Here is a 72,089-nt window from a genome sequence, read left to right on the forward strand (position 1 = left end):
GACCACCTCCTCCAATGCACTGGTTGCTTGAAACACTGGTTGCAAAAAAATCAAACACATCATGAGGTAAATATCTGTAAACCTACTTTTTAATAATTTATACTAACCTTTCATTTTGATTTGGTATTCTATATATTTCATATTCAATAATTTTGTAACATAACAATATATGTATACGAGTCAGGAGATTTTGGAAGGAGGTGGTGGAAGGGTCTGGGTACCAAGAGAGTAACCATTTAGAGGAGTCGGTTTTTGGATGATTTTGTTGAATTTCTGATGAAAAATATTATTTGAGGTTTTATATAATCATTCCTCTATTTCAAATAATTAATCGGGAATCCAACAAAATCATCCAGAAGTTGGTTCCTCTAAGTGGTTATTGTCATGGTGGCTGCAGGGATGCCTTCCCTTAAACGTTGTTGACAATGGTGAAACTCTTATTGGAGGCGGTAATTAGTTCTTTGCTTGATATTTTTGTGTGCATTCGATGTTCTCTCAAATCATCGTATAATTATAAATCCGACATACTATTCTCCATTCTCAGGTTAAACTAACTTATTCTATGAAAATTATAGTTATCAGGAAATGAGTATTTAACGGATTTATTAATAGATTTATTATGTAAAATTTATGGATTTCATCTTTCTTAAAGGGGAAACATTTTTTGTTTGATGAAACTACTTGGAAGAAGTGAAGGCTGTTGCGGTTTGTGGTTGGCCAAGATTTTTCTATATATTTTTCTTTCAACAAAATAAATATAAACATGAATAATTTTAATTTTAACTCAACCCATTTATTATTTTATTTAAATTTATTTACAACAATCTAGAAATTGATTATTTATTTTTATTACAGAAAAATCTAAAATAACTTGTTCACTCGGAAATCGGAATAATTTAAAATTATAAATTGAAATAAAAATTGAGTTTGTACCATATTAAACAAAAAAAGTAAAGAAATAATTATTTTATTGTAATTATTTAATGTTTTAGTTTTATATTTATTGAATAAATAATTAAATATTATAGAATAATTATTCAATAAATATTTACTAATACAAAAAATAAATTATTAATTTTAGTAAATAATTATAATTCTATTTACTTTAAGTAGACTTCTATATATTTTGTATAGATTTACTTAAAAGAAATATTTTCATATATTTTAAATAAATAGAATTATATATATCTATATATTAAATATACTAATTAGTTAATTATATTATTATAAATAACTACTTCCTATTAATTAGGCTATATTAATTAATTTTTATAATTTTATATGAATTATTTGAAACAGAAATTTTATTTGAACATGTTTATTAACCTATTATTATTTAGTAGTTTTAAGGATAACTAGCATTTAGTCCGTGCATTTGCACGAGTATTAATATAAAAATCGTGAAAAAAAATTACAGATAACATTTTTTATTTTATTTTTAACGGTTTTAAGTTTATGGGTGGGTCAATCCACAATCCGACCCAAGTATCCATTTACTCAACACCTATATAGATTAGTTAGTTAAAAAGTTGAACTTATATTAATATTAAAACGTCCCGCGTTTATCAAATTTGGTGTTGAATTTAAAATATGAAGTCTTTATAGCCTAGTTGGTTAAAGTTGTATTTGTTTTGTTAGGTTGCAAGTTCGAAACATACCTTTATCATTTTTAATTTTATTTTTAACCGTTTTAAATTTAAAAACGGGTCAACCCACAATCCGAACCAAGTATCCAAATTAACCACAGCTCTCGACCCGACAATCCGGACACTTTAAAAATTAAGCATCATTATATATATATATATTAGCTATTTAAGTGAATAATATGTGCCTACAATGTTGGTGTGAAAACAGACTTCGTGTCGGTTGTGACAAAAACATCAAAGTTAAAGGTGAATGTCTTTAACCCACTTTTTAATAATATATATTCATCCTAATTCATTTTATAACAATATATGTATACGATGGTATGGTGTGCTGGACATGTTTATGGGGAGATTTTTGGGTAGGGGTGGTGGAAGGCTATTAATAATATCATGGACTATTAAAAAAAAAATTGTTATATATATTAGTTTTTGTAAAAATATTTTTAACCCGGGTAGACTTAAAATCCTGATTCCGCCCCTGTAAAAGGGTGTTGGCATGTAGAGGAATCAGTTTTCGATGATATAGTTGAATTCCTGATAACAAATGTTATTTGAGATTTCAAATAATTAATCGAGAATCTAACAAAATCATCCGAAGGTTGGTTCCTATTGTTATGGTGGCTGCAGACATCCCTTGGACCACCTCCTCCTTTATAAGAGCCCGCGATGGAACGAACTCTTAAACGTCGTTGATGGTGGTGAAACTCTTATTGGAAGTAGTAGGTCTTGCTTGATATCTCGGTGTGCATTCTTTGAACTTGAAAGCCAGCGTCACTCTCCGATGATGTCTCGTTTAGATAACCCTGCCAAACTGACCTTTTTTAGGAACTTTGGGTGCTCTATGATGATAAATTAATATTTACATGGGCTTTGTACAGACAGATTGGAGATGGAGCATCTTTGAAGATCAACGGTTAATCATAAGTTATTTTTCTTAAAATTTATTTATTTTAATGTTAATTTGTTGAATCATCAAATAATTATCGAAATATAGTTATAAAAAAAAAACTAATGGAACGGCCAAAGGGCAATATTGGCATTAAACGAGAGTTAAATCTGAAAGAGGATCAATAATATAAATTAACGAACAAGAGAAAGATCGAGGGCGCGAAAGATTCGTAATCTTGATCCGTTTCAGGAAACCCTAGAAGAAGCTTCCGATATTGGGTCTTTTCCATTCGCTTATCAATGAAGGTGGAGATATCAAATAATCCTCACTTATTGCCCGATGACGACGACGACGACGACGACGACGATGTAAGCTTTCCATGTCTTGAGACATCAAGAAACGACAGCGATTCAACGTGGACAACATCGGAGGAGCAGGAGCATGATCAGGCAAGTCTTTCAGAATGTTTCTTAATTTCATAAGAAGGGAAAAGAATGTAATAATTGTAATTCCTGTTATCAAAAGAGCCCGGCGAGGAACAAACCCTTGAACGATGGTGAAGCTCTCATTGGAGGCAGTAGTAGTTCTTGGTCTGATATTTCCGAGTGCATTCGTCGTCCTCTTAAATGCAACATACTATTCTCCAGCTCTCAGGTTAAAATTCTCTTATTATATGAAGATTGCTTTTGATTTATAAACACCAAGAAATGATTCTTTATTATGTTGCTCATACTTCTTCTTCTAGGAAATGATCAACCTATCATCCAGGGTTCCTCTAAGTGGTTCCTTTCCTAGTGCCTTCAGACAGTCCCCTTATGGGACTAATTATTGGGGAGGAAGACCTTATTGCCCTGCTCAGAGTAATCAAAATTACTATAGAAGAGTAATCATCAGGCCCCATCCCCATCGAGAACATGACAAGAATTCAAGCATTCATGTAGCACCACCACCACCACTTCTTCCTTGTATGCTAATGATTTCTTGCTTTCATTGAATAGAAGAAGAAATTTGTAGATTTTTCTTAAACATTTGTCGTTCTATTATGCCTGAATTTCTGCAGATGTTGTGTCTCCACATTCATATCTGCCTCCAATTCATTTTGGTGTGCCATTTATTGTTCCTGGATCATCGAGCACCCTTTCACCGACCCACATGCCTTTACCTACCCGACCTCCTGCATTGACTGTTTTAGTAGTCAAGCAGATAGATCATTATTTTAGGTACTTATTTGCTTTACATTACCATTCATGGATTGGAAACTTAATGAAATCATGTCATTTCTTTGTGACCCTAGTGAGGAGAATTTGGAAACTGACCACCATTTGAAATCCCTCATGGATGATCAAGGCTGGGTCCATGTTCATCACATTGTTAATTTTCGAAGAGTAAGTTATTTCTTGACAATGAGTTACTAATATAACATTATTTTCACTTGATTAGAAAAATAAAATTGTAAACATGTGTTAATAATCTTGGGATCTCATTTATCGAAATTACTCTTCATGTGGGAGAATGTACCTGTTTTAATTTCTCTCCATTAACAGGTTTCGAATTTGACCAAGAACATCACGTTGATACTAAAGTCTTTGATTGCCCGTTCAAATGTTGTGGAAGTAAAGGTAATTCTTATACTATTATTGAAAACATTATATGATGGATTCCTTTACGAATGACTTAAGCTGAATTGCAGGATAAAAGTATTAGAAGAAAAAATGGATGGGAAAAATGGATAAGAAAGAGTGATGATCGGGTTTCTAACAACAACTGAAGCAGATTTTTGTCATGCCACAATGAATGTAATAATACACTTGGAGAAAGAATCTGTAAAAGATGTAATAATTTTCTTTCTTTCTTTCATTTTGAGACAAAATGAGCTATGCATGTACAAATAGGGTGTACTATTACTACTACTACTAATCCTAGTGACTATTTCCTGTATAGTCTTCTTCTTCTTCTTCTTCTTCTATGTTGGTTTTAGGATTCCCGACTGGTTTTGATTTCAGCATATGAATAGATATTACTCTTGTTCAATGTTTCATTCTTTTTTTTTTACCATTAATTGATTTATTGGTCATCATCATTCACATATTTCAAGTGCTAATGATCTCAACTTTGGTTCAACATTACTTCTAGAAACATCTTGTTCCTTATTTCTCTAAATAACTAGGTTTCTCCACACATGACACATATCAACAATATCCAGAGATACACCTCCTCTCTACAATTATTTTATATCATTCATAATATTTGAAAGAGAGAAAATGTTTGTAAGTTATTCCCCATTAGGGTTTGCGCAGATACAAGTTACATCTATTGAGCATATACTCAGTCACCTACTTATAAACTAGAAATTAGATTTTAGGATAAATACAAGTGGTTATGGATAAATATTAAACCATAATATTTATTCCTTAAATGAATTAATTGAACTATAATTGGGCATTATCACAATTTCAATTAGTTGTGTTTTAGCCTTTTAGGTCCCTCTTAATTAATGTGTCTGCAAACTGTTAAGTGAAATATGTTCCAGGGGTTAGTATACCTGTCTTGAAATAACAGTCGATGTATTTCTTATATTTGATCATCTCCTAATGACGTAAAGATTATTGGGTTCGATCGAGGAGTAATTGAACGTTGTGGTGTAAACATCTCTGGAAAAGTAATTTTCCTCAAGTTATTTCTCAAATTTTAGTAACTGCTTTTATGTTTAGTATGAGGACCTACATCTTATTAGCTTTAAAATGCCTTGTTCAAATGTAGCTAAGATGAAGCTAATCACGCCTCAAAATATGTTGTCATTAGTGTTGGTTTTTGTAAAACTCATGTACTAACATTTATGTACTGGAAGCTCTGGAATGTGTTCTCAATTGCAGTTCATGAACCTTCAATTTGTATTGGTTTATCATTTTTACTGAGTCATCCTTGCAAGGTAAGTATGATCTTGGCAGAACGTATTTTACTTAAACATGCACTGGCACTGGCACAGTTCATATTTGTTTCAGACAGGTGAATGTTGATTTCGTTTACATAATTAAAGCTGTTTGTCATTTTTACATACATTTCACATAGTAATCCACATGTATTCGATTGTTATTAGTCTTATTTGGCTGCCTAATCTCATTTCAGTTGCATACCTTATACAACTTCAGCTACATGTCACGGGCTAAAAGTAGATCCGTGTGGCACTAAGTTAGATCGAAGAGATTCTAACTTAGTAAGCCTTTTTGAAACAAGAAAACTCAATGCAAGAAGACTTAGAGAGAGAAACAAAGCTTGAGAATAAGAATTGTATTCAACAACCACTTTACAAGGTGTGACTACATGTATTTATAGGTAAATTACAAGTACAGCATTAAATGCATTAAAGATGGATAGGTGGGTGGTGGTTAAGGAGAAAGCATTAAATGTATTAAAGATGGATAGGTGGGTGGTGGGTAAGGAGAAGCATTATATGCATTAATGATGAGTAGGTGGAGTGTGGATAAGACTAAGTCTTGTTTGGTTCCACTCTTCTCCCTTCTTGGATTTGGGTCATGACTTGGTGGACCTCTACTCCTCTTGATTGGGCCCTCTCACAAATGGGCCGTGACATACTCCCCCACCTAAGTCGTGGCCGCCCTCGGCTCGACCTTGGACCGGTATTCTTCGATCTTCTTCTTGTTGGCAAATAAGACAAGCCCGTACATAAGCTTCCACGTCATCCCGCATTTTGGGCCAATAATACGATTCCTCCATCAGCGCCATGGTGCGGTGCATTCCTGGGTGACCCGCCCATTTTGAATCATGACTTTCCTTCAGGACGTCGTGACGCAAACTTCCCCACTTGGGTACGAACACACGGTTTCCTTTAGTTAGGAGTAATCCGTCGTCGACCCAAAATCTTCGAGTCTTGCCGTTTTGAGCAAACTTCATGAGTTTCAACGCATTGGGGTCTTTCTCTAGGCCCTCCCGTATGCGTTCCCTTATGTTGGTCTCCGGTTGACTAATGGCGGCCAACTCCGCCTTGCGGCTTAAAGCGTCAGCTACACGATTGGTAACTCCCGGCTTGTACTCCAATGAGTAATCGAACTCGGCTAGGAATTCTTGCCACCTAGCTTGCTTGGGAGTTAGTTTCTTTTGCGTTTGGAAGTAACTAGTGGCTACGTTGTCGGTCCGTACCATGAATCTGCTTCCAAGCAAATAGTGTCTCCATGTACGTAAACAATGTACAACTGCCGTCATCTCTTTCTCATGGACCGTGTATCGTCGCTCCGTATCGTTTAACTTCCGGCTTTCATATGCAATAGGATGCCCCTCTTGCATCAACACACCTCCAATGGCAAAGTCAGATGCATCGGTCTGTACCTCGTACTCTTTGGTATGGTCCGGTAGTGCTAACACCGGTTGTTTGGTGACTTTGTCCTTGAGTCCCTCGAAGGCTTCCAAACACTTTTCATCCCACCTCCATGATCGGTCTTTCTTCAAAAGGTCCGTCAAGGGAGCAGCTATTTTTGAGTATCCCGTGATGAACTTGCGGTAGTAATTCACTAAACCAAGGAATGAACGAAGTTGAGGTACGGTTTTAGGCGCTTCCCATTCTTGAATGGCTTTGACCTTGACCTCATCCATCATAATGCACCCTGCCTTCACTCGATGGCCAAGAAACATCACTTGATCTTGGGCAAACGAGCATTTCTCCCATTTGGCGTATAACTCATTCTCTCGCAAGGCTTGGAGAACCAATATCAAATGCTCCACATGTTCATGCAAGGTGGACGAGTATACGACAATATCGTCAAGGTAAACTACCACAAACTTATCTAAGTAGGGGTGGAAGACCTTGTTCATAAGGGTGCAGAATGTGGCTGGTGCATTCGTAAGACCAAAAGGCATGACAAGGAATTCGTAAGATCCATACCTCGTAACCATTGTGGTCTTCGTCTCATCCCCTTTTGCAATCCTCACTTGCCAATATCCGGACCGTAAATCGATCTTTGAAAACCACTTGGCTCCTCCAAGTTGATCGAACAATTCGCCAACAATCGGGATCAGATACTTGTTTCGAACGGTCAACTTGTTCAACGCCCAGTAATCCACACACATCCTCAATGACCCATCGTGCTTCTTTTGGAATAACACTGGAGCACCATAGGGCGATTTGGATGGTTGGATCATTCCCGCATCAAGCAACTCTTTCAATTGTTTCTGTAACTCCTTCAGCTCGGGAGGTGTCATTCTATAGGGCGTTCGAGATGGTGGCAATGCGTCTGTCACTAACTCGATTTTATGGTCCACGTCCCTTTTTGGCGGTAATTTCCTTGGGAGTTCGTCAGGCATCGTGTCTTTGAACTCCTCCAACACTTCTTGGACTTCTTTGGGCACTTCTACTCCCACCTTAGAATCGTCCTCATCTTCCATCACAGCGAAAGCGACAAAAGTCTCTTCACCTCGCTGGAGGCCTCGGTTAAATTGTATAGCCGATAACATTCCCACTCCATCTAGTTCCCTTCTAACCGGTATGGCACTAGTTCTCTCATGATCCAAGATGACCAACGAGTCAGAATAGGGAATTATGCACGCACGTACCTGATCGAACCATCGTAGTCCTAGTACTACGTCGTAATCGTCAAGGGGGATTACTGAAAAGGAAACCTTCCCGCTCCAATCTCCGATTTGGATTTTCACTTCCTTAGCTTCACCGGTCACCGACTTGGCTTTCGTGTTCACGGACTTGATGGTCCCCCTTGATTGGCTGATGTGGAGGCCAAGCGCCTTAGCCACTCCTTCACGCATGAAGTTGTGGGTTGCCCCAGTGTCGACAAGGGCTTTCACACGCTTTCCTTCGATCACCGCCTCAACGAACATTGAACCCCTCTTCGTTCCTTTAACTGGCTCAACAACGCTAGCCTTAACAGCATTGAGAAACCTTAAAGATCCCAGTTGAGCCCCTTCTTCATCATCGGAAGATTCGGCTACTTGAACTGTGCAACTTTCTCCCCTTTGAAAGGACACATGAACTTGAGGTGATTGGTGGCACCACAAATATGACAAGTTCTAGGCTTACCCGTTTCGTCGGCTTGCCTTCCAGGATTGTTGTTTGGTTGCCACTTCTTGGGTTGGCGGTCTCCCCCGCCTTTCTCCTTGTTGTCCTTATTGAACTTTGGTCTATCCACAGACGTTTTAAGCTCAATCAGCCTTTCTGCAATCGCAATTGCCTCCGAGACGTTCTGCACTTTCGCCCTTTGTAGTTCTAACTGCGCCCACATCTTTAGGTCATTGACAAAGGTGAATAGTGCCTCTTGTTCGGTGAGGCTGGGCAACTCTAGCATCAACTCTTGGAACTCCCTCACATACTCCTTTATGGATTGGGAGTGTGTAAGTTGGCTTAAACGCTTTCGAGCTTCGAAATCCGCGTTTTCGGGGAAGAACTGACGTTTGAACTCGGTCTTGAAATCCACCCATGTTTCCATTCGTAACGTACCTCGTTCAATGTCGGCTTCACGTCTCCTCCACCACAACAATGCCATATCTATCAAGAAAAATGGCGCCGTTTGCAACTTGATGCGATCGTCAAGTATGTTGGATGCCTTAAAATACCTCTCCATATTCCATAGGAAGTCGTCCACTTCTCTTGCGCTCCTTGAGCCTTTGAATGAAGTTGGTTTGGGAACATCAATTCGATGAGGTGCCGCACCTCGAAGATCCCCCTCCTCCATTCCACCCAATCCGCCCCTCCAAGCCTTCGATCCTCCCCCTTATTTCCCTTTGGAAGGCATCGATCATGCCTTGGACCTATCCACGGATTGCTTCAAATACCTCATTCCGGATATCATCAACATTCACTCGAACCATCCCAAGCACTTCGTCTCGAATGCTATGTTTCGAGTTGTTGATAATTCCCATGATTTCGTTCTCCAGCTTTTCACCTTCCTCATCGAGCACCTTCACTCTATCGGCCACCGTGCTAAAAACTTCGAGAGCTTCTTGGTGCTCGCTCATGCCTTCCTCAAGCCGGGTCACCCGAGCTTCCATGGCAGCACTTCTCTCGACGGACTTGCCCCTCCTAGACACTTTGTCCGCTAGTTCGACGATCGGAACCTTCGTGACGTTGGCACTCGAATCCATCTCTTGCAACTTGAGTGCGGAAGCCCAACCTTGCTCTGATACCACTTGTCACGGGCTAAAAGTAGATCCGTGTGGCACTAAGTTAGATCGAAGAGATTCTAACTTAGTAAGCCTTTTTGAAACAAGAAAACTCAATACAAGAAGACTTAGAGAGAGAAACGAAGCTTGAGAATAAGAATTGTATTCAACAACCACTTTACAAGGTGTGACTACATGTATTTATAGGTAAATTACAAGTACAACATTAAATGCATTAAAGATGGATAAGTGGGTGGTGGTTAAGGAGAAAGCATTAAATGTATTAAAGATGGATAGGTGGGTGGTGGGTAAGGAGAAGCATTATATGCATTAATGATGAGTAGGTGGAGTGTGGATAAGACTAAGTCTTGTTTGGTTCCACTCTTCTCCCTTCTTGGATTTGGGTCATGACTTGGTGGACCTCTACTCCTCTTGATTGGGCCCTCTCACAAATGGGCCGTGACATACATGTCTTATTAGTCTTTTTTTTTTTTTTTAGGATTTCAGCTATGAAAAATATTCATAATTAGCCTAGATTGATTTTCTTCATGAAGATAAATGATTTAATTAATAACTTATTCTACATGGACATGCTCATGCAGCTATAGTATATGGATCCCTTCTTCTACAAGGCAAACTGGCATGGGAATCAATAAGAAGAAGAAGTTACTATCGCCTACGGAATAACAAATTAAGACTTGTTGGGTGATTATTCACTTGGTCACAACTTTGTTATGAATATAGTATTTTTTGATAGATGTGTTGATGATTGGATCAGGACCGGCCCTGGGTAAGCCCGGTAAACCCGGCAAGCCCTCGGGTTAGGGCAGTCCATCTATTAAAAATAGTAAGGTTTTAATTATATATATTATAATTTTGAACATAAGATATTGTAGTATAGTTGTTTTAGATAAAAACTTAAAACTTTTAGGTTATGGGTTCAAACCTCACTAAAAACCAGTTTTTTTATTAAATTTTTTAACTCAATCTAGGGCAACAAAAAAATATCGAGCTTTTTTCTAATGAGGTTGGGGCAGCCCAAAACTCGGGGCCGGCTCTGGATTTGATTTAAGCAAGCTCATAATAGTTATTAAATATAATAAATATTTTGACTATAACTTGATTTAAATTTTATATATATATATATAATATACTAATGTTGTATATATGAATAAAGATAAGAATAAGAAATTATATATATATATATAATATATTCAAGATCTTGATATTGTTCATCAAGGTCTCCTAAAAATGTGATCATATATATATATATAAAAGGACCTCTTGGAACTTTCCTTTCGATTCTTTGAACCAATTAAATATTATAAATATTTTGACTATAGCTTGATTTAAATGATATATATAGAATATAGAAATATATTTCTTAAAAAGATTCTGAAGTTTGGAGACAGTGCTGTGAGATGATCAACATTCAAATTAGAAACGGTAATGGCACTTTAAGACTTTATGTCCCACAAAGCCCGAACCCGAAGGTCTCTACTAATTAATTTGACTGTTTATAAACTTCTTACACTTTACAATTCAGAATTTTTTATTTTAACTTTTTTGAGGATTACAAGAGATAAAATGTAAGAAAAAATAAAGACAAAGACAAATCTTAGAAGCCTAGAAAATTAATCCACAAATAAGATTTTCCTAAATAAGATTTTCCTAAAAGATCAAGATTAAGCACATTATAGATCAACATTTTAGTTGTCTCAAGTCTAATTTGATGAACAATAAATATTGTGGATATATATATATATATACTTTGGGTTTATAAAAAATTTTGAGTTCAAGAGAACACATCAAAATATCATAAGGCTATGTTCAATTTTTAGTTAAGGGTTTGATTTTAAATTTTTTATAATTCTAATCTAGGATCAAACAAATAACAAACCTATCTAAATTATAAACCAAAGTGTCAACAAAAATAAACATAAATCTAAGGTGCAGAAAAAAAAATAAAAAAATTGGATAGTGGCTAAGTCTCCACGGTCGAAAACCTAGCCCTCGGTCGCAAATCGAACTCAACTCGATCATATTCTGAAAACACGTAGTTAGTAGCGTATTGATGCAAGTCCCTTCTTTCTTTCTTTTGGAAGTGTGGAGGATACTCACCATGCTCGGCGTACCATTGTAGAGGTTTGAACCACACTTTAGGTGCTACGTTTATGTTGTGTATCATCTTCTTTTCGAAATTTCGTTTATGTTTCTATCGAATCTTCAAGGGTTTGATCTTGTTTTCTTCTGGAATTTGCGTCATCGCTGCTAGTGTAGATAGAGCGTTTATAGATTGATTCTAACTTCTCGGGTCGTACGTGAACGTCACGTGTTCGACTTTGGCTATTTGTGTGGATAAGTGTTGATGATAGGGTTTCAAATTTTCAAATTTTATTTACCATTCATCTCGAGCTTTTGAAATGACTAAGTTAAAGTCACCTACCACTTCTAATCACTTGTCTCCTTTCTCGTAATTGAAACGCCAAATATTTATCATCCATTTAAAAAAACTAGTTGTTATTTGTTCAAGAAGTGTTGTACACTTATAATAAACTCTACATTGTTAATTAGAGTTTATTGGGTTTTATTTTTGGTTTTGGGCTTGGGCCTGACCAAAATTATTTAGGTTTATTACCTGAATGTTTACCCTATAAATATGTAATTATTAGGGATTTACATTGTGAAGACAAAATTTTAGAGAGATAAAGTGTGAGGCAAAAACTATGTATTCCTTCTTCTTCTTCTTCATAGTGAAATCTGGTGGTGGTTGAAGTGGATGTAGCTCAATTTGAGTAAACCACTATAAATCGTGTGTTCTTGTGTTCTTCTTTCTTGTGTTTTTTACAGATTGTTTTCAAGCAGGTCGGATTTAGGAGATACAAATCCTAACAACTGGTATCAGAGCAACTATGCTAGATCTGAGCATTGGAAATGATGGCAAGTGAGAATAGTATAGGACATGGGATTGGAAGATTTGATGGAACAGATTATGCCTTCTATAGAATGCAGATTGAAGATTATCTCTATGAAAAAAAGCTTCATTTTCCTTTGAGTGAGAAACCAGAGAAGATGGATGAAGCTGAATGGAAACTCCTTGATAGACATGTTTTGGGAGTTGTCCGATTGATGCTAGACAAGACGGTTGCTCACAATGTAGCAAAGAAGAAGACCACCATGGGTCTAATGAAAGCTCTTTCTGATGTGTATTAGAAACCATCTGCTAACAATAATGTACACTTAATGAAAAGACTCTTTTACTTAAGAATGGTTGATGGTACTTCTGTCACTACTCATTTGAATGAATTCAATACAACTGTGAATCAATTACTATCTGTTGAGATTGATTTTGGGGATAAAGTCAGTGCCCTGATTGTGTTATCATCTCTACCAAATAGTTGGGAACCTATGAGGGCAGCAATTAGTAATTCAGTTGGAAATGCTAAACTGAAATTTGTTAAAGTTAGAGATCGTATTCTTGCTGAAGAGGTTCGTAAAATTGATTCTGGTGAAACATTCAAAGGTTCTGCTCTGAATGTGGAAAACAGGGGAAGAGGTAATGATAGAAATTTCAACCGAGGTAAGAGAAGATCTATGTCAAGGAGCAGGAGAAGTCAGTCCAAGTCTGAGGGACATTTGAGTGTTGGAATTGTGGTAAACAGGGTCATTTAAAGAGGAACTGCAAAGCACCGAAGAAAAATTGTGATGATAAAAATGATGCAGCCAACGTTGTTACAGAATTTGTTATTGATGCGTTACTTCTGTCTGTTGATAGCCCGATAGATTCATGGGTTTTGGACTCAGGAGCGTCTTTCCACACCACTGCCCACAAAGAATTAATGGAGAATTATGTGGCTGGAAACTGTGGGAAAGTTTATCTCGCAGATGGTGAGCCACTAAATATTGTTGGCATGGGGGACATCAAATTGAAGATGGCAAATGGTTCTGTTTAGAAGATTTATAAGGTAAGACACATTCCAGGTTTAATGCGCAATTTGATCTCTGTTACACAACTTGATGAAGAAGGTCACAATTTCAGTTGTGGAAATGGTGCATGAAAGGTGACTAAAGGAGCAATAATTTTTCTCGAGGTCACAAAACTGGAACGTTATACACGACTTCAACTTGTAGAGAATCAGTTGTTGTTGTAGTTGATGACTCGAAGAATAGTGAGCTGTGGCATTGCAGGTTGGGCCATATGAGCGAAAAAGGGATAAAAATGTTTTTGAAGAATAGACAGATTCCAGAACTGAATTTTGTTGAACATCAGTTATGTGAAACCTGCGTTCTTGGAAAACAGAAACGAGTGAGTTTCTTACAAATTGGGAAGGAGCTCAAGAAAGAAAGGCTAGAGTTGGTACACACTGATGTGTGGGGACCTGCACTTATTTCTTCTATTGGCGGATCACAATACTACGTGACATTTATAGATGGTTCGACAAGAAATGTATGGGTATATTTTATGAAGCGCAAGTCTGAAGTATTTGTTATTTTCAAGAAATGGAAGGCTTTGGTTGAAAATGAAACAAATCAGAAAGTTAAGTGCTTGAGATCCGACAACGGAGGTGAATATATCAATTCATATTTCCAAGAGTATTGTGGTGTGAATGGGATCAGTATGGTGAAGATTGTTCCCCGAACGCCTCAAGAGAATGGAGTAGCTGAACGAATGAATCGAACATTGAACGAGCGTTCTAGAAGCATGGGATTGTATGTAGGGCTGCCTAAAACCTTCTGGGAAGAAGCTATTAATACTGTTGCCTATTTGATAAACAGGGAACCCTCTATTCCTCTTGAATTCAGAATTCCTGAAGAAGCCTGGAGCAATAAAAAGATAAACCTTTCTTATTTGAAAGTGTTTAGTTATTTATCATATGTTCATATTAATGAATGTGATAGGAGTAAACTTGATCCAAAGTCTAATAAATGTTTTTTCATTGGTTATGGTGATATCGAGTTTTGTTATCGTTTCTAAAATAATCAAAATCGGAAGATCATTCGTAACAGAAATGTTATCTTCAATGAACAGGTTCTCTACAAAGATTGTGTTGGGAAGACATCAGATAGTGATTCCAAGTTGGGAGAGACTGGTACAGTCGATTTGAGAGATTTTTCAGCTGAATATATACCAACTATCGAAGAAGAACAATGTGTTGTTGAAGATGAAATTGTTGAGAATGTGGCCCCAGAGGTAAATTAGTAAACACCGGTTATACAGTTGAGAAGATCGTCAAGGAATCGAAAACCAGTTGAGAGGTGGTCTCCATCTCTGAACTATATCTTGTTGATAGATAGAGGTGAACCTGAATGTTTTGAGGAAGCAATAAAATCTAATGAATCATTTAAGTGGGAGTCTGCGATGAAAGATGAGATGGACTCTTTGACGTTGAATCAGACTTGGGAGCTCACTAAGCTGCCAAAGGGAAAGAAAATACTTCACAACAAATGGATCTTCAGGATTAAAGAAAAACATGATAAAACCATGAGGTACAAGGCAATGTTGGTTGTGAAAGGATTTCAACAGAAAGAAGGTATTGACTACAATGAAATCTTCTCTCCAATAGTTAAATTGATGACAATCAGAACTATTTTGAGTTTAGTTGTGAAAGAAGATCTTCATCTTCAACAAATGGATGTCAAAACCGCTTTTCTTCAGGGTGATTTAGATGAAGAGATTTATATGCGACAACCAGAAGAATTTGAAATCAAAGGAAAAGATGAGCTTGTGTGTAAGCTTCAGAAGAGTCTGTATGGTTTGAAACAGGCTCCAAGGCAATGGTACAAGAAGTTCGATAGTTTCATGAAAAGTAATTTTTTGAGGTGTGAAGTTGATCATTGCTTCTATATCAAAAGGTTTGATAAATCGTACATTATTCTTCTTCTCTACGTTGATTACATGTTGATTGCTGGAGCAAGCTTGTATGAGATTAACAAGCTCAAGAAAGAGTTGTCTGAAAAGTTTGCAATGATGGATTTGGGTGCTACTAAACAAATCCTTGGGATGAGAATTTTCAGGGATGAAGAAGTTCTCAAGCTTTCACAAGAAGAATATGTGAAGAAAGTTCTTAGCAGGTTCAAGTTGTATGATGCAAAACCAGTTACTACCCCCTTAGCTAGTCACTTCAGACTATCTAAAGATCAATCGTCTTCAACAAAGGAGGAGAAAAAAATACATAGCAACTGTTCCGTATGTCTTTACCATTGGTTGTATTATGTATGCGATGATTTGCACAAGACTAGACATAGCACATATAGTGGGAGTTGTTAGCAGATTCATGAGCAATCCGGATAGACAACATTGGGAAACAATAAAGTGGATACTACGACACTTAAGAGGAAGTACGAGTCTCGCTTTGTTTTTTCGAAAGTCTAATATGAGTTTGGAAGGATATGTTGATGCTGACAATGGTGGTGATGTTGATAGTATGAAGAGCACAACAGAATATATTTATACTCTGTGAGGTACTGCAATCAGTTGGGTTTCAAAATTGTAGAAGATTGTTGCTCTTTCTAGTTGTGAGGCATAGTATGTTGCTATGACAGAAGCTGCTAAGGAAATGATGTGGTTACAACCCTTTTTGCGAGAATTGAATCAAGACTACGAGGGAAGTGTGTTGCGATGCGACATACAAAGTGTCATTCATTTGGCAAAGAATCTTGTTTATCATGGCAGGACAAAGCATATACAAGTTCGTTATCATTTTATCCGGTCAACTTTAGAAGATAGAGTATTAGCTCTTGAGAAGATTCCCGGGAGTGAGAATCCTTCTGATATGTTGACGAAAGTTGTGACAAATGAGAAACTGAAGTTGTGTGCAACTTCAGTTGGTCTTCTTCGTTAAGACACCGAATGGAAAGCCACTACCGATCGATAGATGATGAAGTTAGTCTCCAAGTGGGAGATTGTTGAGTTATGGAGCCTACACTTATAATAAACTCTACATTGTTAATTAGAGTTTATTGGGTTTTCTTTTTGGTTTTGGGCTTGGCCTGACCAAAGTTATTTAGGTTTATTACCTGAATGTTTACCCTATAAATATGTAATTATTAGGGGTTTACATTGTGAAGACAGAATTTTAGAGAGATAAAGTGTGAGACAAAAACTCTGTATTCCTTCTTCTTATTCTTAGTGAAATCTGGTAGTGGCTGAAGTGGATGTAGCTCAATTTGAGTAAACCACTATAAATCTGTGTGTTTTTGTGTTCTTCTTTCTTGTGTTTTTTACAGATTGTTTTCAAGCCGGTCGGATTTGGGAGATACAAATCCTAACAAGAAGCCCAACCTAGAAGATTATACATACATTTCAAAACTTGGATTTTGATTTTAGAAGAAGAATCGATTAATTAAGGTAGCTTCAAAATTAAAAAAAAAACAATCAAAATTAGCTAAATTAGTTTTCTTGTTCATGGTTATTGTAATGGTGATATTGTGTGATTGTTTGGTTGATAAAGTTTCTATAGGCTTATACAACATTAAGGTAAGTTTTCTTTTCGAATTCAGGTTAGAAATTTTATATTGGATTTTGTTGGTGGTGTAATTTGCGTTAGCGAAAGAGTCGTGGCTCGATTTTTTAACAAGAAAATCAAGGCATGACCGAAGGAAGGAATTGGCCGTGGCGTAATTTATGACTGAGGGAGGTGGCTTGATTTTCGACCGAGAAATAAAGAGTTGTGATCGATGGGCAAACCACCCTACGACCAAGAATTTGAGTCGCGACCAAGCGCTCCTCTTTTCCGGTGAAAGTTTGATGCATACGTCCGATCGAATCTCTCCTTTCCCTTCGATCGAGTGTCTTGTAGTGTCCGCAACTAGGCCGCGACCGAACCTTGACGAGTCTCGGCTCGAACCACCCTCAGTTATTTAGCTAAGGGCCTGTGTTTACATATTTTTATCATTCTTTATTTTCTTGATATTTCTATCTTTTTAATAACTTGGGAAATCTTAAAAAAAAATTCCAATAAAAACACAAAAATAATTTTCCTAGACCTCGTTTGGGTATTTATTTGAAAATTAAGTTTTGGATTAGTATCTTTTGTATCCTTTTGCCTTTGTTTTTGCCCATATGTACGTTTAAATTTTTCATTGTTCTTAGACACGTGATTATGGATACATTGATATGAAGACACATGATAAGTCTAGATTCGACCTTTAGATGCATGAGTATGATTTGGAATATAAGTAAAATGTAAAAAATAACCAAGAGTTTAAAGTAGGGACGTCCTTAGACAGCATGAGAGGGACATAGTGCCTTATTTCTTTCCAAAGTGTAATCAAGCGCATGGCCTGTAAAACGTTTTTTTTTTTTTTTTTTTTCCGTTTTCACACGCAAATTTTTTATTTCTCAGTATCACTTGAAAGAAGTTGGGTAACGACTCTAAAAATTTTAAAATTAGTATAGTATTTGTTAGATCATATATTTAGTTCTTAATCTCAAATTTGGGCAAAATGACAAATGTGGATAAATTAAAATGCACTACATCCATACTTCTATTATTGTTTTTTGAACTCTTTCTACAAAATCCGAAAGAGATGTGAGTTATGGGTATCAACCATTGAGTCGAACGTTTTTATAAGTCAATTTTTAGGCGTTAAAAACCATTTTCTTTTTATTAAAATCAGTTGTTAAATTAAGTTGGAATAATAAGTGGTTGAAATCCATTACCTAAATTCCTCTATTTCTATCTACCTTTCTCAATTAAAATGAATTTGTTAAATTGTTGGTAAAATGGTTGAAAACTAGTAAATTAGCTGGAGATAAGTGAGACGTGATGTTTATCCTTAAAACCTTGCTAACTTTATTTCGGTTGTGGAATATGTAATGGTAGTTGTAAGTTGGTAGTCATTAAAACTTGGAGTTTGTTTGACGAAGAGTTAGAGGCAAATGTAAGAGTTATTTAGAAATGTTTTGTTTCATGAAAAAATTATTATTTCGATTGCTTTCGCTGTTTCTTTATATGTTTGCGATTAAATACATCACTTAAAAATGTTTTTATATTTTTTTACAACAACCAAAAAGGAATTATATGAATTAAATGATGGAAATATTTTTTATAGTTAATATTTAAAATTTTGTAAAATAAAAGAAGATTAATATAATATTTTGGTCATTAATGATTTAATTATGAAAAAAAATGAAGTTATTTGAATTAAATCTAAATATCTTCATCAAACAAGTCCTTATAAAATATAAAAGTGGTACACCAAGGGAACAAAATGTACAAAGATGGGTAACCATCGGTATCATGTAGAAAAGAAGAAGAGAAAATGAAAACAATGAACTAACTACTATAAGGCCTTTTTCGCATTGGATTCTACTCATGTCAATTATTTTCTTTCAAATTTAGGACGAAATTATTAAAGTAACTTTTAGTTTTTAATTGCAACTAATATATTATCTCTAATTTTAATTTTTTTTTTAAACTAAAATTTGAATTGTAATTTAGTTTAAATGTAATAAAATTCCACTAAATACATAATTTAAATGAGCTGTGAGAATTAAATTGGAAATGAAGAAAATGTTTAGGTTTGAATTTCAACTATATACAACTATACGGATACCTTTGTCTTGTTATTATAGTTATTAATGCTATCTAGAACGTTAGATATCTGTCTATTTAAGAGTTCGGTTATTGGATCAATATATTTATCATGGAAATATTAGGTTTTAATACAATTGATTTCAATTTTAAAATCCGTATTAGTGTGATTTTTTTTCACATTCCAAAATTAACATGTTCATTGAAAATTTTTCAACCGATTCTATGAGTTTAGGTATCGATCTTGTTTGCAAATTTTTGGAGATTACGATATTGATATGTGATTCAGACATTCAACAATCTCAAGAAAGATAATGTGAAAATCATATGAAGGACTTGTTCGGATATAATTTTTTTAAATAAACATTGAATGATTTATAAAATGTTGATAGGGGATGATTTTGAGAAAAGTGTAAATATTTTTTAAATGTATTAATATATAATAATAAAATAATTTTGGAATGAATATGTCACGTTGATTAATTTGTTTATATATCATAACAATAATGATTACGATAACTGTTTCTTATTCTTAAACAAATTTAAAAATTATAGTTAGAATATAAGGAAATAATAGAGCTTAAAGTAATTTTTATAAGAAAATTTAAATAAAACCTTAAGCTTGAAAGAATTTAAAACAAATATAAGGTATCTAAAGTTTATCACATAGTATAATTTACCTTGAGGTTCTGGGGACGAAAATTTGTGTATTTGGTTAAATGATTAAGTGTGTTTGCGAGTTATATGCTTAACTTGCGATGATTAATTGCACTTTTAAAATGAAGCGGAACTCAGCGTTCTAAAAAAAATTAATAGAAGACTAATATTATTTTAAAAAGATTATTACTACAAATTTGATAGATATTAATTGTTTAGAATTGAATTAAACCCAAAACAAATTAATTTAATTCTACAATGAGTCTACGTGCTTTACATTTTTGCAAGCCTGGCCTAATTGAGATTTTATTCGGATATAATTTAGTTAAATAATTTTGTTTAGTAAAAAGTTATAAAAGTATGATTATTGATGAAAATACATAAAAATATTAATAGTTAATGAAAAATATTTCTTATAAAATAATGTATAGAGTTGTAACCCTGAAAAATTCATTTGTATTATTTTCCTTGAAAATTTCGATATTCGAGAATTTTAACATCAATTTGCGTGTCAGAAACTTTCTTTTAAAATAAAACATTATTTAAAATAATTTTTTAAATAATAATTTTTTAAATAATTTTTGACAGCTTTTGAAATTAATTAAAAATTAATTTCGAGGTTAAATTTTAAATAATTCGGAAATTTACCGTAATTAAATCACAATTTGATTTTTTTTTAAATCTTTAGCTTAAATGATTAATTTAAAAGATTATTTATTTTGAAACAGAGTCGCTAGTTAATTTCTTAAAATCAATAAAAGTTGGCATACGTGTACAAACGTATAAACGTATTGAACATCGTTTTCTTTTAGTTCGTAGTTTGGTGATACTTCAGAAAGAGCTTTCGCGCTTCATCCTTTGTACCCGTTTTAAAAACGGTCCCTACTTATAAAATTGGCTTTTGAAAATCGGTTGTGTATTGTTTGAGTTTTAACCAATTATTCTTTCGATCCTAGTAATGTTTCTAGGTTTTAGCGTTATTTAAATAGGTTTAGGGATATTTAAATAGGTTTAGGGATACTTGGTCCTATGTTAAACATCTCAATCCTAGATTAAAATCCTCGGTTAAACCTCTCGGTCCTAGCTCAAGAACATTGGTCGGACCTCTCGGTCCTATTGAAATTATCGGTCTTGGATCTCAGTCCTAGGTTCAAATTTCTCGATCATAGGCTAACAATCTTCGGTCCTTAAGAACACCAAAGTTTTTTTTTTATTTATTTTTAGGTTTGGATTCTTTGATCCAAGGGTTTGGGTAGCTACACAAAACTTTCAGGAATATGTTGATCATCATCTGAAAGTACCAATCAACATGGATGATGATCAAATCATTTAAAACAGTTTGTGATCAAAATTTGAATTTTTGATTTTAAAGCTATTTTGACGAGAAATGAGGTACCAAAACAAGAACATTAGTTGTTCATTTTATCAAGATCAAGAACTCAAAACTTTTAATTATTTTAAATTTTTTTATTTTGATCAAACATGATCGGGATGGATCAAACATTATCCAAATAATTATCCAACATCATTACAATCATGTTGGGATGCTTTCTGGATTGTAATTCAAGAAAATTAGCCCAAGAACAGAAAATACGTTTTTTTTTATTTTTAAAATTTAAATTTAGGTTTTTTATTTTAAGTTGATTGATTGTTTATAACTTATTCAAAAAGTTAATAAATTATCTAAAGATAGATTTCCAACCATAAAACACCATAAACAACAAGCATACAAGTTTATGTAATTTGAAATAAAAAAATTTGAAATTCAAACTATAAATATGAATTAGAAGGTGATTGTAACCTTACCAAGGATTTAAGAACACTCATTGATCATTAGGAAAGATTTTGGGATGCTCAGATTCAAGTTATAAAGCCATATATGAAATTTTCGAAAAATTAGAAGCTTTGAGCTGCAATGGCAGATTTTTAAAAACTTTTGATTTTGAGATGTTATCTATTTCTTTTGGATTGACTCAATGGATGTATTTATAGCATCCCTAAGTCGGTGAAAGTTTCAAGTGGACTAAATCAGCCAAAAGTCATTAATGACGTTTTGACTATTCATGAGTCAACTTGGAGATGTATGGATGAATCACCTCTATATAATTAGCAGAAATGATCACCGAAGTGGGGTGATCATTTCAGCTTTAGAATCATCCAAAAAGGTTGACGGTGGAGGAAGTACCAAAAATAGAAAATCAAAGACGGGTCTTTGATCTTATCTTCTCTAGTGTCGCAATGAAGACGATGATGGCGCTTAAAACGACGTCATTTTGACCGCGTTCGGGCATTCCGTCTAACATCGTTGGCTTTTGGGCGTTCCGTTAGCATCTCAGCTAACAAAGCTAACGTCCGCGTTAGATGTTATCTTGTAGCTCGGGCACGTTCCTTCCGGTACAAGGGGTTAAGTGGGCGTGTTTGGGTGATTGAATGAGATCCCATCGCTCATCCGATGGTCGTGTTCTCGGTTGTAGCTTTCATTTTTATTTTCGGCCACACCTGATTATGATTTTATTTTTATTTTAAAACCTTGAAGGTTTGTTTGAAATTGATTTTTCTTTCACCATTTTAACTTTAATTTTGATCTTTTTAAATACACAAAATATTAAAATAAATATGAAAAAAAATTACCAATTTATTTTATCTATTTTTCATATATTTTTAGGGTTAAATAAATAATTTTCAAAAACTTTTGATTCAAGGCTTGAGATGTTATCTCTTTCTTTCGGATTGACTCTAGGGATGTATTTATAGCATCCTTGAGTCGGTGGAAGCTTCAAGTGGACTGAATCATCCAAAAGTCATTAATGACGTTTTGGTTATTCTTGAGTCAACTTGGAGATATATGGATGAATCACCCCTATATAAGTAGCAAAAATGATCACCGAAGTGGGATGATCATTTCAGCTTTATAATCAGCCAAAAATGTTGACTATGGTGGAAGTTCCAAAAATAAAAAATCAAAGACGTGTCTTTGATCTTATCTTCTCTGGCGTCGCGATGTAGACGATGATGGCGCTCAAAACGACGTTGTTTTGAGCGCGTTTGGGCCTTCCGTTTAACGTCGTTGGCGTTTGGGTGTTCCGTTAGCGTCCTAGTTAACGGAGTTAATGTCCGTGTTAGATGATCTCATGCAACTTGGGCGCGTTCCTTCCGCTACAAGGGGCTACGCAGACGCGTCTGGGTCATTGGATGAGATCTCAGCGTTCATCTGATGGCCCTGTTTTCGGCTGTAGCTTTCTTTTTTATATTCGGCCATACCTGATTATGATTTTATTTTTATTTTAAAACCTTAAAAGTTTATTTGAAATTGATTTTATTTCACCCATTTGGCTTTAATTTTGGTCTTTTTAAATACTCAAAATATTAAAATAAATATCGCAATATTTTACCAATTTTTTTTTCTTCATATTTTAGGGTTAAATAAATAATTTTGGGGTGAAATAGGTACCTCATTCATTCTAAATTATTTATTTTAATTCCTGATTTTTTCTAAAATTATTTTAAGATAAATGAGTATAACATTTATTCTAAATGATTTTATTTTTATTATTTTGATAATTTTTCTTAATTAATTAGGTTTTAAATATTGTAATAATTAGTCTAATTAATTGTTTTAATTGAGTTTTGACCTTAGGGTTAATTATTTTGATTTTATCTATTCAATAATAAATTAAAATAATTATTTTAATTTTATAAATTAGTGTGTAAATTTTTAGTTCTTACCAAAATATTTTAATATAGTTAATAAATTACTTGATTTAATTAATAAAAGAAAAAATAAAACGATATTTTTTTCAAATAACTTAATTAATTATTCAAATAACTCTTACCAAACAAGGACGCTGTATATAATTAAATACACTAGAGGGAAGAAGTGAGTATATATATTTGAGTTTTTTTTATTCCGAAGATAGAGAAAGAGAAAGAAAATAGCAATGTCTATCACATTCAAAAAAGAATTAGATGATCTGGTACGTAATTCACATTTTATATTAGATAAGTTTAAATATTTGTAAATACTTTTAATTCAAATATTTCTTAATCAGACAATTTCTACAAAGAATTAGAATTGAATTAATTCAATTCTAAAACATGAAAGATCGTTCTTATTCTTATAATATTGAGCTTGTTTATGTATTATATATAATATTTATTTTGTGATCTATATATATTTATTTTTTAAATGTCTAGCATTATTCTACACTATAATGCCATTTTGTAAATAAAGGGTTTTTTTTAGTTAAAAACTTGACGTGTTTTAAAATAATGTTTGTGCTATTTGAACTATTCTGATCATTTTTATACTCGAACCCTCAACATTGTTTATTTCAATTTTCATTCCACCCTAATGTTCCAAATCACTATCACATTTATATATGTATTGTTAATTTATGTTAATGCAGGTTTTGTTTGAGGGAATTAATTCTAAAGTAAGAAAGGTGATACTAAACCGACTCGACAAAAGAAATAGTATCAATTATAAAATGGTAATCACACATGCGCGCATTTCATAATTTTCTATTTGTTAAAATGAGTCTCATAAAAAAATTAAATTAAAAGGTAGTTTCTCCAATTTAATAAAAATATCAAAGACTCACCCAATGTAGTTCAACAAAAAGGCTATTAAACAAATCGACTCACTTAAAGTAAATTGAACCAAGACAATTTTGCAACAAGCAACTAAACTAGAATCTTTCCATACTAAAATAAACACTCAAAACATCCTTAGAGTTGTAGTGTCACGATACTTTTGCAAAAGAAGAAATCGATTAATAAAGAAAACTCCACCACTAATAGAAAAGTCGAGATTTTGTATCTTACTATCAATACTAAGACCAACCCAAAAGACGTAGTTTAACATTGAGTTCCTTCCCTAAAACGCGTTCCACCAAACACAATATCAATTGATCACTGGCATTCAAGATTAAGATTTGTATGGATTTAGTTTGATCTCAATCATACCATCATCCTTAGGAAGATGGTATCTACCTTTTAACTTTGTTATTTAAGCTCCTAGATTGAGTAGATAATTTTATCAGTTTCAAGTTAGCAATTTTCTTAACTCTTCTAGTAATTTCGAGTTAGCAATCTCTCACTATCTTAACAATTTTTATATTTAAACAAGATTTTATTTTTTTAAATGCTGCTCAATTTTTATTCAAGGTTTATGATGATTAAAGGAGTTTTGATGTTTTATCTATGAGTCTTAAGTCGTACAATTTTATCACAAAAATGCCTACTCAACTTTATTGTTATGATGAAACTAAAAACTATTGTTCCGTTATTTTTCAAGATTAGCTCTTTTAAATTTAGTTGAAGAGGTATTCGAAAAGAGAAGTGTGTAAGAAATTAAAATATTAAATATTTTTAATTTTATATTGAATTTTGTTATCCTATATATAAATAATTAATTTGTATGAGATTGAGAAGGGATTTGACTAAGAGAACAAAAGTATTAAGATGATGTGGGAGTCATAAATATAAGGTGGTTACCCTTCTCTAGATAAATAATATATGATTGAAAAATAAATTATATTCATAATTATTCTTGGATTTGACTTTGTACCAAATTTGTCTTTAAATTTGGACTAGTAGTGGTTGTTGGGTGGATTGATTAGGTTGTTGAATGGGATGTGACATTTTTATTAACTTAAATTGATAATAATATGCAGGTCTTACAATTATTGAAGAACTTAATGGAATATGAGCTAGATCCTAATGTTAACCTTGTGATGATTAAGGTGAGTTCCATATTACTAGAGATTTTATGTTTTCGATCGGTAGATAACTAAGAAGTTGTTTGACATTGATCCGAGTTTATTTAGGTAATAATTTTGCATTATTATAAATTAAGTGGTTGAAGTTTAGGTACGATAGTTAAACGCTCTACAAATAAGCACAAGTTAGAGACTCTTATGGTTATATATTTTTGCCTTTTGTTTAGGTTTTAGGTTTTAATTACTAAAACGGTCTATTCTAAGTTTGAGGTGAGAACCATGATTTTAAATTTCGTGCTAACTCTTTATAATAATAATAATAATAATAATAATAATAATAATAATAATAATAATAATAATAATAATAATAATAATAATAATAATAATAATAATAATAATAATCGCATTTCCCTCCATCATATCAAGAGTCTTGGAATGGTGTGAGGAAATCCTAATTAAGATTAATAATTAAAAATAAATAAGTTCAAATAATTCCCTTAAAGCTCTAAATAATAATGACATTGGTCATAACTCATAATGTAATGCAGGCAAATGGAAAAGCATTTTCAGCTGGTGGTGATCTTTTATCTATCCTAGGATTAATAACTGCAGGTAATGTAATGTTATACATCTTTTACAAGTTTCACCTATAAAATTCCACAATAAAATTAATAATAAACATAAAAGAATTCTATTTTCTAAGCATTTTATTTGTGATTTATACATCTCCTCCGCTTACTACACATGTGACATATATTAAATTTATTATTCCTCTAGATTGAAACCTATCTATCTCATCCATGAAATTATGTTTTTTTGGATATTTATAAGGTAACAATAATTAAATCTAACAAATTTTAATTAGAAATATTTTTATCTTAGATGATCTTATATAAATTAATGATTCGACAAAGATATTTCGAAACCCAAAATATTATATATGTCCATTTATACGAACTTAGAAGTTAGAAGTTAACTTAATTTGAGTGATTATTGACATGATATTATATATAGTTATCATTTCATTCAAACCAAACATTAGTATACACTATAATAATGTTGTGTTTGTACTTATACATATTACTAGCTAGAGTTTATATTTTAATAAGTTTAGAAATAATAATTTAGTTTTTTTTGGTATTTATACGTAATTTTATGATGATTACTTAATAATCTCTTAATGAGTTTTTATTTTTAATTTTAATTAATTCAACAGAAAATTAATATTGGAGTTATTTTGATTAAATATATTATAGAAACAATTTTTTTCACTAATCCTTTTTTTATAAATTTTAAATTGATTAATCAGGTCATTGGAGTCTTACAGCCAAATATTACTACAAGTGGTTAACATTACTTCACTTAAACATCACATATAAGAAACCATTGGTAAGAGAACACTTAGCCAATATCTATGTTTACTTAATTTTCCTTTGTCATCATAATCATAGGAATAATAACTCATTTTGTTTTCAGATTTGGTAGGAAATCTCTGTTTAGTCACTTCCTTTGATTGTAATATGTAATTTTAGCTTTGTTTAAATTATATTTTGTCATATTTTTTTGGTTAATTCGATCGTATCACAATATATGTTCATGATATGATCAATTAGTGAAAATTATATATTAGCCAACGATGGAGATTAAAAAACTTTAAAATTCGTATAGAGATGCAAAAATAATCTTGTTCTACCATTGATAGAAATTTCTCTATAAAAAAAAACATAATTTTGAAGATTTAAATTTTTTAAAAAGATTTAACTAATAAATGATACCAAATATTAATTTCATATTAAAAGTAATGTAAAGTTACGAGCAAATATTAATGCATGCTTAATAAGTAAAATAAACTTAATTACCTCCCTAATACGGGTTTGTTATTTTGGATTATTTAATAAATTGGTTTTCAAAATTAATAAATAACTCCTTTAACTTAATCAATCCATGTACATTTTGTATAGGTAAACATTGTGAATGGATTCGCAATTGGTGGAGGCGCGACTATGTCTACATTTGCAACATTTCGAATCGTTACTGAGAATACGGTAATGTTTCTACTATAGTTTGAGCAATATTTTAATTTATGTTATTTAATCGTTTCAACTGTAGAGCTGTGATATATTTATATTTGAATCATTTATCGTTACAATTTTAATTTTAATTTTAAATACTTATATCTCAAATTTAAATCTTTACAGATATTTTCATTGCCAGAGATAGCAATAGGTCTTATTCCAAATGTGGGTGCCGGATATATTTTGTCCAGGCTCCCAGGTTACTTTGGTAAGTAATTAGGATAGAGATTTGCTTATTCATATATAACTTAGAATTTTTAAAATAGTCTATATTCCCTTTTGATCTATATATTATGAAAATTTAATTTAATTTCAACTCCAGAAATTGATCAAAAAGGTCTTAAGGTAATGAAATTGGAGATTCAAATATGATCACCTTGACTAATTAACACATTATAAAGGATGATAATTTTCTCAATTATTACTCATATTGCAATTGTGGTGTTGTAAAAAATCATATAGTTCTTATATATCAACCCAAATAAATCACCAAATAATTAGAAAATTACCATAGGATTAGAATTAATTTTAACAATATTTGTTTCCTATAGAAAGTCAAAATCTAATGCATCTATACTTCTCTATGTTCATATAATCAAAGTGACATATATCTTAGTGATTGAATATTGGATCATTCACTTGGTTTGGTAGGGTTCTATATAAATCAAATGATATTCTAAAACACCCCAAATTACCTATAATAGTTTGTTATCATGGTCTAGACAAATTAAAATTGACAGTTTTTGAAAATTGTTAATTTAAAAATGAAAATTTGAAGATATTAATTTGTCCACAGGAGAATTTTTGGGATTGACAGGAGCTAGAATAGATGGGGCTGATATGATTGCATGTGGACTAGCAACTCATTTTGTTCCTTCCAAGGTATTACTATTTATTTAGCTTATTAATTGATTGTAATTTAAGATATTGTTTTGCATCAAAATTCTATATTGAAAATGCTATATTTTGTTAGGATCTTGCTCTTTTGGAGAGTGAATTGGAGGAGATAACTGGTTCATCAAACACATTGAACAACTCCAAAGTTAATGAGACCATTAATAAATATGCTCTTACACCTTCTTTAAAGCAAGACAGTCCACTAAAGAAGTGATTATTCTTTCCTCTTAATTACTTATTAATTATTTACCTTTGAACTTCGATTCTTTCTTTTTTTCTTTATATTATAACTTTGCTTTCTCCTGAACCTGCGGGTGGTGCTGACTTGATCCGAGGTAAGCCTTAGCTTTAGCTTTCGACTTGCCCTTCCGTTTAACACTCGGGATATTATAAGAAAAGTGTCGTGTCGTGGCTCACAACCTTGACTTTGTTTGAGTAGAATTCTTCTAACCTGAATTCCCTTAGAGTCTCCGGACTGGATTACTTTAGCTTCCTTAGGATCTCATTCCTTTATCCCGGACCAATGATTTGAACTCGAGTACATTCCTTAGGATACCATTGTAATGTTGTTAGTTTCGATCCTAGTAGGGAATGTCACGTAAGTTAGACTTGATCATGGAGACTGAATTATGAATGAGAACGTAAAGTCTAACCAAGGGAAAGATTGTTATATGAATTTCGGAAAATCATATAAAATATGGATTCATTATAAGAGTGATGCTAATATATTATAGATAGAATCATAGATAATTTTATACAGACTATATTAACTCATGAATTAGAAATGTTAAACATGTTTTTTATTACTAGAAACACAAATATTATTAATGCTTCTTATTTATATCATTATGAAACTAGCTTAAGGTATATATACAATTTATGAAATTAATTAAATCATTTTTTATTATATAGATTGAAGATGATCAACAAATGCTTTTCAGAGGCAACTATTGAAAATATATTGTCATCTTTGGTAATTTCTCATCTTCATATTTTGTTAATTCTAATATATCGTTAAATAAGTCTATCCTATCACTATTTATGCTTGATTACAAACTCGGTTATAGGTGAATCTCTCTATAAAGAATGAGGATAAGTTGATTCTTAATGCTATAAAATCGATGAAAGATGGTTCCCCAACTAACCTAAAAATCTTCCTCAAATTGGTAAATCCAACTTTTACTAGTGTGATCATCTAAATCAGTCTAGATATTTGATGTTTTTTTTTTTTTTTTTTAATTAATTTATTTCATTTGATATGTTTGGCAGATTAGAGAATCACGGATGCAAAATATTGAAAAATGCTTTGTTCTTGACTATAATATCAATATCAATCTTGGCGCATTAAAATTTACTAGCGACTGTGTAGAGGTTAAAATATTTCTTGTAATATATTTAAACTGTTATCAATAACTAATGTGCATATTTTAAACAAAAACAGGGTCTTAAAGCGATGTTAATCGAAAAGGATAAAACACCTCAGGTAAAATATGTTATCTTTTATATATATTTTTAGTTAATAATCATAACTAACACGACAGACCATTACTTGTTATTCAATATTTTACTACTTGTTACATAAATTAATATTAATAATTTAGTTAAAAAATTAACAGTGGAATCCATCAAGTCTAGAGGAAGTGAAGGAAGAAACAGTGAAAAAACATTTTGAGGAAATGGATGATGATGAGTTCCAGCCTTTGGTTCTAGATGCTTCTAGAACCCTCAATGATGGACTGGTCTCTATGATGCACCCAAAACTATAATGATAAGGGATTGAAAACTTTAAATAATAAGGCTGATTTTAATTATCGGCTAAATAATATTGTTTATGTTTCTTGGTTGTTTTTTAAACATGTTTAATTTGAAGTGTACATGCATTACTCAGATCCCATTATTCTCCCAATCTTGGGATCTTTATTTAGTTTGTTATGAGGTGTTTAAATAAAATAAAGTGAGACATGCATGATATTATGCAGTGTTAAGACATTGATTTGTTTTCAGGTAAAACATTGTTATTAACTTGTTTGATTTGTTATCAGTTATTACTATCGAGAGAAATGAGAGTCTAAGATTTCTTAAAGATTTTATGATTTGGCTGAATTGATATTCATGATAGAATTTTGAAGGATGATAAATGCATGAAAAATAATTGTATTATGATCCGTCGTTATTGAATGTGTCTTGTGAAGATTGAATTGACGTCTCACATTCTTCTGCATTGTTATTGGGTGACGGGTATTTGGAGTTTTTTTAGCATGAATGTCATTCAGTGGGTGATATCTGAGTCCATCGGTAGTTGTTGAGATGTTTGAACGAGCCAACAGATATAGCGGGCATTAATCGTTGAGTTATTATTCTTATTATCTTTTTGTGGATTATTTAGCTAGCTCAAGATTCAGCGTAATTTCAATATTTGTATCTTATAAATTTGTTGGTATAGAATGAGTCAATACAAACCGTTTTTATAATAGTTGATATTAATTTATATACCAACAGATTTTAAATGAACCCTCCATACAAACATTTTTTTGCATGGTTGGTATTTCACTTCAATAACAATAGTATTTTTTGCGGTTGTTAGTCTGTTGGTATTGACATTTTTTTATTAGTGATTTGAGAATGATTAAATTGTTAAAAACAAGACTAGCAAAAAAATTGGTTGACGCATTAATCATGAAAAAAGCGTAATTGAAAAGTGCTACTCACCCGAGATGAAATGGTAAGCATCATGAAAATTGTAAACTTGTATGATGAAGGTAGAAAGCAATAAGTGTGAGTACAATCTTTATAGTAGTTAGAATAAACCCTACATCAATTCGACAAGGAAAATGCTTTGGTTTATACTTTATACTTAGAAAAAGTATAAGATTACACAACTCATATAAAATCATGAAATGATGGTGTAGTTGATTTGGATGCTGATCCTACTTGTTCTCTTCTATTCTTGGTTAACTCAAATGCTCAAATGATTGTGTGATTGTACAACCAATTCTAATGAAAATCCTTCTATTTAGAGAGTCTTATTATAAGAGGTTGTCATACAACTTAATGAATGGAAAAAGGGTAAATGAGAAAATATTATAGCCATAGTTTTTCTAACAAGTGTTTAAACAACATTTAATTTATGAGCAATTTTTATTTTCTAACAAAATGTTAATAGTGTCTTCAAGAGTTTCATTGGCACATCTAAATCTTCAATAGTATTATAGTTACAGCTTCGAACTTAATATCGAGATATCTTCTATGTCAAACCATATCATTGGTACTAATAAGGTAATTTAGCTTTAGTGGGGCAATGCAAAGTCTATAGTAACTTGTTTGATGTTGGTTATTAGAGGATTTTTATAGATGACAAAAATAATCAGTGTTTTATAAATTTCAATCTTCTCCCGAGTAAGTTGAGCCATGTCGAATGATCTTGGCATGAAGAACCGATCAATATTATATAAGTCCGATTATCCACAAGCTACTTCTAAATGAAAATTAATAAATAATCTTGATGAAAAATATGATTTCTAATAAAGTGAAAATAATATTATATGTACAAGAAGAAATTAATAACATACATATGCAAATTCAATCATTTGATTTGCCTTAATCATCCTAGAGGGATTTCACAAAGAAATAACACGATTTAATAAAGATTCCAATATGTGTACCTAAAATATTGATCAAAATAAATGAATAAAAAAAATTATGTGTACCTAAAATATTGATCAAAATGGAGACATGCATCTGTAGAAATTGATAAACAAGAATCAATCATATTTATTAAATAACAAATAAAAAAATCATTCTTGAAAATAAGCTACTAAATAAGCCTAATTCCAAAATAAACATATGAATCGATAGCTTTCTTCTACTCTTCTTCTATGAAAAATAAATAATAAGTCATTTTTTTTTTTGAATTCTTGTCATGTTCTCTATGGCATGAGACTACTAATTGGATGACGATAATAAAGAGGTGAAATGCGTTAGACTGAAACCGCCATAAAAGTAACCATTCAGAGAAAGTTTGTTGTCGTCATAAAAGTAACCACTCAGAGAAAGTTTGTCGTCGCCATAAAAGTAATCGCTCAAAAAGTTCGTAACAAAAAAAGAAGAAATATAACCGGATCGATCAAGATGACATTGATGAATCTTTCTTCCATTATTTGGTTTCAAATAATACTTCCTCTATTCTCAAATAGTTCATCAACAATCAAACAAATGTTTCCTATGGCTTTAGTCAACCCCTTACACTATATCCTTTTTTATGTATTTCCACCACCTCTTTTTTCATGTTGGTTGAAAGCTTCTTCTTCTTGATTTTAAAAATATGCAGTTCTTAAATTAAAGTAATTTATTTATATATAAATATTATATATAATAATATAACTAATATAACCTAATTAATAGGAGATAATAGTATATATATTGGTTTAATTTTTTTTGTTAAATTATTGATTATTAACTTATTAATTTTAAATAATTCCTATGTGGTATGGGAAAACTATTTATTAGACTTTTAATTTTACTTTTTAAATAACCAAAATTTAACAAACTATAGTAATAATTTAGTTGTAATTAAAATTTTACTAGATTCAAAATTTTAGAATTTCATTAATTATAACTGTTATGTATAAACTAGACACTGATTCTTGATGTTATTGATATACAATGACATGAATCTTGATGTTATTGATATTTTTCTTCTTATAACTTAATTAATCTTATGAAGATTTGTAGATATTATAATAAGTACCTTAATTTATTTAAAACTTTCTTAGTTAAAATTGAATTATTGACATTTTGTTTATTTTATATTTTTAGTGAAATATTATATATGTTTACTATTGATTTATATTTGTATATATGCATACAATTTTATATCAATCAATTATATATATATATATATATATATATATATATATATATATATATATATAAATAAACTAAAGATGATCTAATTAAGGAATATCTATTATGACTCATATATTGTTCAAGAATAATTATGAATTTATTTGATAATTTTTTAAGAAAATGTCAATATTGTATATAATATTTTAATTTATTAAATTAAGAAATTTTAATTTATTAAATTAAGAAATTAAGAAATTTTAATTTAAAAGATTGATTATGATATATCAACTAAATGATTCACATTCCAGGATTAATATTAATTAAGAAATTTTATATAATTTTGAAAATTAAAAATTTATTGTCTTTATTCACATATATATATATATATTTGGATGAATTGATGTGATCCTTTTTTTTTCATTTCTCTTTTGGATTTTTCAATTAATTGTTAAAGTTCTCCTTACTGCATCTTTGAAAACTGTATTAATTAACGAGTTTTTGTCTGTGTAGAGTAATTAAGAAGGTGTATTAGATTTTTATCAAACGGAAATTATTGGGACATTGGATTGTTTGAATTTATTATAAAACACAGATTGATTTTTATGAAAAATGTGAAATATCATAATAATGTAATTATAATGTCTTGAAGGTTGTATTGTTTGAATTTATTAGAAAACACAGATTGATTATTATGAAAAATGTGAAATATCATAATAATTTAATTATAATGTCTTGAAGGTTGTAAGTAATATACGATTGCCCCCAAAACGAGCAATACCTTATAAAAAAATTGATGCAAAAAATAAAAAATAAAAAATAAAATACAATAACAAATACAATACATTTGTTTTTATTAAAAAAATATATATTGTAACCTCGGGGTTGGTCCCTCTCGTAGCTTAGCACGTGTTTAGATGACACGTGGCAATATAGAGAGACTCATGGTGACTCGAGGTTCGATGTGTTTTAACTTTATTTGTGTGTCAGACAATTTTTTAAAAGATTTTGAAAATATCTAGGAGCTTTAGAAATTAATCATATAAAAAATAATTAATTTTATTCAAATTTTAATAATTTGAGGATAAAATAACAATTTAGTTAAAATCTACTCAAATAATAATTTTATTTAAAAGATTATTTATTTGAAAACAGAGTCGCCAAATGATTTTAGAAAAAATGAGTAAAATATACATGTATAATGTACTTTGTACTAGAGTTTCTATAAGGGGTTCGTTTTTTTGTTACGCTCGGAAAATATTTTTAAGTAAAAGTCTAGCTATTGAAATATTTATTTATAACATTTATTTATTTTAATTAGTAGTCTGATATCCTAAACAATGATAAATTCAGATTTCATAAATAATTGTACAAAATTATTTAAAAGAGCGTACATACGATTGCGGTTAGAAAAAAAATGAGTAAAAGACCAGAAAAAAATCAGAAAAGGGTGTTAAAATTTAAAAATAAATTCCAAACGGAGCCTTAGACAAAATATTTATCAAGAGAATATCTCGAAAATATTTAAATATCATTCTTTACCTTCTGGGATTATTTGAAAATGGATTGGGGTTCCAAAATTACAAAAATAATTTTGGATTTTGAAAAGTGGAACCAAACGGGCCTTAGGACCGAGATCCTAGGGTTTGGGTCCGTTTTGGCCAATCTGGGCTCGGGCGAGCTTAGTCTAGACCGGGATGGTCTGGATCATGGCTCGGGATGCTCGATTGAAGGACCAAAAGGCTTGGTGCTAGGGTTTAGGAGGCTCGGTCCTAAACTAAGACTGTTCAGTCTTAGGTATGGGAGGCTCGGTCCCAGGTCTAGCTTCCTCGGTCGTGGACCTAGGAGTCTCGGTCCCAAGTCAAACCTCTCGGTCTAAGGTTAGAATCCTCGGTCGGATTCCTTTGTCCTTGCTCAAGAACACGGTCATAGGTCTCGATCCTAACTCAAGAACACTAGTCATTGGTCTCGGTCCTATGTCGGTTTTATTGGTCCTTGGTCTCAGTCAAGACCGAAGATTCTTGGTCATGTTTATCGGTCCCGGTTCTCCAGGACTCGGTCGTCGGGACTAAATGTTCTTCATTTGATATGTCAAGTTTGTATCTTTTGATACAGACCATGAAATCATGATCTGTAAATTGCAATCAACTCATATGATTGTAAAGATAATAATCCATATCCCTAAATACGATATATCAAACTCTATAACAATTGGTTTTTCAAAATTATATTAGACAAAATTTGGGAACTTTTGATTTAGGCCATTTTATGGCATAATTCGTGTTTCAACAATTTGAAATGATAATTATAGTCGAACATAACCAAAATAAGATAATCAATCGAACTATGTTACAACTTTTAAAACTGAAATTCAAACTTAATTTTTTTAAAATTTCAGTTGGATCAAACATGATAGGGATGTTATAATAATGATCTGGAAATCGTCCTAATTCCTTACTTGTTTACAAATATGTTTAGCAACTATTTAAATACAAAATCCCAGCTTAAAGCTCAAGAACACGTTTTTCAAATTTTCCAGATTTTAAAATCAAATTTTGATTTTTTTTTATTTAGGTTGAATATAAACCCCTTTTTAGGTTTAATTTGGATAAATAAATACAATATTTTAACCTCAAATTATTTTTAAAATTTTAATTAATTTTTCTAATTAGAGTTTAATTATCACAATAATTAACCATAATTTGATTTTTATTTTTTTAATTTGTCTTTAATTTAAAAATTCAAAATATTATTTTAATATTATTAAAAATTAATAATATTATTTATAAAAGTAAGATAAACTATATTTTCATGCTTTTATATATATAGTGGCGAAATTTAATGGCGGTATATAAAACCGTAGTTAATACCTTACATGTAACTGCGGTATATAATATCTTACTTTTAACTGCAGCATATAAAATCACAGTTAGTATATAAAAAAACGCAGTTAAAAGTCTTAACTTTAGCTGCGGTATATAAAATCGTAGTTAAAAATCTTACCTTTAACTGCGGTATATAAAACTACAGTTAAAAGTCTTACATTTAACTACGATATATAAAACCGCAGTTAATAGTCTTATTTTTAACTACGGTCTATAAAAACCGCAGTTAAAAGTCTTAAATTTAACTACGGTATATAAAACCGCAGTTAAAAGTCTTACCTTTAACTGTGTCATAAAATTACAGTTAAACGGTTTATTAAGATTATCAAACATAAAATTTTTTATTAATAAATCTTAATTTGTATTATTTTAGAAATTAATTGGAATACAAGATAGAAATCTTAATTTTTATTATTTTAAAAATTAATTATGATATAGGTACGTAAAATTTGTGTAGATAAAATTATACAAGTTAAATAATAAAGTATTTATCATCAATCAAATAATGTATAATAAATATTATTATTAATATTATATATATATATATGGATATTTTTATTAAGTTATTAAAAATATATATTACTAATATTATTTATAAATATGTTATATTATTAAAAATGTATATAAGTTATTTATTAGTGTGATTAAATTATTTTAATGATTATATAAATATAAAACTAATATAATTGAGTTAAATCTTGAATAAAGAATTTGGTATAGAGTTGTTCAAAATTTTTTTATAATTGTAATGGTAAGTTTTAATTTTTTAGAACATGTATTATATATAAATATGAATTAAGTAAATATACTAAAATCTTAAAATTTCGAGATACTTTATGTATATATAATTTATTTACTAATAATTATTCTAAAATCATACTTTAAAATAACCTTCTAAATAAAATATATTTATAATATATATATATATATATAAACATATTATTTGTTCTTAATAATATATATAAATTATTTATTATTCAATATTTATATAAAACACACATTATTTTAACTATTATATATAAAACCCAGAGCTGGCCTTGAGAAGCCCTGAGATTTTGGGGCCTAACCAAATTTAAATTTTGGGGCCTAAAATAGTAAAAAAAAAATTAATTTTAATTAATTTTAATTAATAAAATATAAATAATTAATATATTATAATACGAGACTAAAAAGAGATAAAAAAATTATTTTTATAATATATATTTAATATTAAAGGAGAAAAAATAGGAAAAAATAATATTAATAATATAATATTATTAAATATAAAAAAATGGGGCTCTATAAAAGTGGGGGTCCTATGCAAGTGCATTGGTTGCCTTACCCTAAGGCCGGTATAAAAATATAAATTATAATTACCTATAAATAATATAGGTTTGGATAAGTTGTACAAATTATATAGAATATAAAGGTATATAAAAATATAAATTATAATTAAGTATAAATAATATAGGGTAGTATAAGTTATATAGGTTAATGATGTTTGTAGGCTCAGGGCCAACATTCTTCCGGGCCCCAAATTTTTAGTTTTTAGTATATATAATATTATTAATTATATATTATTATCTATTTTACCGTATAATAATATATTATTTTATATTTATTTTCTTATAATACGGTTAACTTTTTCTCTATATTATATATAATAATAATGTACATTTTTTCTCTCTCCATATTATATAATAATATTTTATTTATTTCTCTCTTTATATTATATATAATATAATAATATATTAATTTTTTTCCCTCTCCATGTTATATTTATTTATATTTATTGTAGCTCTTTTATATCATTAATCATAACTATATTGTTTATATTGTAGTTATTTTTCCATATCTAATATTTTTATTTTATTTTATCATAAATCCAACCATAACCTAAAATTTATTTTTGAGGTTACATTTTAATACTCTTAAATTTATTTATTTTTTTATTCTTATTCTTATGTTTATCTTTATAATCTCTTCTCATTTCAAAATATTTATCAAAAAAATTCATTATAAAAATAGCATACATAATATTATTAAATGAGACTTTAAAATCATCAAAATCACCTCAATACTCACTACCATAGATTTTTTTACTTTCATATTTTGAAATCAATGATTCTTACATTAGGGTCAGTCCTATGCGCACCTTCACTCGCGGATGAGGTCAGTCCCGGCCTCGGATTTCATAATCTCAAGACTCGGTTAACTTTGACTTGCGACTGAGAATGAGTTGAAGGAGAAGTCCGTAGACCTAGCCCAGACCTTAGGCTATTTCCTCTTTTCAAAATGCCCGGATGACACTCCTTATGCAGGAAAGGGCATCCTACTGATTGAGATGGGGTCCCCGCTATATATATTGGTGCTAAACCAGAGATTCTCATGGGCTATCCCGGCATGTCTAGTTATATATTTTTGTATAATTAATATGTTTTTGATAAAATATACAACTATTATATTTATTTTAATTTTGGGCGAAACAAAATTTCAATTTTATTATTATTATAATTCTATATTTATTTATATTATAAATAATATTATTTATTATTATAAATTACTGTACGGTTATTTTTTAATTTTAATTAAAATCTAAAATTTTAATTATAATATAAATGGTAAATTATATTTATTTAATTAAAATATTATTAATAATTTTAATAAAATAAACTTAAAATAAAATTTATATATAAAATAAATAAATAAATATTCTTTATAATATAAGTAAATATAGAAAATAATAATTAATAAAATTATCGTTATAAAAAAAATAAACATTTTCTAATTAAAATATTAAATTATTTAAAAAATATATATTAAAAATAATTATATATAATAATAATAGTAAAACTAAATAAAATATATTTTATATATTATATAATAATAAGGTATATATAAAAGTAGTTGAAAATAAATTTTAACTTATAATATACATGATTTTAGAATGTTAATAGGTTTTAAATTCTTAATTTTAATTATTTTATAATTTAATTGAAATATAAGTTGAAAATGAAATAGTGTATACAAAATTATGTATTATAATTGTTTACACAAAAATAATAAAGAGATTATTTTCAATTAAAATATATGAATATTGTTATATATATATATATATATATATATATATATATATATATATATATATATATATATATATATATATATATATATATATATTAAGTGAATAAATTATTTACAATTATAATAATGTAATTTTTAATAATAATAAAATAAAATATTTGTATAGTTTCTATTAACGTAACAAATCACCTAGGATATGTGTTATATATAAATATTAATTTATAAATAAGACTTTTATTATTAATTAAATTCTTATTTTATAAATTAATTAGTGATGAATTAGTCTTTTAATTAATATGAGTTAAAAAACTATTTTTGTATTTAATTATGTGAGAAAATTATGATAAAAAACAATTCTTTATATTATTGATAATTATATATCTAAAAAATGAATATAAAATAGTAATATAATAAAACTTATATATTAAGGAGGTAATTTATTTTTTTTATTCTTTTTAGAAATAAATCCACTTTCGAAGTATAAAATATAAATAATTTTATAAAAGTAAGTTAAAAATAAATTTTATCTTCAATCAACTAACTAAGTAAATATAGATTTTTGTATGAACTTATTTTTATAAATTAATTAGTTATTCATTAAACTACTATTTTATTATTGATATATTTATTTAGTATGAAATTTTATTTAAAATATATTTTTTTTAGTATTGTTTATAAAAAAAATTATTAAAATATATCAAACTAACTCAACTTAATATTTGATACACTCATATAAAGAGTCTATCTAAATCTAACAAATATGATATGTTCATACTTAATATAATACATAATCATTCCTAAATTTGACAAATATTAATATTTTATATTTTATAAAAATAAAATTATGAATTTAATAATTTTAAATTATAACTAGATAATGTATTTATAATTCTTTTATCATGTATGATTTATAAAAACAATTAAAAGTTCTAATGTCTAATGCTTGAAATTTATTTTTATAAATCAATTAGTTATTCATTAAACTACTATTTTATTATTGATATATTTATTTAATATGAAATTTTATTTAAAATATATTTTTTTAGTATTGTTTATAAAAAATTTTATTAAAATATATCAAACTAACTCAACTTAATATTTGATACACTCATATAAAGAGTCTATCTAAATCTAACAAATATGATATGTTCATACTTAATATAATACATAATCATTCCTAAATTTGACAAATATTAATATTTTATATTTTATAAAAATAAAATTATGAATTTAATAATTTTAAATTATAACTAGATAATGTATTTATAATTCTTTTATCATGTATGATTTATAAAAACAATTAAAAGTTCTAATGTCTAATGCTTGAAATTTATTGTTAGATTTGTAAATTAATATAAAATTCGTAATTATATATCAATTTTAATATTATATATTATTTTATAAAAATTATAGTTATACATAGATAAAATAAAATTATATCTCTAAATTTTAATATTAAATTAAAAAAAATTAAATACAGTACAATTTATTAATTTATTGGAAGTAATAAAAAACTAATTATTATTGTAATAAATATATTGATCTAATCTAATATATATATATACAAAAAAAAATAATATATATATTTATATATAATTTTATAAATTCAAATATCAATTTTAATTTCATAATATACATGATTTTAAGAAAATAATTAATATATAAATAATGAGTTTTTAATTTGCATGATATAAATTAAAACTTGTTTACAAAATTATAAAGATTTAAACAAAATGATAAAAAAATTTGATAAGTAATAAAGAATTTAAAAATTAATCATGATCATTTTTAAGAGATGTGTTATATATAAATATGACTTAGAAAATGTAATATTTTAATATGAACTATTTTTTTTAATTAATTAGTAATGAATTCCTGTATTCATTAATCTTTTAATATTAACTAATTTTTTAAACTAATTATTAAATTAATTAATTAATATGTATAATAAAATAAAATATATTTGTAACGAAGTGTTAGTTAAAGAAATAATATATTAAAAAAGTGTTAATAATTATTGTTAGGATCTAGGTCGCCGCTGGTGGACCGGGGGTTGGACCGGTTAGCGGTTCTCACTCGTAGGGTGGTGGTTAATCCGGTTAGAGATTAACACCGGGGTTTCAATACTACACAACCTGTCACAAACCCTTGAACTAGGTTCAAGCGCGGAAGAGGTTTGCTTTCAAGTTGAAGCGGTACACGTGTATGATAGGCGGAATCGGTTTCGGATGGTGGAGATTTGAAGAATGGTGGGTCGGTTTCGGTTATCTGGATGTTCGGTGTGATAAGTAGAGATTCGGTTTGGGGCGGTATGATTAGGTTGGTCGGTTATGTAATGAAGCCAACAGAAAGTAAATAACACGAAAGATTTTATGGATGTTCGGAGATAAAACTCCTACGTCACCCCTTCCTCTCGAAGCCGCGAGAAGGATATTCACTAAGGAATACACGTACAATTCGATCGAGACTTATTTCCTGCTCGATAACACTCTTACAATTCACACCGAAATTGTAACACACACTTAGAATTTAGCACTTAGGCTTTCTTAGAATACCACACTGTTATCACTTGTAGTAAATGCTTTCAACGCTTCACTTGTCTCACTTGATGTCTCGCTTAGTAACTGCATTTACTCTTCTGCAACTGCCTCCTTTTATAGGTGAAATATGCCAACGGTCATATTTCGAAGCCTTGAATCTGATTGGCTGATCAGAGATGCAGTGATTCAGTGTCTCAGACCTGCCGGTCGTCTCAGACCTGGTATCCTGTTTCAGACCTGCCGGTCTGTAAGGCAAACCTGCTGGGTTTGTCTTTTACTCAATGTAGGCACTGTCTGCTTGGACAGTTGTCTGTACTTTGAAGATTTCCTTTCTGGCTTATCCCGAAGTAGAAGGATCCGGTAGTACTGTCTTCTGCAGCCTACAGGCTTTCCTCAGACTTGCATGGATATGGAAGTATTCAGTCTGTTCCTTTGGTATCATTCTCAACAGATACCCAAAGTGTCTTCTTGTACTAGTCGGCCTCTTGACTTGGCCGAATGTCTTTTGGTAGTGAAGTAACCGGACTTCTTCCGGTTATGCTTGCCTTATGGATTGATCGGCTGTATGATGGTTCCGGTTTTGAGCTTTGGCCGATCCTTCCTCTGTGCGGTCACGTACCGAATACTCTTGATCGGTTTGGTAGCTTGACCGGTTCGGTTTCTTCAGTTGGTTTTCTTTTGTTCATCCGGTCCGGTTTCTTGTTCCTGCATGGGAAGTTTGTTTAAGTTAGGTTTATTCGAACCGGTATGAATTTATCTAACAATTATTAATAAATTTGACTAACAAATCAAAAAAATATTTATATATATATATATATATATTAATTAGAAAAAATAAAATTATTAGATAATTATTAATAAATTTGTGAAATAAAATTAAAATCATTGAGATGTCTTTAAATTAATATATAATTAAAATTTTAATTATATATTTAAAATGTATAGTTATATGTGATTAATATCAACTAATTTTTAATATCTAGTCAAAAAAAAGTTAAATTTTTTTTATTAATTTAATTAAAACAAATTAAACTATATAAAATTTATAATTATTTATTTTTATTGTTAAAGCTAGATAAAGGTTTCTACTTCCACATTCTCCATTACTTATTCATCTTACATTCTTCACCTTCCATTACATCGTTATCTTATCTCCCTAACCTCCTCATTCTATTACTTTTATTACTTCACCGTAACTTCCTCACCTCCCCTCACATTACTTTCATTACTTCTTCACCGTAACCTTCACCTCCCCTCATATCCTTCTACTAGGTTTATTCTCAAACCTCTCATATTTGCATATTTTGAAAGATTAGATTAAATGATTATATATACTCAATTTGACAAAAATATTGATTCAAATTGGGATTATATATACTTAATTTGAAATATGTGAGATGACAAAGATGTTGAATCAAATTGTCAAGGCTCAAGAACTCAAAATCAATAAGGTATATTTTTGTTTATGATGATTTTCTAATTTTTTTATTAATATAATAATTTAAGTAAAATAAATGAATGTTCTTTTATCATGGATCACATAATGAGAAGATATATTGAGATTTTATGTATAAAATAATAATTTATTTCAAGTTTAAAATGATGTTTATTTTATGATGTAATGTTCTTAATATTTAGAATGTTTATAAACTTAAAAATTTATGCTCATTATTAGAAATTTGATATTATTTGGTTGTAAAATTATTTATATTGATTATATTTATGAAATGATTAAATTTATTTAAAAAATTATGTTTATATAGAGATGGAATGATTATGCTAAATTATAATTCGTTATTAATTTATAAAATTTTATGTGAATGCTTTACAGGTTTTAAAGATTTGAGAAGGTTGATTTTAAAGAGTTGAGCAGCAATTTAACCCAACTCAAAAAAGAAGGAAGATAAATTATTATAAAGTTTTGGAATAATAATTTATTTGATTAGTTACGTTAATAAACATATTTTATTATTTTATATTTAAATATAATCAAATTTTATTATAATAATATTTTGATGTAATTATACTTTTCCATTTTCCACTCATATAAATTATTTTGTGTTATTTATATATATAGTATAAATATTTTGTTGAATGGCTTTATTTGTTTTTTAAAATTATAAGTTTTAATGTTTATTTTCTAGATTATTTCATTAATTACGGAAATTAAAAAAAATTCTGTTAAAATTATTGATCAATAAAGACGGTAAAAATACTGCAGTTAATAGTTTTTAACTACGGTTTTATAAACCGCAGTTAATAGTTTTTAACTAAGAGTGGTAAAGTTACCATAGTGAATAGTATTTTAACTACGGTTTATAAAACTACAGTTAAAGACTATTTATTACGGTAATTTTATCGCAGTCAACCGTAGTTAAAAGTTCCATCGTTAAAAAAATGTTACTTAATAAGGGCGGTAAAGTTACCGCAGTTGGAGACTATTAACTACGGTAAGTTAACGCCCTTATTGACAAACATATCTTTAACTACGGTTTTCAAAACCGCAGTTAGAGTCTATTAACTGCGGTTTATTAAACCGCCGTTGTAGACTATTAACTGCGGTATTTTTCCCGCCCTTATTGATTATTATGTTTTTAACGGAGTAACTTTTAACGGAGGTTGACTACGGTATTTAAACCGCAGTTAATAGGCTTTAACTACGGGAAATTATCTTTTAACTGCGCTTAAAATCGCCTTTAAATATTACTTTTTTTTACTAGTGATACAACATTAAGGTAAGTTTTCTTTTCGAATTCAAGTTCCAAATTTTATATTGGATTTTGTTGGTGGTGTAATTTGCGTTAGCGAAAGAGTCGTGGCTCGATTTTTTAACAAGAAAATCAAGGCATGACCGAAGGAAGGAATTGGCCGTGGCGTAATTTATGACTGAGGGAGGTGGCTTGATTTTCGACCGAGAAATAAAGAGTTGTGATCGATGGGCAAACCACCCTACGACCAAGAATTTGAGTCGCGACCAAGCGCTCCTCTTTTCCGGTGAAAGTTTGATGCATACGTCCGATCGAATCTCTCCTTTCCCTTCGATCGAGTGTCTTGTAGTGTCCGCAACTAGGCCGCGACCGAACCTTGACGAGTCTCGGCTCGAACCACCCTCAGTTATTTAGCTAAGGGCCTGTGTTTACATATTTTTATCATTCTTTATTTTCTTGATATTTCTATCTTTTTAATAACTTGGGAAATCATAAAAAAAAATTCCAATAAAAACACAAAAATAATTTTCCTAGACCTCGTTTGGGTATTTATTTGAAAATTAAGTTTTGGATTAGTATCTTTTGTATCCTTTTGCCTTTGTTTTTGCCCATATGTACGTTTAAATTTTTCATTGTTCTTAGACACGTGATTATGGATACATTGATATGAAGACACATGATAAGTCTAGATTCGACCTTTAGATGCATGAGTATGATTTGGAATATAAGTAAAATGTAAAAAATAACCAAGAGTTTAAAGTAGGGACGTCCTTAGACAGCATGAGAGGGACATAGTGCCTTATTTCTTTCCAAAGTGTAATCAAGCGCATGGCCTGTAAAACGTTTTTTTTTTTTTTTTTTTCCGTTTTCACACGCAAATTTTTTATTTCTCAGTATCACTTGAAAGAAGTTGGGTAACGACTCTAAAAATTTTAAAATTAGTATAGTATTTGTTAGATCATATATTTAGTTCTTAATCTCAAATTTGGGCAAAATGACAAATGTGGATAAATTAAAATGCACTACATCCATACTTCTATTATTGTTTTTTGAACTCTTTCTACAAAATCCGAAAGAGATGTGAGTTATGGGTATCAACCATTGAGTCGAACGTTTTTATAAGTCAATTTTTAGGCGTTAAAAACCATTTTCTTTTTATTAAAATCAGTTGTTAAATTAAGTTGGAATAATAAGTGGTTGAAATCCATTACCTAAATTCCTCTATTTCTATCTACCTTTCTCAATTAAAATGAATTTGTTAAATTGTTGGTAAAATGGTTGAAAACTAGTAAATTAGCTGGAGATAAGTGAGACGTGATGTTTATCCTTAAAACCTTGCTAACTTTATTTCGGTTGTGGAATATGTAATGGTAGTTGTAAGTTGGTAGTCATTAAAACTTGGAGTTTGTTTGACGAAGAGTTAGAGGCAAATGTAAGAGTTATTTAGAAATGTTTTGTTTCATGAAAAAATTATTATTTCGATTGCTTTCGCTGTTTCTTTATATGTTTGCGATTAAATACATCACTTAAAAATGTTTTTATATTTTTTTACAACAACCAAAAAGGAATTATATGAATTAAATGATGGAAATATTTTTTATAGTTAATATTTAAAATTTTGTAAAATAAAAGAAGATTAATATAATATTTTGGTCATTAATGATTTAATTATGAAAAAAAATGAAGTTATTTGAATTAAATCTAAATATCTTCATCAAACAAGTCCTTATAAAATATAAAAGTGGTACACCAAGGGAACAAAATGTACAAAGATGGGTAACCATCGGTATCATGTAGAAAAGAAGAAGAGAAAATGAAAACAATGAACTAACTACTATAAGGCCTTTTTCGCATTGGATTCTACTCATGTCAATTATTTTCTTTCAAATTTAGGACGAAATTATTAAAGTAACTTTTAGTTTTTAATTGCAACTAATATATTATCTCTAATTTTAATTTTTTTTTTAAACTAAAATTTGAATTGTAATTTAGTTTAAATGTAATAAAATTCCACTAAATACATAATTTAAATGAGCTGTGAGAATTAAATTGGAAATGAAGAAAATGTTTAGGTTTGAATTTCAACTATATACAACTATACGGATACCTTTGTCTTGTTATTATAGTTATTAATGCTATCTAGAACGTTAGATATCTGTCTATTTAAGAGTTCGGTTATTGTTGGATCAATATATTTATCATGGAAATATTAGGTTTTATCACAATTGATTTCAATTTTAAAATCCGTATTAGTGTGATTTTTTTTCACATTCCAAAATTAACATGTTCATTGAAATTTTTTCAACCGATTCTATGAGTTTAGGTATCGATCTTGTTTGCAAATTTTTGGAGATTACGATATTGATATTGATATTGATATATGATTCAGACATTCAACAATCTCAAGAAAGATAATGTGAAAATCATATGAAGGACTTGTTCAGATATAATTTTTTTAAATAAACATTGAATAATTTATAAAATGTTGATAGGCGATGATTTTGAGAAAAGTATAAATATTTTGTAAATGTATTAATATATAATAATAAAATAATTTTGGAATGAGTATGTCATGTTGATTAATTTGTTTATATATCATAACAATTGTGATTACAATAATTGTTTCTTATTCTTAAACAAATTTAAAAATTATAGTTAGAATATAAGGAAATAATAGAGCTTAAAGTAATTTTTATAAGAAAATTTAAATAAAACCTTAAACTTGAAAGAATTTAAAACAAATATAAGGTAACTAAAGTTTATCACATAGTATAATTTACCTTGAGGTTTTGGGTTCGAACCCGTCAGACGAAAATTTATGTATTTGGTTAAATGATTAAGTGTGTTTGCGAGTTATATGCTTAACTTGCGATGATTAGTTGCACTTTTAAAATGAAGCGGAACTCAGCGTTCTAAAAAAAATTAATAGAAGACTAATATTATTTTAAAAAGATTATTACTACAAATTTGATAGATATTAATTGTTTAGAATTGAATTAAACCCAAAACAAATTAATTTAATTCTACAATGAGTCTACGTGCTTTACATTTTTGCAAGCCTGGCCTAATTGAGATTTTATTCGGATATAATTTAGTTAAATAATTTTGTTTAGTAAAAAGTTATAAAAGTATGATTATTGATGAAAATACATAAAAATATTAATAGTTAATGAAAAATATTTCATGAAAAATATTTCTTATAAAATAATATATAGAGTTGTAACCCTGAAAAATTCATTTGTATTATTTTCCTTGAAAATTTCGATATTCGAGAATTTTAACATCAATTTGCGTGTCAGAAACTTTCTTTTAAAATAAAATATTATTTAAAATAATTTTTTAAATAATTTTTGACAGCTTTTGAAATTAATTAAAAATTAATTTCGAGGTTAAATTTTAAATAATTCGGAAATTTACGGTAATTAAATCACAATTTGATTTTTTTTTAAATCTTTAGCTTAAATGATTAATTTAAAAGATTATTTATTTTGAAACAGTCGCTAGTTAATTTTTTAAAATCAATAAAAGTTGGCATACGTGTACAAACGTATAAACGTATTGAACATCGTTTTCTTTTAGTTCGTAGTTTGGTGATACTTCAGAAAGAGCTTTCGCGCTTCATCCTTTGTACCCGTTTTAAAAACGGTCCCTACTTATAAAATTGGCTTTTGAAAATCGGTTGTGTAATGTTTGAGTTTTAACCAATTATTCTTTCGATCCTAGTAATGTTTCTAGGTTTTAGCGTTATTTAAATAGGTTTAGGGATATTTAAATAGGTTTAGGGATACTTGGTCCTATGTTAAACATCTCGGTCCTAGCTCAAGAACATTGGTCGGACCTCTCGGTCCTATTGAAATTATCGGTCTTGGGTCTCATTCCTAGGTTCAAATTTCTCGATCCTAGGCTAACAATCTTCGGTCCTTAAGAACACCAAAGTTTTTTTTTTAATTTATTTTTAGGTTTGGATTCTTTGATCCAAGGGTTTGGGTAGCTACACAAAACTTTCAGGAATATGTTGATCATCATCTGAAAGTACCAATCAACATGGATGATGATCAAATCATTCAAAACAGTTTGTGATCAAAATTTGAATTTTTGATTTTAAAGCTATTTTGACGAGAAATGAGGTACCAAAACAAGAACATTAGTTGTTCATTTTATCAAGATCAAGAACTCAAAACTTTTAATTATTTTAAATTTTTTTATTTTGATCAAACATGATCGGGATGGATCAAACATTATCCAAATAATTATCCAACATCATTACAATCATGTTGGGATGCTTTCTGGATTGTAATTCAAGAAAATTAGCCCAAGAACAGAAAATACGTTTTTTTTTTTTTTAAATTTAAATTTAGGTTTTTTATTTTAAGTTGATTGATTGTTTATAACTTATTCAAAAAGTTAATAAATTATCTAAAGATAGATTTCCAACCATAAAACACCATAAACAACAAGCATACAGGTTTATGTAATTTGAAATATAAAAATTTGAAATTCAAACTATAAATATGAATTAGAAGGTTATTGTAACCTTACCAAGGATTGAAGAACACTCATTGATCATTAGGAAAGATTTTGGGATGCTCAGATTCAAGTTATAAAGCCATATATGAAATTTTCGAAAAATTAGAAACTTTGAGCTTCAATGGCAGATTTTTAAAAACTTTTGATTTTGAGATGTTATCTATTTCTTTTGGATTGACTCAATGGATGTATTTATAGCATCCCTAAGTCGGTGAAAGTTTCAAGTGGACTAAATCAGCCAAAAGTCATTAATGACGTTTTGACTATTCATGAGTCAACTTGGAGATGTATGGATGAATCACCTCTATATAATCAGCAGAAATGATCACCGAAGTGGGGTGATCATTTCAGCTTTAGAATCATCCAAAAAGGTTGACGGTGGAGGAAGTACCAAAAATAGAAAATCAAAGACGGGTCTTTGATCTTATCTTCTCTAGTGTCGCAATGAAGACGATGATGACGCTTAAAACGACGTCATTTTGACCACGTTCGGGCGTTCCGTCTAACATCCTTGGCTTTTGGGCGTTCCGTTAGCGTCTCAGCTAACAAAGCTAACGTCCGCGTTAGATGTTCTCTTGTAGCTCGGGCACGTTCCTTCCGGTACAAGGGGTTATGTGGGCGTGTTTGGGTGATTGAATGAGATCCCATCGCTCATCCGATGGCCCTGTTCTCGGTTGTAGCTTTCATTTTTATTTTCGGCCACACCTGATTATGATTTTATTTTTATTTTAAAACCTTGAAGGTTTGTTTGAAATTGATTTTTCTTTCACCATTTTAACTTTAATTTTGATCTTTTTAAATACACAAAATATTAAAATAAATATGAAAAAAAATTATCAATTTATTTTATCTATTTTTCATATTTTAGGGTTAAATAAATAATTTTCAAAAACTTTTGATTCAAGGCTTGAGATGTTATCTCTTTCTTTCGGATTGACTCTAGGGATGTATTTATAGCATCCTTGAGTCGGTGGAAGCTTCAAGTGGACTGAATCATCCAAAAGTCATTAATGACGTTTTGGTTATTCTTGAGTCAACTTGGAGATATATGGATGAATCACCCCTATATAAGTAGCAAAAATGATCACCGAAGTGGGATGATCATTTCAGCTTTATAATCAGCCAAAAATGTTGACTATGGTGGAAGTTCCAAAAATAAAAAATCAAAGACGTGTCTTTGATCTTATCTTCTCTGGCGTCGCGATGTAGACTATGATGGCGCTCAAAACGACGTTGTTTTGAGCGCATTTGGGCCTTCCGTTTAACGTCGTTAGCGTTTGGGTGTTCCGTTAGCGTCCTAGTTAACGGAGTTAATGTCCGTGTTAGATGATCTCATGCAACTTGGGCGCATTCCTTCCGCTACAAGGGGCTACGCAGACGCGTCTGGGTCATTGGATGAGATCTCAGCGTTCATCTGATGGCCCTGTTTTCGGCTGTAGCTTTCTTTTTTATATTCGGCCATACCTGATTATGATTTTATTTTTATTTTAAAACCTTAAAAGTTTATTTGAAATTGATTTTATTTCACCCATTTGGCTTTAATTTTGGTCTTTTTAAATACTCAAAATATTAAAATAAATATCGCAATATTTTACCAATTTTTTTTCTTCATATTTTAGGGTTAAATAAATAATTTGGGGGGTGAAATAGGTACCTCATTCATTCTAAATTATTTATTTTAATTCCTGATTTTTTCTAAAATTATTTTAAGATAAATAAGTATAACATTTATTCTAAATGATTTTATTTTTATTATTTTGATAATTTTTCTTAATTAATTAGGTTTTATATATTGTAATAATTAGTCTAATTAATTGTTTTAATTGAGTTTTGACCTTAGGGTTAATTATTTTGATTTTATCTATTTAATAATAAATTAAAATAATTATTTTAATTTTATAAATTAGTGTGTAAATTTTTAGTTCTTACCAAAATATTTTAATATAGTTAATAAATTACTTGATTTAATTAATAAAAGAAAAAATAAAAGGATATTTTTTTCAAATAACTTAATTAATTATTCAAATAACTCTTACCAAACAAGGACGCTGTATATAATTAAATACACTAGAGGGAAGAAGTGAGTATATATATTTGAGTTTTTTTTATTCCGAAGATAGAGAAAGAGAAAGAAAATAGCAATGTCTATCACATTCAAAAAAGAATTAGATGATCTGGTACGTAATTCACATTTTATATTAGATAAATTTAAATATTTGTAAATACTTTTAATTCAAATATTTCTTAATCATACAATTTCTACAAAGAATTAGAATTGAATTAATTCAATTCTAAAACATGAAAGATCGTTCTTATTCTTATAATATTGAGCTTGTTTATGTATTATATATAATATTTATTTTGTGATCTATATATATTTATTTTTTAAATGTCTAGCATTATTCTACACTATAATGCCATTTTGTAAATAAAAGGGTTTTTTTTAGTTAAAAACTTGACGTGTTTTAAAATAATGTTTGTGCTATTTGAACTATTCTGATCATTTTTATACTCGAACCCTCAACATTGTTTATTTCAATTTTCATTCCACACTAATGTTCCAAATCACTATCACATTTATATATGTATTGTTAATTTATGTTAATGCAGGTTTTGTTTGAGGGAATTAATTCTAAAGTAAGAAAGGTGATACTAAACCGACTCGACAAAAGAAATAGTATCAATTATAAAATGGTAATCACACATGCGCGCATTTCATAATTTTCTATTTGTTAAAATGAGTCTCATAAAAAAATTAAATTAAAAGGTAGTTTCTCCCATTTAATAAAAATATCAAAGACTCACCCAATGTAGTTCAACAAAAAGGCTATTAAACAAATCGACTCACTTAAAGTAAATTGAACCAAGACAATTTTGCAACAAGCAACTAAACTAGAATCTTTCCATACTAAAATAAACCCTCAAAACATCCTTAGAGTTGTAGTGTCATGATACTTTTGCAAAAGAAGAAATCGATTAATAAAGAAAACTCCACCACTAATAGAAAAGTCGAGATTTTGTATCTTACTATCAATACTAAGACCAACCCAAAAGACGTAGTTTAACATTGAGTTCCTTCCCTAAAACGCGTTCCACCAAACACAATATCAATTGATCACTGGCATTCAAGATTAAGATTTGTATGGATTTAGTTTGATCTCAATCATACCATCATCCTTAGGAAGATGGTATCTACCTTTTAACTTTGTTATTTAAGCTCCTAGATTGAGTAGATAATTTTATCAGTTTCAAGTTAGCAATTTTCTTAACTCTTCTAGTAATTTCGAGTTAGCAATCTCTCACTATCTTAACAAATTTTATATTTAAACAAGATTTTATTTTTTAAAATGCTGCTCAATTTTTATTCAAGGTTTATGATGATTAAAGGAGTTTTGATGTTTTATCTATGAGTCTTAAGTCGTACAATTTTATCACAAAAATGCCTACTCAACTTTATTGTTATGATGAAACTAAAAACTATTGTTCCGTTATTTTTCAAGATTAGCTCTTTTAAATTTAGTTGAAGAGGTATTCGAAAAGAGAAGTGTGTAAGAAATTAAAATATTAAATATTTTTAATTTTATATTGAATTTTGTTATCCTATATATAAATAATTAATTTGTATGAGATTGAGAAGGGATTTGACTAAGAGAACAAAAGTATTAAGATGATGTGGGAGTCATAAATATAAGGTGGTTACCCTTCTCTAGATAAATAATATATGATTGAAAAATAAATTATATTCATAATTATTCTTGGATTTGACTTTGTACCTAATTTGTCTTTAAATTTGGACTAGTAGTGGTTGTTGGGTGGATTGATTAGCTAGGTTGTTGAATGGGATGTGACATTTTTATTAACTTAAATTGATAATAATATGCAGGTCTTACAATTATTGAAGAACTTAATGGAATATGAGCTAGATCCTAATGTTAACCTTGTGATGATTAAGGTGAGTTCAATATTACTAGAGATTTTATGTTTTTGATCTGTAGATAACTAAGAAGTTGTTTTACATTGATCCGAGTTTATTTAGGTAATAATTTTGCATTATTATAAATTAAGTGGTCGAAGTTTAGGTACGATGGTTAAACGCTCTACAAATAAGCACAAGTTAGAGACTCTTATGGTTATATACTTTTGTCTTTTGTTTAGGTTTTAGTTACCAAAATTGTTTATCCTAAGTTGGGGGTGAGAATCATAATTTTAAATTTCGTGCTAACTCTTTATTATAATAATAATAATAATAATAATAATAATAATAATAATAATAATAATGATGATGATCGCATTTCCCTCAATCATATCACTCTTGGAATGGTGCATGCAAATCCTAATTAAGATTAATAATTAAAAAGAAATAAGTTCAAATAATTCCCTTAAAGCTCTAAATAATAATAACATTGGTCATAACTCATAATCTAATGCAGGCAAATGGAAAAGCATTTTCAGCTGGTGGTGATCTTTTATCTACCCTAGGATTAACAACTGCAGGTAATGTAATGTTATACATCTTTTACATGTTTTACCTATAAAATTAATAATAAACATAATAGAATTCTATTTTCTAAGCATTTTATTTGTGATTTATACATCTCCTCCGCTTACTACACATGTGACATATATTAAATTTATTATTCCTCTAGATTGAAACCTATCTATCATCCATGAAATGTTTTTTTTTGGCTATTTATAAGGTAACAATAATTAAATCTAACAAATTTTAATTAGAAATATTTTTATCTTAGATGATCTTATATAAATTAATGATTCGACGAAGATATTTCGAAACCCAAAATATTATATATGTCCATTTATACAATAACTTAGAAGTTAGAAGTTAACTTAATTTGAGTAATTATTGACATGATATTATATATAGTTATCATTTCATTCAAACCAAACATTAATATACACTATAATAATGTTGTGTTTGTACTTATACATATTACTAGCTAGAGTTTATATTTTAATAAGTTTAGAAATAATAATTTAGTTTTTTTGGATTTTGTATTTATACGTAATTTTATGATGATTAATAATCTCTTAATGAGTTTTTATTTTTAATTAATTCAACAGAAAAATAATATTGGAGTTATTTTGATTAAATATATTATAGAAACAATTTTTTCACTAATCCTTTTTTTATAAATTTTAAATTGATTAATCAGGTCATTGGAGTCTTACAGCCAAATATTACTACAAGTGGTTAACATTACTTCACTTAAACATCACATATAAGAAACCATTGGTAAGAGAACACTTAGCCAATATCTATGTTTACTTAATTTTCCTTTGTCATCATAATCATAGGAATAATAACTCATTTTGTTTTCAGATTTGGTAGGAAATATCTATTTAGTCACTTCCTTACCTAGATTGTAATATGTAATTTTAGCTTTGTTTAAATTAAATTTTGTCATATTTTTTTGGTTAATTCGATCGTATCATAATGTTGATGATATGATCAATTAGTGAAAATTATATATATATTAGTCAATGATGGAGATTAAAAAACTTTAAAATTCGTATAGAGATGCAAAAATAATCTTGTTCTATCATTGATAGAAATTTCTCTATAAAAAAAACATGATTTTGAAGATTTAAAATTTTTAAAAAGATTTAACTAATAAATGATACCAAATATTAATTTCATATTAAAAAGTAATGTAAAAATACGGGCAAATATTAATGCATGCTTAATAAGTAAAATAAACTTAATTACGTACTTCCCTAATACGGGTTTGTTATTTTGGATTATTTAATAAAATGGTTTTCAAAATTAATAAATAACTCCTTTAACTTAATCAATCCATGTACATTTTTGTATAGGTAAACATTGTGAATGGATTCGCAATTGGTGGAGGCGCAACTATGTCTACGTTTGCAACATTTCGAATCGTTACTGAGAATACGGTAATGTTTCTACTATAGTTTGAGCAATATTTTAATTTATGTTATTAAATTGTTTCAACTATATATAGAGCTGTGACATATTTATATTTGAATCATTTATCGTTACAATTTTAATTTTAAATACTTATCTCTGATTTAAATCTTTACAGATATTTTCATTGCCAGAGATAGCAATAGGTATTATTCCAAATGTGGGTGCCGGATATATTTTGTCCAGGCTCCCAGGTTACTTTGGTAAGTAATTAGGATAGAGATTTGCTTATTCATATATAACTTAGAATTATTAAAATAGTCTATATTCCATTTTGATCTATATATTATGAAAATTTAATTTAATTTCAACTCCAGAAATTGATCAAAAAGGTCTTAAGGTAATGAAATTGGAGATTCAAATATGATCACCTTGACTAACACCTTAACAACACATTATAAAGGATGATAATTTTCTCAATTATTACCCATATTGCAATTGTGGTGTTGTAAAAAATCATATAGTTCTTATATATCAACCCAAATAAATCACCAAATAATTAGAAAATTACCATAGGCATTAGAATTAATTTTAACAATATTTGTTTCCTATAGAAAGTCAAAATCTAATGCATCTATACTTCTCTATGTTCATATAATCAAAGTGACATATTTTTTAGTGATTGAATATTGGATCAATTCACTTGGTTTGGTAGGGTTCTATATAAATTAAATGATATTCTAGAACACCCCCAAATTACCTTATCATGGTCTAGACAAATTAAAATTGACAGTTTTTGAAAATTGTTAATTTAAAAATGAAAATTTGAATATATTAATTTGTCCACAGGAGAATTTTTGGGATTGACAGGAGCTAGAATAGATGGGGCTGATATGATTGCATGTGGACTAGCAACTCATTTTGTTCCTTCCAAGGTATTACTATTTATTTAGCTTATTAATTGATTGTAATTTAAGATATTGTTTTGCACCAAAATTCTATATTGAAAATGCTATATTTTGTTAGGATCTTGCTGTTTTGGAGAGTGAATTGGAGGAGATAGCTGGTTCATCAAACACATTGAACAACTCCAAAGTTAATGAGACCATTAATAAATATGCTCTTACACCTTCCTTAAAGCAAGACAGTCCATTAAAGAAGTGATTATCCTTTCCTCTAATTACTTATTAATTAGTTACCTTTGAACTTCGATTCTTTTTTTTCTTTATATTATAACTCTGCTTTCTCCTGAACCTGCGGGTGGTACTGACTTAATCCGAGGTAAGCCTTAGTTTTAGCTTTCGACTTTCCCTTTCGTTTAACACTCGGGATATTATAAGAAAAGTGTCATGTCGTGGCTCACAACCTTGACTTTGTTTGAGTAGAATTCTTCTAATCTGAATTCCCTTAGTGTCTTCGGACTGGATTACTTTAGCTTCCTTAAGATCTCATTTCTTTATCTCGGACCAATGATTTGAACTCGAGTACATTCCTTAGGATACCATTGTAATGTTGTTAGTTGATCCTAGTAGGGAGTGTCACGTAAGCTACTTTTATAGCCTTCATCATGGAGACTGGATTATGAATGAGAACGTAAAGTCTAACTAAGGGAAAGATTGTTATATGAATTTCGAAAAATCATATAAAATATGAATTCATTATAAGAGTGATGCTAATATATTATAGATAGAATCCTAGCTAGATAATTTTATACTTAGACTATATTAACTCAATTAGAAATGTTAAACATGTTACTTATTATTAGAAGCACAAATATTATTAATGCTTCTTATTTATATCATTATGAAACTAGCTTAAGGCATATTTTCAATTTATGAAATTAATTAAATCATTTTTTATTATATAGATCGAAGATGATCAACGAATGCTTTTCAAAGGCAACTATTGAAAATATATTGTCATCTTTGGTAATTTATCATCTTCATATTTTTTTTTAATTCTAATATATCGTTAAATAAGTCTATTCTATCACTATTTATGCTTGATTACAAACTCGGTTATAGGTGGATCTCTCTATAAAGAATGAGGATAAGTTGATTCTTAATGCTATAAAATCGATGAAAGATGGTTCCCCAACTAACCTAAAAATCTTCCTCAACTTGGTAAATCCAACTTTTACTAGTGTGATCATCTAAATCAGTCTAGATATTTGATGTGTTTTTTCTTTTTTAATTAATTTATTTCATTTAATATGTGTGGCAGATTAGAGAATCGCGGGTGGAAAAAATTGAAAAATGCTTTGTTCTTGACTATAATATCAATATCAATCTTATCGCATTAAAATTTACTAGCGACGGTGTAGAGGTTAAAATATTTCTTTTAATATATTTAAACTGTTATCAATAACTAATGTGCATATTTTAAACAAAAACAGGGCATTAAAGCGATGTTAATCGAAAAGGATAAAACACCTCAGGTAAAATGTGTTCTCTTTTATATATATTTTTAGTTAATAATCATAACTAACACGACAGACCATTACTTGTTATTCAATATTTTACTACTTGTTACTTAAATTAATATTAATAATTTAGTTAATAAATTAACAGTGGAATCCATCAAGTCTAGAGGAAGTGAAGGAAGAAACAGTGAAAAAACATTTTGAGGAAATGGATGATGATGAGTTCCAGCCTTTGGTTCTAGATGCTTCTAGAACCCTCAATGATGGACTGGTCTCTATGATGCACCCAAAACTATAATGATAAGGGAGTGAAAACTTTAAATAATAAGGCTGATTTTAATTATCGGCTAAGTAATATTATTGTTTATGTTTCTTGGTTGTTTTTTAAACATGTTTAATTTGAAGTATACATGCATTACTCAGATCCCATTATTCTCCCAATCTTGGGATCTTTATTTAGTTGTTATGAGGTGTTTAAATAAAATAAAGTGAGACATGCATGATATTATGCAGTGTTAAGACATTGATTTGTTTTCAGGTAAAACCTTGTTATTAACTTGTTTGATTTGTTATCATTACTATTGAGAGAAATGAGAGAGTCTAAGATTTATTCAAAGATTTTATGATTTGACTGAATTGATATTCATGATAGAATTTTGAAGGATGATAAATGCATGAAAAATAATTGTATTATGATCGGTCGTTATTGAATGTGTCTTGTGAAGATTGAATCGACGTCTCACATTCTTCTGCATTGTTATTGGGTGACGGGTATTTGGAGTTTTTTTTAGCATGAATGTCATTCAGTGGGTGATATCTGAGTCCATCGGTAGTTGTTGAGATATTTGGATCGACCCAACCGATATAACGGACCTGAATCGTTGAGTTATTATTTTTGTTATCTTTTGGTGGATTATTTAGGTAGCTCAATATTCAGCGTACTTTCAATATTTGTATCTTATAAATTTGTTGGTATAGAATGAGTCAATACAAATCGTTTTTATAATCGTTGATATTAATTTATATACCAACAGATTTTAAATGAACCCTCTATACAAACATTTTTTTGCATGGTTGGTATTTCACTTCAATAACAATAGTTTTTGTGTGGTTGTTAGTCTGTTGGTATTGACATTTTTTTATTAGTGATTTGAGAATGATTAAATAGTTAAAAACAAGACTAGCCAAAAAATTGGTTGGCGCATTGATCATGAAAAAAGCGTAATTGAGAAGTTCTACTCACCCGAGATGAAATGAGATGAAATGGTAAGCTTCTTTGATGCTTCATGAAAATTGTAAACTTGTACGATGAAGGTAGAAAGCAATAAGTGTGAGTACCATCTTTCTAGTAGTTAGAATAAACCCTACATCAATTCGACAAGGAAAATGCTTTGGTTTATACTAAGAAAAAGTATAAGATTACACAACTCACATAAAATCAAATGATGGTGTAATTGATTTGGATGTTGATCCTTCTTGTTCTCTTCTATTCTTGGTTAACTCAAATGCTCAAATGATTGTGTGAGTGTACATCCAATTCTAATGAAAATCCTTCTATTTAGAGAGTCTTATTATAAGAGGTTGTCATACAATTTAATGAATGCCAAAAGGGTAAATGAGAAAATATTATAGCCATAGTTTTTCTAACAAGTGCTTAAACAACATTTAATTTATGAGCAATTTTTATTTTCTAACGTAATATTAATCGCGTCTTCAAGAGTCTCATTGGCACATCTAAATCTTCAATAATATTATAGTTACAGCTACGAACTTAATATCGAGATATCTTCTATGTCAAACCATATCATTGGTAAGAATAAGGTTTAGCTTTAATGGGGGCAATGCAAAGTCTATAGTAACTTGTTTGATGTTGGTTATTAGAGGATTTTTTATAGATGACAAAAATAATCAGTGTTTTATAAATTTCAATCTTCTCCCGAGTAAGTTGAGCCATGTCGAATGATCTTGGCATGAAGAACCGATCAATATTATATAAGTCCGATTATCCACAAGCTACTTCTAAATGAAAATTAATAAATAACCTTGATGAAAAATATGATTTCTAATAAAGTGAAAATAATATTATATGTACAAGAAGAAATTAATAACTTACATGTGCAAAATCAATAATTTGATTTGCCTTAATCATCCTAGAGGGATTTCATATGGCGGTCAGTTTCCAAATTCCACTCACAAAGAAATAACACGATTTAATAAAGATTCCAATATGTGTACCTAAAATATTGATCAAAATAAATGAATAAAAAAAATTATGTGTACCTAAAATATTGATCAATATAGAGACATGCATCTGTAGAAATTGATAAACAAGAATCAATCATATTTATTAAATAACAAATAAAAAAGTCATTCTTGAAAATAAGCTACTAAATAAGCCTAATTCCAAAATAAACATATGAATCGATAACTTTCTTCTACTCTTCTTCAATGAAAAATAAATAATAACTCACTTTTTTTTAAATTCTTGTCATGTTTTTTATGGCATGAGACTATTAATTAATAGGATGACTCATGAACCCACCATAAAAGTAACCACTCAGATAAAGTTTGTTGTCACCATAGGAGTAATCACTCAGAAAGTTCGTCATTTTGTAAAGCTTTTAATGAATTATTTGAAATAGAAAAAAATTATTATTTGAAATTAATAACGAAAAAAAGAAGAAATATAACCGGAATCGATCAAGATGACATTGATGAATCTTTCTTAATTATTTGGTTTCAAATAATACTTCCTCTATTCTCAAATAGTTCATCAACAATCAAACAAATGTTTCCTATGGTGGCTTGGCTTTAGTCAGCCCCTTAAACTACATCCTTTTCATGTATTTCCACCACCTCTTTCTTGATTTTAAAAATATGCAGTTCTTAAATTAAAGTAATTTATTTATATATAAATATTATATATAATAATATATAATATAACCTAATTAAAAGTTTATTGTTTTTATATATATATATATATATATATATATATATATATATATATATATATATATATATATATATATATATATTAATTGGATGAATGTGATCTTTTTTTTTCATCTCTTTTGGATTTTTCAATTGATGGTTGCATTTCTCCTTGCTGCATCTTTGAAAACTGTATTAATTAAAAGGAGGTGTATTAGATTTTTATCAAACGGAAATTATTGGGAGGAAGTTAGAGAAATAATACATTGGATTGTTTGAATTGATTAGAAAACACAGATTGATTATTATGAAAAATGTGAAATATCATAATAATGTAATAATGTCTTGAAGGTTGTAAGTAATATACGATTGCCCCAAAACGAGCAAAAAAAAATATAAAAAATTGGAAAAACAAATTTGATCTAATAAATAGAGGAAGGAGAATGACGAAGTTGATGAAAAAAATAAAATACAGGAACAAATACAATACATTTTCTTTTCATTAAAAAAATGATATATCGTAATCCCGGAATTCGTCCCCTCGTAGCTTAGCATGTGTTTAGATGACACATGACAATACGGGAGAGACCCGGGGTGACTCGAGATTCGATATGTTTTAACTTTAATTTGCGTGCTAGCATCTTTTTAAAAGAAAATATTATTTTAAAAGATTTTAAAAATACCTACGAGCTAATAAAAATTAATCTTATAAAAAATAATTAATCAAATAAAAAATTTGTTAAAATTTTGTTTAAATTAATCAAAGATAATTAATTTAAAATATTATTTATTTGAAAACAGAATCACCAAATAATTTTAGAAAAATTAGTAAAAGATACATGTATAAATGTACTTTGTACCAGAGTTTCTATAAGGGGTTCGTTTTTTTGTTACGCTCAAGAAATATTTTTAAGTAAAAGTCTGGCCATTGAAATATTTATTTATAACATTTATTTCTTTTAATTAATAGTACAGGAATCCTAAACAAGGTTAAGTTCAAATTTCGTAAATAATTATACAAAATTATTTAAAAGAACGTACATGCGATTACGGTTATAAAAGATTGAGTAAAAGACCTAAAACATATCAGAAAAGAGTGTGAGAATTTAAAAATAAATTTTAAACGGGGCCTTAGCAAAAATATTTGTCATGGGAATATTCCAAAAATATTTAAATATCATTCTCTTACCTTCCAGGATTATTTGAAAATGGATTGGGGTTCCAATATTATAAAATTAATTTTGGATTTTGAAAAGTGAAACCAAATAGGCCTTAAGACCGGGGTCCTAGGGTTTGGTCTGTTTTGGCCAATTTGGGCTGGGACGGGCTCGGTCTAGACCGGGATGGTCTAGATCAGGGCTCAAGATGCTCTGTTGAAGGACCGGAAGGCTTGGTCCTAGGATTTAGGAGGCTCGGTCCTGAACTCAGGTTGTTCGGTATTACGTCTGGGAGACTAGGTGTTATGCCCAAACTCATCTTTTTCTGTTAGGAAAGTCTAGTAGGGTCAAGGGTGCAATTCTGGAATTGTTCACCCTTATGTATTTATTTATGGGTCATTTTAGGAAGAGACTTGTATTATTATTACTAGGGACTGAAATATAAAAAGGATGTGCTAATTATATTATGGGACAGTTTGTAGAAAGAACCATGTAGAAGAGGCTCCCAATTATGCTTAGAAATAGGTTTGCTGCTACTATATAGAACTGGGATATAATTTCTATGTGTTAAATTATATATGTAGCCCAGAATGTATAAGGGACATGGGATACAAGAGGCTGATAATTTGTACTTAGACAAATTTAATAAAAACAGCAAGTGGCATGGTCAAAGGGACCCACCAGAATAATTAAGATAAGTTTAATCCTAATTAATTCCCTCATTAGTCAATTAGTAAACCAGCTTGCCTATTAATTAATTTGGACACATGGCATCCTAAAAACACCCCACAATAACCATTTGCATGCTTTCCATTTAATATAGCTGCATGTAATCCACCTTGCATATCAGCCCTTTAAATATAACCCTTAGCCATTAATTTTCTCCCTTAGCAAATTCCATTTTCTCTCTATAAGCCAAACTTAGGAGCTTTGAAGAGAAACAAGAGCAACCCTAGAAAAGACTATCTTCTTTATCCAATTTCGAAATAAAGGCAAGTTTTTCTCAAAATCACTCTTAAAACCCACACATAGCTATTTATAAATAAGTACTTTCTGCCCAGATTTTCATATATGTTGAAATAATTGTTTTTATGGCATGACATGGGCTTTATGGACCAATCTGGTTTATAAAAATATTGTTTTATCAAGCATAACAATAGTCATCATCTTTTCCAGAAAATACTAGGGTTTCTTGATTTGTTAAGTATTAACTTTTATAAAACAGAAACCCTTAAGGTTTATGCATACATGGGCGCATACTATTACGGATGAATGAGTATTGACGGAAAAAGGGAAGAGGCTGGCTGGCATGAGCTCTAGTCAGCCAATTCCACATGTACTGGCTGAATTATTGTGGGAACAGAATATTTAGCATGAGCTCTATTTATTGCTGCCCAACCCAAAGACGGTCCAAACAGGTTTAGGGCTTTTAGGGATGGACTCCTAATTGTGCCTTTTCCAAATACGGCTCAAACAGATTCCTAGCCTTCAGGATCAGCTCTAAATGGTGTAGGGTCAAACATGGCTCAAGATGTTACTGTACAGGCCCATTAACTCATATTTTATAAACATGCATATGGCTTTTTATGGACTGGTCATCTCTTTTAAAGTATGAATCTTTTATGCATACATCTTTCTTTTTAAAAGCAAAGCATTCCAGCAGGTTTTACAATATTAATTATTTACTGAGTCTTTAGACTCATTATGTTGTGTGTGGTGTAGGTACCCAGCCTTAGCTTTTGTACACTTGAAGGAATGAGGCTTGGAGAGGTGCAAGTTGTGGGAGAAAGTGTGGAAGGAGGGACCGAGGCTGTTAGATTTACTTGTCTTTTGTATCAACACTTGGCTTTTATTTTGGGTCTTTTCTTACTGTCTAATGTTGCCTGTGTATAATACTTGTACAGAAACATGTTTGCATGATGGGTTATAGGCCATCCTTTTGTAGTACTTGTTGTTGTTTGATGCAGCTTGTATATATAAAATATATTTTTGAACAGAACAGGTGTATATGGCTTCATCTAGGACTCTTAAGATTAAATATAGATGCCTGTTGAGTAGTACTTATTAATATATGAGTAGGGACGTCTCACTAGGTCCCAGGTCTAGCTTACTTAGTCATGGACCTAGGAGTTTCGGTCCCAAGTCAGACCTCTCGGTCCGAGGTTATAATCCTCGGTCGGATTCATCGGTCTTTGCTCAAGAACACCGATTCTTGGTCTCGGTCCCGGTTCTACAAGACTCGATCGTCGGGGACCGAGTGTTCTTCATTTGGTATGAAGAATTATAGGTTTGAATCGTTTGATACAGACCATGAAATCATGATCTGTAAGTTGCAATCAGCTCATATAATTGTAAGGATCATAATTAGGGGTGAACATAATTTGGGTTTACCCAAACTCAAAATATTAATTTGGGTTGGTTAATTTGGGTTGGTTAATTTGGGTTGGGTTGAGTATGGGTTGGGTTTAATTTGGGTTAGGTTAGGGTTACCAAAATTATATAAAATTAATTTAATTCTCTATTATTAATCCAATATAAACTAATCATCTTTCAACTTTAAGTCAAACACGTTTTTGATATTTTTAACACGTTTTTTACACGTTTAACACGTTTTTAACATTTTTAATATGTTTTCACACTTATAACACGTTTTCACGTTTTTGACACGTTTAACACGTTTTTGACATGTTTAACATGTTTTCACACTAATAACACATTGTTCACATGTTTAACACGTTTTTTACGTTTTTATCACGTTTAACACGTTTTTGACGTGTTTAATACGTTTAACGCATTTTTGACAAGTTTAACATGTTTTTCACATTTTTGGCATGTTTAACACGTTTTTGACATATATAACACGTTAACATATTTTTGATAAGTATAACACGGTTTTCATGTTTAACACGTTTTTTACATTTTAACACGTTTTTGATATGTTTAACATGTTTAACACGTTTTTCACACGTTTAACATATTTGACACGTTTTTCACTCATTAACACATTTTTCACATTTTGGCACGTTTAACACGTTTTTGACATGTTGAACACATTTAACACGTTTTTGGCTCATTTAACACATTTTACGCACATTTAACACGTTTTGGTACGTTTAACACGTTTTTCAAGTTTTGGCATGTTTTTCCACGTTTTTGGCACGTTTAACACGTTTTTGCACATTAAACATATTTTTGAAATGTTTAACATGTTTTTTGCACGTTAACATATTTTGACAAGTTTTAACACGTTTTTGGCACGTTTAACACGTTTTTTGCATGTTTAATACGTTTTCACATTTTTGGCACATTTAACATGTTTTTCATGTTTTGACACATTAAATGTGTGAAAAATGTATTAAACGTGTCAAAAATATGAGAAACATATTAAACATGTCAAAAACGTGTTAAACGTGTCAAAACGTGCCAAAAATGTGGAAAACGTGGAAACCGTGTTAAACATGTTAAACGTACCAAAAACGTAAAAAAACGTGTGAAAATGTGTTAACATGTTAAAAACGTGTTGAACGTGTCAAGAACGTGAAAAACATGAAAAACATGTTAAATGTGTCAAAACGTGTTAAACGTGCCAAAAACGTAAAAAAAAATGTATCAAAATGTGTTAAATGTGTCTTAATCGTAAAAAACGTGTCAAACGTGTCAAAAACGTATTAAATGTCTTAAACATGCCAAAAACATGAAAAACGTGTTCAACATGTCAAAAACGTGTTCAACGTGTCAAAAATGTGTTAAACATGTCAAAACGTGTTAAACGTGTGAAAAACATATTAAATGTGTTACAAATGTGTTAAACGTGTCAAAAACGTGTTTAACGTGCCAAAAACGTGAAAAACTTGTCAAAATGTGTTAAATGTGTCATAGTCATGAAAAACGTGTTAAATATGTCAAAAATGTATTAAACGTGTTAAAAACGTGTTAAACATGTTAAAAACATGAAAAACATGTTCAACGTATCAAAAATGTGTTAAACGTACCAAAAATGTGTTCAACGTGTTAAACGTGTCAAAAACGTGTTAAACGTGTTTAAAACGTGTTAAACGTGTGAAAAAAACGTATTAAACGTGAAAAACGTGTCAAAATGTGTTAAACATGTCAAAACGTGCCAAAAACGTGTAAAATGTGGAAAACGTGTTAAATATATCAAAAACGTGTTAAATGGATAAAAATGTGTTAAATAAGTCAAATACATGTTAAATAAAAAAATAAAAAAAATAATTTGGGTTACCCAACTTATATTAGTAAATAATATGGGTTGAGTTACGGGTTGGGTAAATTTAATTTGAGTTGGGTAATACGGGTTTGGTTTACCGGTTTACTCACCCTTAATCATAATTCATATCCCTAAACACGATCGATCAAACTCTATAACAATTTGTTTTTCAAAATTATTTTTAGAGGCAAATTTTGGGAACTTTTGATTTAGGCTTATGACCTAATTCTTTTTCTAACAACTTTTAAATGATGATTATATTCAAACACAACTAAAATAAGAAAATCAAATCAAGCTCTGTAACAACTTTTAAAATTGAAATTCAAATTCAAATTCAATTTTTTTAAAATTTCAGTTGGATCAAACATAATCGAAATGTTATTATAATGATTTGGAAATCATCCTAACATGTTTACAAACATGTTTATCAAGTATTTGAATCAAAACTTCAACCTTAAAGATAAAAAACACGTTTTTAAAATTTTCCAGATTTCAAAATCAAATTTGGGTTTTTTCGATTTAAGTTGAATAACAACCCCTTTTAGGTTTAATTTGGGTAAAATACATACAATATTTTAACCTCGAATTATTTTTAGATTTTTAATTAATTTTTCTAATTAGAGTTTAATTATTACAATAATTAATCTTTAATCTATTTTTGATTTATCTTAAATTTAAAATTTTAATATATTATTTTAATATTATTATAAATTAATAATATTATTTATAAAATTAAGATAATCTATATTAGATAGAATATTAATCACACAATATAAATATAAAAATAAAAACAAAACAAATGCAAATTAGAATATCTAAGTTTCTAAGTCATAATATATATAAAATACACCTTACATTAATTAAAAATAATATATATATTATTAATTTAGAAAGTTAGTATCACAACAAAATTATATATATAATATATAAATAAAATTCCTAACAAAATCTGAATGGTTTGATAAAATTGATTATAATTGAATTATCATGAATTAATTAAGAAAAATAATATTAATTTTAAATAAATATAAAAGTAATTATTGCAGGATCTAGCTGAAGTCCACCTAATATATATATATATATATTGCTAATTTTTTTATTTTTTTTAATTTAATACATTACTCTTTTATCTATTTTCTTTAAAAATTCAAAATTTACATTTATTATTCTCGTTTTATCCCTAATTTCTTGTTATTTTTTAAATTCATCCAAAAAAAATTCAAGCTCATTAAATACTAAAATATTAATTTTAAAAAATAATTAATTTATCATTATTATATAATGCATTTAAGTATTTTATCCCAAAAAAAATTAAATAAAATTCAAAGTCACTCAATATTTTTTACATAAACTAAAATTTATTTAAATAATTTTCAATTTATTAAACTCTTAGATTAATTTCAAATAGTACCTTAGAACAAACAAACAAACAAAAGGATTAGTTTGCTTTCAACTTGTCTTTGAATCCACTATTGTTAGTTGGTTACTAACCATGATCCCTCTTGAGAAATGTTAAAACTAAGTTTCTATTTAAATCTCAATATTACCCTTTTCTACTATTTTATGAAATAATTGGATAAAAACATTGAACTAGAAATGGTGGTTATACATAAGAATCACCATTCATCATGACTAATAAAGCAATTAATGGTAAAAAAAAGAATGAAACATTGAACAAGAGTAATATCTATTCATATGCTGAAATCAAAACCAGCCAAGAATCCTAAGATCAGCATAGAAAAAGAAGACTATAGAAGAAATAGTCACTAGTATTAGTAGTACACCCTATTTGTACATAGAGCTCAACTTGTCTCAAAATGAAAGAAAGAAATTTATTACATCTTCTTCAATTGTTTTCCATTCATTGTAGCATGACAAATACTGTTTTTTAGTTGTTGTTAGAAGCCTGGTCAACACTCTTTTTTATCCATTTCTCCCATCCATTTTTTCTTCTAATACATTTATCCTGCAATTTCCACTTAAGTCATTCTTAAAGGGAATAGATCATATAATGTTTTCATTAGTAGAATAAGTATTACCTTTACTTCCACAACTTTTGAACGCACAATCAAAGACTTTAGTATCAACGTAATGTTGTGGGTCAAACTCCGAACCTGCTAATGAAGAGATTATTACCAAAAAATGAATCTGCTTGAGTAATTTGGATAGATGAGATCCCAAGATTATCAACACATGTTCACAATTTTATTTTTCTAATGAAATGAAAGTAATGTAATATTAGTAACCCAATTGTCAAGAAATAACTTACCCTGGGAAATTTAACAATTTCATCAACATGTACCCAGCCTTGATCATCCATGAGGGATTTCAAATGGTGGTCAGTTTCCAAATTCTCCTCACTAGGGTCACAATGAAATGGCATGATTTAATAAAGTTTCCAATCCATGATGGTAATGTAAAGCAAATAAGTACCTAAAATAATGATCTATCTGCTTGACTACTAAAACAGTCAATGCAGGAGGTCGGGTAGGTAAAGGCATGTGTGGTGGTGAAAGGGGTCTCGATGGTCCAGGAACAATAAATGGCCGACCAACATGATATGAATGTGGAGACACAACATCTGCAGAAATCCAGACATAATAGAACAACAAAAAGTTTAAGAAAAATATACAAATTTCTTCTTCTATTCAATGAAAGAAAGAGATCATTAGCATACAAGGAAGAGGTGGTGGTGGTGGACCTGGTGGTGGTCTATTGAACCCCCTGCCAAGAGATGCCTCATGTTCTCCATGGGGATGGGGGGGCCTGAAGATTACACTTCTATAGTAATTTTGATTACTCTGAGCAGGGCAATAATTCACCATAGGTCTTCCTCCCCAAGGAGAAGACCCATAAGGAATTCTAACAAATGGGAATGGTGGCAGACATGGAGGAGGGGGCTGCCTGAAGCCACTTAGAGGAACCCTGCATGATCTTTGTTGATATTCTGATGAATAATTTGAAACCGAAGACAGGTTGATTCGACTTCTTGGCAAACTTGGAGTAACAATTATTTCCTGGAAGAAGCAGCAACAACAACATAATAAAGAATCATTTCTTGCTATTAATTAATTATAAACATAGAACATAATAAAGAAGACTTGCCTGCTCATGCTCATGCTCCTGCTCCTCCGATGGTGTCCACGTTGAATCTCTGTGGCTTCTTGATGCATCAAGACATGGAAAAGGCGGCCTATTGCCATTCTGCGGCGATAAGCGAGGATTATTTGATATCGACACCTTCATTGATAAGCGAATGGAAAAGACCGAGACTTCTTCTAGGAGAGTGAAAAGATCCAATATCGGATCAAGATGGAGTGAGGCACTTATGAATCTTTCGCGTCCGGTTCTCTGTTTTGTTAGTTAATTTATACTATTTCCTCTTTAGATGTAACCTACCAAACTATCATAATCATTTAATCACAATATTGCCCTTTGGCCGTTAAATTAGTTTTTTTATTATAACTATATTTCGTTATTTTTTCATTCGGTATAAAATATATTAAATTTGTAATAATTTTATATCTTGAAATCAAGATCAATCATCCAATAGAAACAAAAATGGTGAAAAAGAAAGATTTAAACATATAAAAAATTAAAATTATAAATAATGGTTATTACAAAATAAGTGTATAACCCAAGATTTTAGGCAACAAAATTAAAATAAAATAACTTTCTTAAGTATATTTTAACTAAGTAACTCTATAGGTAGTTTTCTATATATATATATATATATATATATATATTGAATACTAAATTAATTTCAATTTTAATTTTAATTTATTTATAACTAAACATAGTTATAGTAAAAATACTCATATACCTAAGGATGCTGAAATATAGTGGAAAGGGCAAATATATGATTAAATGAGGAAGGGAGGGTAGTTTGGTATCTTATATGTTACAACTAAAAAGATCTTGGCTATACAGAAATTAATATAAAATTTGTTATCCAGAAAATATTAAGGAGGATGAAATAATAATTTTTAATATTTTATTATTTAGATTTTGTATCTCCATTTTGTTATGAATATAATGAGGGTGCAATTTAGTTACGAAAGAATCAAGTCATTTGGTTAAAGCTAAACTTGAACTTTTACTTTAACCGATCTCGAGTGGAGCTTATATAATACTGGCTTGATGGCTTGTCGAGCTTTTTCGAACTTAATAATATATAATATATTATTTTGTTTTTTTAATATTAAAATATAAAATATAAAATCTAAAACAAATTTATTTTCTTAACTCTCTTTTTAAAGTACATGTGACAGGTCCATAATTCACATTATTATATCTTATGGTCTAAAAATTAAAAAGAAAAATCATAATTCTCTGATACATCATTATATCCTACATGACTTTTCATATTCACTATTTTTCTTATTTATTTATCAGAGTTCTTCATTTTTTTCAATTATCTCTCATTTTCTCAATTGCTCTCACTTGTTTACAAAGTTTTTTTTATTTGTCCATATTATCTCTATTCAAATGACGTGCACAAAACAAACCTCGTTAGGAAATCGACTAAAGACAAGGAGTTGAGGAAGTAACTAGCGATGAAGGCGGCTATAAAATCTTCTCCAGTTACCAGAGGTGTGAAGAAGCCTCACAAGTTTCGTTAGGAACAGTTGCTTTGAGAAAGATTCGTAAGTACCAAAAGAGTATGAGCTTTTGATCCGTAAACTTCCATTTCAAAGATTTGTTCGTGAGATTGCACAAGATTTCAATACAGATCTGAGATTTCAGAACTCCGTCATAGTTACAGTTGAAGCTTATTTAGTTAGTCTATTTGAATTGAAGACACTATTATCTAGGTCATTCACGTCAAACAAGAGTGATTATGAAAGAAATATTAAACAAGAGGGTAATATCTAGTGGCGGACCCAGAAATATTTTCTCGGGGGGCAAATACATAGTAACGTAGCATTTTTTTGCGATCAAATAAATGCATTTTTTAATTAAAATTTTACTCGATAATTACATAAAAATAATAACAAGCACAATTACTAAATTATTCTTGTCTATTAGTCGGTACAAAAGAAGACAAAATCTCTTCATTACGTTGACTATACCAATCAATCAATTCAAGAAAATTACCTTTATTTGATGAGCTACTTGACTCATCATGTCCTCGAAAAGGTAATTCTTGCCTCAATAGAAAGCGTGTTACATCAAACATTGTCGTTAAATGGGTGCGATAATTTATTTCTATATCACAATCATGTATACGTAAAACGTTTCTCATGCTATGTATTTGATCTTGAAATGATTCAAATTGAATTATAACTTCATTATGACAACTATTTAAAATTATCATATGTCGATTGAATCTTTCTAATGCCCTTTTCTAATTTTTGTACCCATCTCCTATAAAGGTATCATCTACGTTTTCTCTATTTAAAGGCTTAAAAAGATTACACTAAAAAACAAAATGATGCATCTTTTGATATGATATATTCTAACCATGTATATTTGATCAGTAACATTAGACTTATTAGTAGGCTCATTAATTGATTGAGAAGGCTCAGACTGGTCATGTGATGTAGAAGTACAAATTCGTTTATAGAACATCTTCATTATTTTATATCCTACATAAAATAAATAACTAAAAATAAATATGTATCATGTATTTGTAAATCATTATTTTATATATTAAAAAGAAAGTGTGAGGTTATTATAAAAAATGTAGAGGCAGGGTTTGATCACCTAACCTTCATTTCTCCAAAACCAGCATGACAAAGCCTTATTTGGTAAATATATACATATATATAATATGTTAAAACTTTTATGGTTGGAGGAGGCCCAGCCCCAAAGCCCCCTTTAGGTGCCACTGCTAATATCCATTCATATGGTGAAATCAAAACCAGTCAAGAACCGTAAGAACAACATAGAATAAGAAGATTATAGAATAAACAATCAGTAGTAGTAGTAATTTGGGATGTGTTTGTGTTTTGTTTTTATTTTTATATTTTTCATTATTTATATATACTTTTTTTAAATGAAAATAAATGTATTTGTGTATTTGTTATTAGATCAATTTGGTTCTTCCATTTTCTGAAAGGTATTGCTTGTTTTGGGGTATGCGTATATTACTCACCACCTTCAAAACACAGAACAATATCTTCCCCGCTTAAACATTATTCTGATATTTCACATTTTTCTGTGTTTTCTACATCAATTTCTTCAAAATCCAATGTATGATTTCTCTATAACTTTTTCCCATTAATTTCCATTTGATAAAAATCATCTAATACATTTACTACAGTTTCAAAGATGCAGCAAGAAGAAACGCAGAGGTCCGCCTCAAGACAATCATCCTTTAATGTAATGAAGCAACAGTCATTTGAAAGAGAAATG

The 72,089-nt window shown here is 29.5% G+C and overlaps 5 protein-coding genes across 5 annotated transcripts in view; 4 read left to right on the top strand and 1 right to left on the bottom strand.

Annotated features, from left to right (window-relative positions):
* The first annotated feature begins 2,789 nt into the window (after window positions 1-2,789).
* On the top strand, window positions 2,790-4,571 carry LOC124928573 (la-related protein 1B-like). The gene is made up of 7 exons (XM_047468810.1): window positions 2,790-2,984; window positions 3,061-3,189; window positions 3,304-3,500; window positions 3,596-3,755; window positions 3,830-3,920; window positions 4,080-4,154; window positions 4,226-4,571. Exons 2-7 carry the CDS (start codon window positions 3,089-3,091, stop codon window positions 4,301-4,303), a joined length of 702 nt encoding a protein of 233 aa, XP_047324766.1. The 5' UTR covers window positions 2,790-2,984; window positions 3,061-3,088; the 3' UTR covers window positions 4,304-4,571.
* A 19,217-nt stretch (window positions 4,572-23,788) lies between these two features.
* LOC124930623 (probable 3-hydroxyisobutyryl-CoA hydrolase 2) lies at window positions 23,789-28,756 on the top strand. The gene is made up of 8 exons (XM_047470952.1): window positions 23,789-23,824; window positions 25,526-25,594; window positions 26,119-26,182; window positions 26,880-26,959; window positions 27,532-27,615; window positions 27,769-27,853; window positions 28,442-28,527; window positions 28,619-28,756. The coding sequence occupies exons 1-8, from the start codon at window positions 23,789-23,791 to the stop codon at window positions 28,754-28,756; spliced, it is 642 nt and encodes a 213-aa protein (XP_047326908.1).
* A 705-nt stretch (window positions 28,757-29,461) lies between these two features.
* Window positions 29,462-56,812, top strand: LOC124930625 (probable 3-hydroxyisobutyryl-CoA hydrolase 2). Its single transcript, XM_047470953.1, has 11 exons — window positions 29,462-29,515; window positions 29,610-29,708; window positions 29,984-30,025; window positions 30,159-30,281; window positions 52,991-53,059; window positions 53,538-53,601; window positions 54,279-54,358; window positions 54,940-55,023; window positions 55,173-55,257; window positions 55,844-55,931; window positions 56,743-56,812. The coding sequence occupies exons 1-11, from the start codon at window positions 29,462-29,464 to the stop codon at window positions 56,810-56,812; spliced, it is 858 nt and encodes a 285-aa protein (XP_047326909.1).
* A 10,585-nt stretch (window positions 56,813-67,397) lies between these two features.
* Window positions 67,398-68,978, bottom strand: LOC124930626 (la-related protein 1A-like). The gene is made up of 6 exons (XM_047470954.1): window positions 68,838-68,978; window positions 68,410-68,749; window positions 68,166-68,313; window positions 68,002-68,092; window positions 67,772-67,846; window positions 67,398-67,698 (listed from the first exon to the last, which is right to left on the bottom strand). Exons 1-6 carry the CDS (start codon window positions 68,976-68,978, stop codon window positions 67,621-67,623), a joined length of 873 nt encoding a protein of 290 aa, XP_047326910.1. The 3' UTR covers window positions 67,398-67,620.
* Window positions 68,979-72,005: 3,027 nt separating this feature from the next.
* The window catches only part of LOC124930627 (WEB family protein At3g02930, chloroplastic-like), a 1,416-nt gene continuing 1,332 nt past the window's right edge, over window positions 72,006-72,089 (top strand). The window contains exon 1 of the mRNA XM_047470955.1: window positions 72,006-72,089. This exon is cut by the window's right edge and continues 1,332 nt beyond it. Coding sequence (XP_047326911.1) covers window positions 72,006-72,089 — 84 coding nt within the window.

Source organism: Impatiens glandulifera, chromosome 3, assembly GCF_907164915.1.
Source record: "Impatiens glandulifera chromosome 3, dImpGla2.1, whole genome shotgun sequence".
Lineage (NCBI taxonomy): Eukaryota > Viridiplantae > Streptophyta > Magnoliopsida > Ericales > Balsaminaceae > Impatiens > Impatiens glandulifera.

What these genes read in the sequence shown, in the direction of transcription:
- LOC124930626 (XM_047470954.1), bottom strand. Translation starts at nt 68,978, where the DNA reads ATGAAGGTGTCGATATCAAATAATCCTCGCTTATCGCCGCAGAATGGC. An exon ending in CAGATAGATCATTATTTTAG is followed by an intron (nt 68,093 to 68,165) that starts GTACTTATTTGC and finishes TTGTGACCCTAG; the next exon opens with TGAGGAGAATTTGGAAACTG. An exon ending in CAAAAGTTGTGGAAGTAAAG is followed by an intron (nt 67,699 to 67,771) that starts GTAATACTTATT and finishes TGGAAATTGCAG; the next exon opens with GATAAATGTATTAGAAGAAA.
- LOC124928573 (XM_047468810.1), top strand. Translation starts at nt 3,089, where the DNA reads ATGGTGAAGCTCTCATTGGAGGCAGTAGTAGTTCTTGGTCTGATATTT. An exon ending in TACTATTCTCCAGCTCTCAG is followed by an intron (nt 3,190 to 3,303) that starts GTTAAAATTCTC and finishes CCTATCATCCAG; the next exon opens with GGTTCCTCTAAGTGGTTCCT. An exon ending in ACATTGTTAATTTTCGAAGA is followed by an intron (nt 3,921 to 4,079) that starts GTAAGTTATTTC and finishes CTCCATTAACAG; the next exon opens with GTTTCGAATTTGACCAAGAA.
- LOC124930625 (XM_047470953.1), top strand. Translation starts at nt 29,462, where the DNA reads ATGATCAACAAATGCTTTTCAGAGGCAACTATTGAAAATATATTGTCA. An exon ending in AAAAGGATAAAACACCTCAG is followed by an intron (nt 30,026 to 30,158) that starts GTAAAATATGTT and finishes AAAAATTAACAG; the next exon opens with TGGAATCCATCAAGTCTAGA. An exon ending in CCTAGGATTAACAACTGCAG is followed by an intron (nt 53,602 to 54,278) that starts GTAATGTAATGT and finishes TTGATTAATCAG; the next exon opens with GTCATTGGAGTCTTACAGCC.
- LOC124930623 (XM_047470952.1), top strand. Translation starts at nt 23,789, where the DNA reads ATGTCTATCACATTCAAAAAAGAATTAGATGATCTG. An exon ending in TTAACCTTGTGATGATTAAG is followed by an intron (nt 25,595 to 26,118) that starts GTGAGTTCCATA and finishes AATGTAATGCAG; the next exon opens with GCAAATGGAAAAGCATTTTC. An exon ending in CAGGCTCCCAGGTTACTTTG is followed by an intron (nt 27,854 to 28,441) that starts GTAAGTAATTAG and finishes ATTTGTCCACAG; the next exon opens with GAGAATTTTTGGGATTGACA.